The following is a 72,089-nucleotide window of genomic DNA, read 5'->3' on the forward strand; positions in this document are numbered from 1 at the left end:
TTAATTTTCCTATGCAATGAAGTAACAGTAGAATTTTATTGAGGAGTCTATTTTGGGATTAAGACGAATATTCCAATCTCCACCACATATAACAGTTCCTGTTCCTATTTTCCCTGAAATTAAGATATATCTCCCCTCCTTGTCTATTATCTCTGAAAGTTGTTCAAATGAAAGTGAAATCAAAATTGCTATCCCTCTCCTATGGCCAGATTTATAAGATGAGTAATAAACCTTCGAAAAACCCATTCTCTTTAATTTTTCATGTTCTAATTGGGTGAGGTGTGTTTCTTGCAATAACACAACCTGTGCATCCTCCTTTTTCATTTTTGATAGAATCTTACTTCTCTTAACTGGGTTTAAAACCCCATTCACATTAAATGAGATAACTTTAAGGAATTGCTTAGTCATAGTCTCCTACAGTGTATGTCACAAATTCAACCTCCTCCAGTACCCCTGTCTGCGTTTAGAAAACTGTACACATCAATCTCTTTCTCAGCAAATAGAAAAAAACAAACGAAACGAACAAGAACAAAAACTAAACAGTTTTTAACAGAATGTCATCACATTCGTTTGTAACAGTTGCTTCCGATGTCGAGGCTCGCTTCAAATGAGCCTTGTGGTGCCTTGATTTGGCTGCATATCAGCTACAGTCCAAAACAAAACAACAACAACAAAAACAAAAACAACCGTGGGATAGTTTGCCCATTAACAAGCCCCGACTTTTTGATCAGGTCAAAAATAAAATGTAGGACTCAAAGGGAATCGCACTGCATAGACTGAATGTCCGAAGACCGTGAGGTAGAATTACTCTATAATCAAGAGCTAAAGACTTATCTGCGTTTGTAAACCCTTTGACCATCAATCATCCATCATGGGATATCGCCATCTGAACTCCTGAAGATTTTCCTTGTATTTTGATCGGGGGGTTTTCTTCGGTTGTGTGGAGCCCTCAGCCGCACCGAGATCCCGATCACCTTTCGTCTTCCGACCACCTGCCAGGTTGACAGGAGCTGGATCTCCTCTTGGTCCGGAGCCACTTCACCACGGTAACTGGAAATCCACGCGCAGCCATGTCCCTCGTCGCCTCCGCTGCGTTCTGGTACAGGCGGGTGCCGTCATCGTAGAAAACACGGATTCTCGCAGGGTAGGGTGTCTGGAACTTGATTTGCTTTTCTTTCATTAATTTCTAGGCTTCAGCATATTCACCACGTTTCTCCAGCACTTCAGGGGGGAAGTCATGATCAACGTAGAAGCGGGTATTGTTACAGAAGACGTCTTTTTTCTGCCAGGCCCTACGGAGCACCTCCTCTTTTGTTCTGTAGCTCCTGAACTTAACTACGATAGACCGGGGCTTTACCTGGGCTTCGGGGCCAGCGCCCAGTGTGCTCGTTCGATTCTGAGCTCCATATCACGAGGGAAGCCGAGCGCGTCCTTAAACAAGTTGTCGAGAAAGCCAACCATGTCGCTGCCCTCTTTATCCTCAGGGATTCCGTAAATCCTTAAATTATCTCTCCGCGCACGGCCCTCTTGGTCAATTAGTTTAGCTTCCAGGTTAGCCTGTCGCTGCGTTAGCCGCTTGATTAGCATTGCTGTTGCTTGAAGCACCGTTTCGGCTTCATCAATTCTCCCCTCCGCCTCGTCGAGTCTGTTGTTTGTTCTGTTCAGTTCGTGTTTAATGTCGGAGAGCTGTTACGATACGATTTTTATTAGGAATTTAAAAGCACAACAACTCAAAGGAGTATCATGACACAAAATCCCAGAGGATAGCACTTAAAAGCATTACTAAAAACCTTTTATTTCCAAAGTGGTCCTCGATGGAAACAAACAAACACAATACATGGAAACAAACAATTCGATGGAAACAAACAAAATTACAGGATAAACCTACTAGTCCCCCTTGCAACCCCTCGCCCATGGTTCAAACTCCCTCCCTTAAACGTGACCCATCAACACTCCCCATAAAGTTGCCTTAACTTTTGTTTTAAAAATTGCCTTTGTTTGGCTTTGTTTAATATGCAGGGGCAGGTTGTTCCATAAGGAGATCCCAGTATAGAAAAATGAGCTTCTTGCTATTTTACCTTTAACACGAGGAACACTGCATGACATAATGCTTGCTCTTGTGTTACAATTATGTTGGCTTCCAACCATATCAATTTGACAGTTCATATATTCTGGGGCCCTTTTGTGAATGATATCAAACATATGGTTAAGTTTCAGTTGTTTAACTCGATCTTCAACAGGTAATAATCCAACTTCCTTCATTTCTACAGGTCCTATATGTGTCCTGGGAGGAGCATTGAGCATGTATCTGATAACATTATTCTGCGCTAGCTGCATTTTGTTTTTAAGCTTTTGGGAAAGTCCACTATACCATGCGGAGCAGGCATAGTCGAAGTGGCACTGGATTAATGAGGCAATTAAAAGTTTCTTAACCTTAATATAAAAAAAAAACGAGTGTAACGATATAAAAACTTAAGCTTTTTTGCAGTTTTAGATAAGATTGTAGCTGCAATTTCCTCCCCAGAGACAGATTGGTCGAGAGAGACTCCAAGGTATTTGACACTGGTTTTGGATTCAATAATATTTCCTTCACACTGTACCTTGATTGTATCGCTTTTCTTAAGCTTGTGTTTAGTGCCAAATAAAATGGACTCTGTCTTTCCCAGATGTAAAGACTGTTTGTTGTCAATCAACCAGTCTCTTACCAGAGACAGTTCTCTACTAAGAGTTTCCTGTATAACTCTGGTATCTTTACCGGATACTAATAAGGTAGAGTCATCTGCGTAAAGCATCATTTTAGATGTCACTGCTGCCGGCATATCATTGACATAAATTAAAAACAACAATGGTCCCAAAATGGAGCCCTGTGGTACACCACATGTGACCTCCATAACTGTGGACAGGGCCTCACCAACTTTACACACCTGTTTCCTGTTTGCCAAGTAGGATTTAAACCAATTCACAGCTATGTCTTTAAGGCCCACACATTTCAATTTCATTAAAAGAATACCATGATCAACGGTATCGAAAGCCTTCTGTAAGTCTAACATGACCATACCTGTATAATTCCCTTTCTCGCTTTCCATTTTTATGTAATCAAAAAGATTGATCAAACACATGTTTGTAGAGTGAGCTGTTCTGAAACCAGACTGGTACTTAAAAAGTATTTTGTGTTTGAGAAGATATTCTTCCAGTTGATTATATACCAATCTCTCAAAGACTTTGGATAGTATGTTTAAGATTGACACAGGCCTATAATTGCTAACCTGGGTTTTACTGTCTTTTTTATGCAGAGGAACGACTCTGGCTGTTGTCTGTTGTCTTTTCTGAATTCTCTGAGCTCTTTGAGAATGCTTAGCAGAGTAACTTCAGGCTCATTCTCGCCATGCTGTTCCAGGCCTGGAGAACTGCTTCGGCTGCATTGAGTCAGTTCGGCGTCTTCTTCGGTCAGATGCGTGGTTGTCCTACTTCTTGTAATAACTCCCTTTTCCATTTTTAAAGAACATGTGCCCTGGTGTTGTCAATACAATGTTTTCGGGGTTATTTTATAAAACTGTCGGGGAACTCGAAAATGCTGCCATCTTGTCCGCGGCTGTACAGGAAGCTCGGAGTCCTGTTTCTTTCAACTGAGAAACATATCCAAAATCAAATTATTCTTATCTTCTACTGACCTAGAGAAGTTCATTCATGCCTTCATCTTCTCCCGTCTTGACTACTACAACTCCCTCTACTCCTCCCTCAGTCAAAAGTCCCTCTCACGCCTCCAGCTCATACAGAATGCAGCTGCCAGAGTTTTAACAGATGCCAAACGTAGAGAACACATCACTCCAGTCCTTGCTTCCCTCCACTGGCTATACCTGTCATTTTTAGAATTGCTTTCAAGATTCTTCTTCTTCACTTGTAAAGCTCGTCTAGGCCTGGCGCCTACCTACATTTCAGATGTTAACCCCACGTGAGCCGGGGCGCAGCTTGAGATGGTCGGGCAGAGCTCTGCTGGCTGTTCATCAGTCTAGAACAGGGGTGCTCAATACGTCGATCGCGATCTACCAGTCGATCGCAAAAGTGTATTGGTAGATCGCATGACATTAAAAAAATAGACGTCTATAGACGTCTATTTTTTTTTTGATTGACATACAGGGCAGCCAGTCAGATGACAACTAAATTTTTCTGACCTTTAGGTCACCGCGCATGCGCAAAAAGGCACTAAGTGCAGCAAAACTAACAAGCTAGTCAGCGAGTTATCTCCAATTTTAAGCCCTCGCTTTTTTCTTTAAAACTAAAGAAAGCTTATGACCATCAAAAATGAGTGGGGTTGCTGGACCAAGTAAGAAGACAAAAACATATCACTTTCATATGGAATGGGAGGTGGACTTTTTTTTCACGATGTCATTTTCCAAGTGCGTTTGCCTCATCTGCCAGTCTACCATCGCAATACCATATATTTGAAAATAATTCTATGTTTTGCATTTTTGTAGTGGGTAGATCTTTGTGACTTGGTCATTTTATAAGTAGCTCGCATGCTGAAAAAGTGTGAGCACCCCTGGTCTAGAACGAAGGCTTAATGTGACCGGGCATTTGCCATTACAGCCCCTACACTGTGGAACAGCCTGCCAGAGGAAATTAGGCTAGCAAAGTCTGTGTCTTCTTTCAAATCACTTCTCAAGACACACTTCTACAGACTGACCTTTATGTAATTGTTTTATCCTGTTTTAAATCTTGTGTTTTTGCCCTGTGCTTTCTATTGTCTGTCTTTTTTGCTCCTGTCTGTCTTCTGTATTCCTGTCTGTCTTTCTTTGTTGAGTTGTTTCTTGTTTTCTGTAAAACACTTTGTAAACTCCGTTTGTAGAAAGGTGCTATACAAATAAAGTTGTTTATTATTATTACTATAATTGTTATTATTATATAGTGTACGCTAAAGTATTAGCATAGAGCCTACTATCACTCAACATAGTTTATGCTAAAGTGTTAGCATGGAGCACCAAAGGGACACAAGGATGGTTTTAGTGTGTGTTTTCATCACTTTACAGGTAAGTTGACCAATGGGACAGTCTCCCTTAAACTTGATGTATTCCTCTAAGGCAGATGGAATGGAACTGTACTTGGTTGTAGTTTTCTCCCTACCTGTGTGTGTTGTTGTGATTGCAGAGTCCAGAGCGCATTGTAGCGTACAGCCATCGCTTCAAACTCCACTTAATCACACACTGCAGCACAGAGTAAATATCTAATAACACACTCCGGGTTGCATGAATGCTGATACACACACTAATGTGTTTACCGTGTACACACAGACACGCATGCACACGCGTACTGCACGCTCATGAACAAATACACACACACTCACACACACATACCAACACCTGTCTTGAGGAAACAGAGGTGAAATTCCATCTTTTTCCATTTTGTATAATGGTCAGACAAGGCTGGGGCGCACACACACACACACACACACACACACACACACACACCTCTGTTTGTGATCTATCTCAATGCCACGCCTCAACAGATTTAATCAGAGGGGAGCCTTTGTTTTTCTTCCTATCTGTTGTTTTATTTTCCTATTCTCTCGCTCTCTCTGTCTCTCTCTCTCTTTCTCTCTCTTTTTTTTTCTCTGTAGGAGCCAAATAACTTCAGTCTGAATGTTCCCAGCTCTCACTATGGAACTAAACACAGACGTACAAGACCACACACACACACACACACACACACACACACACAATGTGACACACTCGTTTATGCGCACTTTTGAACATCACCGCCCCTGCACACACACACACACACGCACACACACGCCCATACTGAAAGTGAAGAGAGAAAGAGACAGAAATGGTAGGAGTGAATTACAGTCATTGAGTTACAGTTGAAGTGAGGCTGATACCATGTGTGTGTGTGTCAATATGTACATAGTGAAGGAGCGTGTGTGAGTGTGTGTGTGTGTGTGTGTGTGTGTGTGTGTGTGTGGCGGGGCAGGTGACAGGAGGAATGAGTTACAACTGCTGCACTTTCTCTCTCTGGACTGGCCTGCGAGATTTATTACACACTCCAACTGCACACTCAGGACACACACACACACACACACACACACACACACACACACGTTTGTATTACTATACTTGTGAAGACATTTGGGCCTCACATAAGGATAGAAGTATAACAACACACACATTATCATGATCCACTGTCATTCACACTTTACAGACAGACAGTTTGAATTATCAACAGTGATAGGCTTCTTTAATTGTCACAAGTCTTATAGAAGTATATCAAAGAGTACTAGTAACTCACTGGGTAACATGCTGTATTTATTGGCTCAGTTATCCGGTGCAACACCATAATGAGACAACATGAGTTCAGCTCCTGCCACATCCCACCTCCTGTTATGTTGTCGCAACTCTCCACTCTTTCTTCTTCACGTCTCTTCATGAAAGTTAATTGAGAAATATGTCCGATTTACCGGCTTAAGTCGCAAACCGTACAGGTGGGGCCCCGGAATATGGAGCGGGGGGATTGCCTGATTTAAAGAGAAATCCCAATTATACATCTAACTTTTTCATACCCCGAGACTGATTTGATACACGCGATTCAATACCCAAATTCCGAAACCTCACCTGAGGCGGCGCGTACAGCCGAGCGTCTGAGTCTAAAAGTCTAAATCCATCTGTCAGTGCGGAGAGCTGAGCCTGCCGCCGTCTGCCTGAGCGGAGCAGGCTGCGGCGCGGCGCGGCGCTCGGCAGATGTTCAGACTAAATGAAGACGTCCTATCTCATTTCCAAGACTCTTCTGCCCGTATCACTGTGTCCCGTTCACTCTGGGTTTCCCCCCACTGCCCCCCCCCCCCCCCCTCTCTCTCTCTCTTCTCTCTGGTTCAGTCCATTTCTTTTCCTTCCTCTCCCCAGTGTAAACTGTGCTGCGCTCCGCTGACTTTCATATGACAGTACCATTTTCAGCGGGGGCTAAAGAACAACACACGAAGCAGTGAAAATGTCAGGGGGCATCGGTCCGCCCTCGCGGTTACCTCTACCCCACACACACACACACACACACACACACACACACACAATCCCTCTGGTCCATATTCAGTGTATTTTCAGCAACAAGCAACCAATCAATCAATCATTCAATCAACTAACCGCTGTGCCATTTTGTATAGAGGTTTAATATGCAATTGGTGAGTAATTCTTTCAGTTCAAACATTATTTTTTAGTAAAGAGGAAGTAACCCTTGTGGCTTCTAAGTTTGGGACTGAATGAGTCCTGACGTGAATGAAATCACTTGAGCGCTGCCAGAGATCAGCATGGAGTCAATGATCACTTGAAATCAAACACAGCTTTGCTTTCATTGAATCAGAACCGCCCACTCTTGATAAGTGCTGTCGTGTTAAGTGCTGTAAGGCTGCTGTGTTTCTCCCACACAACAGAGCAAAATGCATCAGATGATCAAGAGACTTTGGTTCGTTCTGCAGAAATTGCAGCAAAAGACAAGATGACATCACCGCAATTTTAACATTGGTCACTTGGCAGTTTCAGAATTGATTTTTAAGATGTTACTGATCACTAACCCCATATGAGCCAGATCACAGGTTCCTATTGGCTGTTCCAAAGTCTAGATTAAAAGCAAGAGGTTCCTATTGGCTGTTCCAAAGTCTAAATTAAAAGCAAGAGGTTCCTATTGGCTGTTCCAAAGTCTAGATTAAAAGCATCTTTAGGTTCTTTACCATCAGGACTCCTAGACTTTGGATCGACCTGCCTGAGGATCTCTGGCTGCTAAAGTGTAGCATCTTTTAAATCACTTATTAAAACTTATTTTATAGACTTGCCTTTTATGCTGTTATTGTTTTGTCTCTTGCTTTCATTGCTTTTACTGCCGATTTTCAGTTTTTCTTTGTTGTTTCTCCTATGTAAAGCACCTTGTAACTGTTTTGAGACTCAGCAGGAATCAAACCCCAAACCCTAGCAGTGTTAGTGCCTTGCTCTATTTGCTCTATTACTGCACCACAGCATCCATATGGAAGCCTTGTCACTTTTTAAACAAAACTCTTCTAATAGCACGGACATTAATTTACATGACTTTAACTCGCCTTTCAACCTCCAAACTATGATTGATCACACAGAGCCATGATAATTTCACTAAACCAAGTCAAAGCATTTCACACCAACTAGCCTGCACAACTTTCTGTGTGTGTGTTTGTGCGTGCGTGTGTGTGTGTGTGTTTTAAAGGTGTTAAATGAACCTGGCGGGTGTGCTTGTGCGTAGGTAACACTCCATTACCTGTCCATTTTTTCTGCATGGCTGGCCTGAGCGTTTTACTCAAAGCATAATGCACTAATTACAGCTGTAAACACACACACACACGGACACACAAACACACACACACACTTGTACACATTCGCCTTGCTAATTTCCCTGCCGCAGCACTCGCCCCGCTCTCTGTCCGACTCCATCCATGTGATCGCTCTCTTCTTGACGGTCTGAGGAGATGTAATTTGTTTGTTCCCAGAATGACAAAAGGATGACCAGACTCGAATGGGAAAGGGGGAGAAGGAGGGGAGGGAGGGAGGGGATGCAATTTCATCTTCATCGCTGAATAGACGTAATTACATCTCTGGATGGACTGGAGTGGAGGGGGGGGGGAGGCACGAGGTGAGAGCGGGTGAAATAAAAGGTTGGAAAGATAATGACTCCGGCAGTAGAATAGAGAACAGGAGCTCTCTTGCATCTTTGTGTTTTTTCTCTCCTTGCTTTGGGTCACGCTCTGATTTGTCGAACAATAATGAGGACATAATGAGCAGTAATGTGGAAGTTGTTTTTTTTTTTTTTTTGTTCTGATATTGTTTGGCAGTGATAAGCACACGGATCAGCAGACTGGACACAGTGCCACTTGTTTGGCAGGCGGGCAGCTGCTCCCGGCTCAGCTCACTTTAACACTTGCGGGGTTCAGCTGCCACCGGGGCCGGAGATAGTAAACATGACTTCTTGTGGTACTGTGAGGTTCAGTGGATCAGAAGATAAGATGAAACGGTAGTGATGCCAGTGGAGAAGCAGCAAGTGCTAATAGGATACAGCACATAAAAATAGAATGTAAATAAGAATAGACTCTTACAGAAAAAACACATGAAATTCACATGTGGAAAATCCCATGTGAAACACATGACATTCACATGGGCAATATGTGGTTCTGGAACATTTTCAGGTGATCCACGCGTTATACGTCATACGTTACGTGTGCACATGTGATAACATGTAATCATGTTATCACATGTGCACACGTGGAAAAATATGTTATCAATTCATATGTTTTTTCTGTAAGGGGAGCAAACGGAGGGTATTAAACATAGTACAACCAACAATTACAACACTAGAATATGTTAAGTAGAATTATCAGAATGAAAAGTCTGAAATATGAATTTCAGCATGCATGCATTGTGTGCAAAATGACAGCAGTAGAGCATACTGAGATGAAGAAATGAATCAATGAAAATATACAAAAAATATGAAATACATGGGATAAATGAAAAGAAAAAACTTAAAAAGCACATTACGAATGGCATACGTCATGCCTCAAAATGAACGTGGTTTATTGATTTATTGATGTTAAAATGCTACATGTAGCAGCTTTAAGAAAAGGAAGAGAAGAGAAATGGTTGAAAAAGGTAAAAGGAAAGAAGAAGGGAATCTGGAGATTAATTCGCCGGATCCTGGAGAGGTTTTAAATGAGGGAAAGGGAGCGGGCAGCAGTGGTAGATAAATGGAGGGAGGACGAGAGAGAAAAAATGGGGAAAACAGATGTTAAAATGAGAATGATAGAGAGAGAGGAGGGCAACACACACACACACACACACACACACACACACACACACACACCGAAAGAGTATGTTTACACAGCCTGCTTCAATTACATGGAATTAATATAGAATCTGCCAAGGCAATTGCACCAATCCATTCCCACTACTCAGGGACACACAGGCCTTTCAGAATGGGCCTGAATTCAATCAACAAGGACACACACACACACACACACACACACACACACACACACACATATTGGAGTGCAACCTCAGAAAACACTACCGCTACTACTGCTACACTTGAACCGAGGCCATAGACAAACAGTAGTAGGTCTTTCTAGGTCATTGCACCAACAACAATAGAGGGACACACACACTTTTTCACACAACCGTGGGGGTTTCAGCACAAAACCTCAAGCAGCTCAATGGACTTGGTTCCATCTGATGTGATTTGGTCGTTTCGTCCCGTCCCACGGCGTTTGCATACTCTTTTCTTCTTCTCGTTTTTCCCCCAAAAAAACACAAACAACACCAAGTGTTGCCGAGTCGCACTGCGGGACCAGGTATGGGGAAGAAGTAATGACATTCAGCCATCTTTATGCGCCTTAGCCTCTCCAACCTGTACGTGGAAACGGATGAATATCGTACTGCGGTGAAGTTTCATACATAAAACAGAATAAGGAATAAGGAGCGGCGCCGCACCTGTGGCTCTGCAAAGCACGTCCACCATCCATATTCAGAGGCGCCGCGGAAAACGCAGCACGACTCGGCACACACTGCTAACACTGTGAAACCGTGCCAACTCGTGTGTGTGTGTGTGTGTGTACACGGTGCTTTTATAGATATATTTCATGGAGTTTTGATTGTCATTTTGTGGTTTGGGTGTGTGGGACGGCGATAAGGAGGAAGATCTCTCTCTCTCATAATAACAGCCTTTAAACGTATCTGCTGCGATTTGAAAACGAGCGAGCAGGCCAATCAATGTGCATGCAACGTGTGTGTGTGTGTGTGTGTGTGGGAGCGGCAGAGCGAGAGAGAGAGAGAGAGAGAGAGAGAGAGAGAGCTAAAGAGAATAACATGCACGGATGGTCACAAAACTGAACAAATGTATCTCTCGCTCTCCAGTCTCTCGCAGCTCAACTGGAAATCAAACGCACCTCAACCCACTCTGATCAAAACAAGCACTTGTCCTCTCTATGGATCAAACACAAGAAAAGACGTGCAATAATCAACGATATAATATCATGATAGGACATCTGATCGTGTAAAGAGGCTCGTATGACCATTTGTGCTGTTTCACTTTCCTCTCCTTAGATCCAGCACAGCAGGACAGAAGTGTTATTAAAGTGGAGGCTGCATAGAAATTAATGGGTTACATTTACAAGTAGGGTCGAACTGATATATGGGGCTGATATTGAACTTTAATTAAAAAATCTTATATCAGTCAGTCAGTGTCGTCCACCTCTGATATGATGGATATGATGCAGTTTGATTACATATTTATTGTAGAATTGATCAATACTACACTGGTTGTCTATGGGAAGACCTTAACCTGAATTGATTCTAATGAGACGTTTTGATTGGATTTCACACAAGTATGCATGAATGTTTTACTACTATTATCCTGGGTTTCATTTGAGTGCTTTAGTGTCCCAACGGCTGTTTCAGAGGCTTTTCCACTCTTTCAAGAACAAAATTATGTGGGGAAACACTGCATACTGAATATTTAAAGATAACGACTATCAGCTGCTTCAGTCCAGAAAATACCAATGTCATATTGATTGAACCTTTTTTTTAAATTGATGGTGCATACTGTACAACATGCAGGTCACACATGCCGGGGGAGACACACACATGTAGAAGCAATATGAAGAGGATGCAATTGCTGTCTGATGTGGAAAAATAATTTGAGTACTCTGGAGTTCTGTGCCTTTACTGAATGTGAAGCGGCGCAATCATAGTGTCATACTGATTTAATACAGTGTAGATATGAGTTTACAGCGCTGAAGAGGGGCCCTTGCCATTTTAATAATGAAAGAAATATGGCTGCCATGGCGATCTGTTATTCTGCAGTTTTGACTGTTTAGTTGCCTTTGTACATCAATCTGGTCACTTATGGAAAGGGAAGAAACACACACACACACACATTCATTGTAGATATTTGAATGCAACCATGATTCACGTGAAATGTTAGGTTTGGCCTCTTGTTTTCTCTCTCTCTCACACACACACACACACACACACACACACAAACACACCTTGACTACTAATCTAGTCTGGTGTCAGTGTGACCAAATTCCACTCGACACCCCTCCCTTCCATCCCTTCATCTCTCTCTCCGATCCATCTGATGATTCTGGCATTCTGCATGTCATGTAAAATTAAGTGGATTTGAAGATGGAGGGAGGGAGAGTGATAGGAAAAGCGTGTGCTGGCAATTTTAAGTGATGAACTGTGTGTGTGTGTGTGTGTGTGTGTGTGTGTGTATCCCGGTGGCGTGCCTGGTGGTTAGGGCTATGACACATGGTGGAAGTGACAAGTTTTTCCTCTGATCTGGGCTACAGACATGACAGAGCAAGAGTTTTACACTTGAAGGCACTGTGCAAACACACACACACACACACACACACACACACTCAGCCTGATGGTCTCTGTCTGTTTTATTTTGTCACACACACACCCCCTCTGGGCCAGCAGTTCTCCTCCTCCACCCCTGTCACCCATCTCTTGTTTTTTGTAGCCCACAGCTTTTTCATTTCAACAAGGAAGAAACTCAGAATGGGAAATTTAGTTTCTCTGATCACACATTATTACATTTAAACACACACACACACACACCTATGAACCTTCTAAACCCACTTCTATGCAAGAACACACACGCACAAATTAACACCTATGACCATCCTATGTCCAGTTGGGTGACATTAAGGTGGCTTCTCTGCTGTTTGCAGATGACGTCATCCTTCTGGCTTGTGTGAGGTGGTCAGGATGAGGATCAGCACCTCCAAGTCTGAGGCCATGGTTCTCTCCTGGAAAAAGGTGGCTTGCCCCATCCAGGTGAGGGGGGAGCAGCTGCCCCAAGTGGGTGTTGTATCGGACCGTGGTGGTGAAGAGAGAGCTGAGCCACAAAGCAAAGCTCTCCATTTACCGGTCGATCTTTGTCCCGACCCTCACCTATGGTCACAAGCTTTGGGTAGCGACTGAAAGAATGAGATCACGGACACAAGCGGCAGAGATGAGGTTCCTCCACCAAACTCTGCGTGACAGAGTGAGGAGTTCAGTGATCAGAGAGGACCTCGGTATCGAGCCGCTGCTCCTCCACATTGAGAGGAGCCAGCTGAGGTGGTTTGGGCATTATGGGCAGTATACTGGGCACGACCGACCGGGAGGAGACCTCGTAGACCCAGGACTCGCTGGAGGAACTACATCTCCCAGCAGGCCTGGGAACACATGTGGATGGCTGGAGGAAGTTGCTGGGAAAAAGGAAGTCTTGGCTGCTCTGCTGCCACCGCGACCCTGACCTGGATAAGCGACTAGAAAATGGATGGATAGATGGATGACCGTCCTAAATCTAGTTCCTAAACCCATTTCTGTGCAAGAACACACACACACACACACACACACACACACCTTATCAAATCCTCTCAAAGCTGGGGTCTTTCTCTCAGTGATAAATGTCAGCCTCCCTATTCCTGCACAGATATAGATGGTTATTTGGGCTTATTTCTCCAATCTGTTGTTCACCTCAGAGAGGAGATGGAATCCATTTCTGTCCGGTTGGCAGTGAGGGTGACTGTAGGACGAGGTAATTTGGCTGGCTGGCACACTCTAGTATCTCTCTGTCTGAGCTGCTGTGCTATCTCACCCCCTGTTTTCCAAGTTTACCTCAAACAAACAAGTGCAGAGGACACAAAAGCTTAGCTGCTCCTGAAGCACACAAACTGGTCTGCAACTGAAATGAAACAAAGTCAGGATGGAAGTTTATGTTAAGTTTGGTCTGGCTGGAAAATAAAAGACAGGTAATACAAAAACTGTTTATTTTTTCAGTCATGCAGTTTACATGTATATTTTTTTTTTTTCAGATTTCAACAGTGCTTCAAACATTGATCCTTTCATTTCTTCAGTAAATGTGTTTTGTCAGTTCCGGGACAAAGAGCAAGCTCTCCTATTTAGAAGGCATGTAGTGTCCACAGTGTGTTCAGGAGTGTAGTGTCCAACCACGCACCCTTCCATGGAAATGGGATGGATTCAATTGCCCCACAAGTAAACATCTATGCCATTCCAAGTAGAGGGTAATGCAAGAGGGAATGTCATGCCCAGTTCCACATTCAAGTAGACCAGCCTTTCTCTGGACGCATTTGGAAGCTTTCTGGACCCGAAATGCTTCAAAGTACCTATTTCTAGTGGGAGTGTTACACGTTTTAATGACCATGGTGGTGATAAATCTATCTGATTTGCCCCAATTATATGGGCTGAAAAGATTTTCCACATTATAGATCTACTTATAGAACATTGACCTTGATCTGAAAGGATATGGATTGCATTATTAATGCGTTAAGAAACTGAAATATTTTGGACCACAAAATGCAAGGTCAAATGTTGATCATACCGCTTAAACCCAACCTGTATTTGTAGATCAGTGAAAGAGTGTATTAGGTAAAGGCCTGGAGGAGATTTAGACCTGGGCAGACATTCAAATCCATATAGGCACTGTGGCATCCTGATTGGTCGAGCAAAACAGTCATTCAGTCATTCTAAAGGTTAAGTTATAGAGTACCTAAAATACATTAAAAAAATTAACAATAAAGTAGATGATCATGGTAGTTATTGGCTGAGTAAACATCTTTAAGCGATTTTGGAAAGCTGCACATTTGGCAGAGGAAGGACAAAAGTGCATTTGGAAAAAAGGGAATGTCTTCCTCAGATCCAAAGTGAAATGATGTCAGACTTTTGGAATAAAACTTCTAAAACCTTCATACTATCATCAATAATATTCAGTCGGTTCCTTTGTTCTACACACCGCACCTCTCCTGAAATGGAAAACCAGACTTCCTGTAAAATACCGCTCCAATCTTTAACCTGGTCCAACTCTCCATCCTTGATGGACTGATTCCAAACTGTAGCTCCCTAACTAATAAGGCACTGTTAGACCTGCGCACATATGGAATGGTGATTTTAAGGATTTCGAGCATAACAGCACGCCAAAAAAACATTTCAAGGAATGAGCAAAAGGAAAAAAAATCTAAATTAAGCTCAGGGTTGAATCAGGAATCAGACGACCCATCTCTCTCTTTCGTAGGCAGTGTGGAAGAATTGTGTATATATATATGCTGTGCGCCGCCAGACCTGTAGGTGTCTAAAGTATAAATACTGATCGGTGTCTAGCGTCCGGTGAGAGAGATTCATTTGATTGCCACGGCAATGGTCTTCTCCCGTGCACGTAAATAAAGCATAATCAACAGCAGTCCACTGAGTGGTTCTTGAAGGGTTCCACGACAGCAGGGAAGAAGAACTTATCAGTCGCTGTGGGGTGGAAAGGTTAGCACCAGCTCACTGCTGAGTTCTACCTCCAGTAATAACCTTCAACATCGGTGGGGACATTGCAAAACTGACCCCTTCTCGGCTTCAAGAGCTTCACTTCACTCAACATGTAATTGCGTTGTCAGGGAGGTGACAGGTCAAAGGTCAGTGGTGATGACAGGAGTGACGCCGTGGATGAGCAGCGTGGGGCCGAGGTCCTGAGTCAGCAGGTCTAGCTGGCGCAGGTAGGTGGTGTAGCGGCGGGTGTCGGCCGGGGGGCGGGGCAAATACAGGAAACGCACGGCGGGCGGAGGGCGGGCCTGTTCCAGGATCAGCTGATTGACGGCCGACAGGTATTCGTCCGACAGGCGCGTGGCGTTGCTGGGGAAGCTGTTCACGTAGTCGTCTTCATTCTCCTCTTCCTCCTCCGCCGCCCGCCTCTCCTCCTCTTTATCACCATCCAGGAATGGTGGCCGTTTCCTGCCCGACTCGCCTTGCCGCTGCCAGTGCAGCGCCACCTGTTCGTCCCAAGGCACGGTGTAGACGTTGGCTTTGATTCTCAGCTCTTTCAGCAGCTGGCCCAGCTTCTCCTCCGAGCCCCTCAGACTCCGCCCCGTCTCCACGCACAGGAAGAGGCGGAGCCGAGCTTTGCGCCAGGCCCGGACCATGTTGAGGATGCATGCTAGCTGCAGCAGGAACAGCGAGCAGGTGTCGACGTAGCTGCAGCTGTCCGGACGCAGGAGGTTGACCGGCCAGACGTCCACGTACACGGCCCCCTTACCGGCGGGCGGCGAGAGGGCCTGGGCCCGGTCGAAGTGGTTGAAGTAGCGGGCCAGTGCCACGTTCTTCAGCATCTTCATGGCGTCGGCGATGACCGCCACGTACTCCTGGGGCCCCAGCGCTTTCCCGTCTCCGAATTCACCGGAGTCCTTTCCGTCACTGGATCCCCGCAGAGAGGCAAAGTGGAAGAGGGGGGGTTGTTCCTCTGGGTCCTCGGAGGGGCTGGCGGGGTCTGTGGACCGACTGGTAGAGAGCAACGGGCCGATCAGCTTGTCCTCTGGAAGAGAGCCGTCATAGAAACCCAGGACTAGCGTGTTGGGACGCATCCCACCTGGAATGAAGGGTTAGAAAAAGACAAATTAGAGAAAGAAAGAGATCGGATGGATTGTTATGATCTAATGCAAATCATTTCTTTACCATTATCATTGATTTTCTCGAGTTGTTAAGCGGAGAGCTGCAGAAGTTCAGACCTTTTTATCTGATGAAGTGAAAGAAAGAGACAGAGGGATGCGAAGTCGATGAGTGCGAGAGTGAGAGCTGGGAGGGAAGCCAAAGAGAAATAAGAGAGAGGGCTATAGAAAAGAACAATGGTCAGAGTTGGACAGAAAGTGAGAGAATGAGTGGCAACACTCTGGAGAGCAAGAGGAGAGCAAGACAGCAAGATAAGAACAAGAGTAGCACTGAGAGTCATAGCTCTTCGAAGTTTTGAGGTGGAACTGTTGAACAGGAGAGCATGCACTTAATATAGTTTGTTAAAACCAAGATTATAACTGAGAATGAGAATATCATTTGAATCAAAAACTTAACTCTAAATTGCAGCTAAACTGAAACTATGTCTGCCTCCAAAATCAATTTAAATAAATAAATTCAACAATAGTGAAATCGAAAAGAAAATTCTCTAGTAATGCCCAGATCAACTACCAATACTAACTCAATATCTTGGCTACTACACCCATCCAAATACATTGGCTTCACAAGCCCATATCGGGCGAACCCTAGTGGTGATGATGGTGGTACCGACCCAGTCCGGAGATGAAGAGGAGATGCTGGACCCCATGACGCACCGAGTCGGCCAGGGTCAGGTTGACGAAGGCCTTGATGTTCAGATGGTCCACCAGGGACAACCAGGAGTCATACTGGGACTGGAGCGGGTCGGAGGGCAACGTGTCTGGGAGGGTGGAAAAAGAAAGCGGTGAGGGGGTGAGATGATTCAATGGGAATGCATTGAGATTCAGGGAGAGTGAGGGAAAGAGAAGGCGACTGAAATGTATAGAAGTGAGAGGAGAAAGCGGAGAGACACAAACACAAGACAGTACGACAGAAATGGAATCAGAGGCAGAGCATGAGAGAGATACAAAGCGAGAGCGAGGAATGCGGAGACGCGGGGGGGCGAGAGAGACAGATGCAAGTAAGAATGACAGCGGAGACAGAAAGTGAGACAAGGGGGAAGATACGGGGTAGCACACAAAGGGAGGCAGGCAATCAATCATCAAAGAAGTCATCAATATGTATGGAGAGAGCTATCCAGAGGCCACTGTCTGTCCATGTCTACAAGCTTCATAGAGAATTCATGCGGTAGCTTTGGCAATGTTGGGACCTCTTTGGACTTGTAACACTGTTGTTCTCAGGGATAAGTATTCTTTGTATTTGGCTTTTAGACAAACATCAGCCAAACAAGTAAGAGAACTGAATGGATGATCTGAAAAGAAAGGAGGAGCGCACAGGGGAAGTAGCTGGGAGTTCTCGACAACAAATTCCTCTTCAGTATAATTACGTGTGAATGAATGGCTCGTTCATATTTATCAAGAACAAATGCCACTTCAGCGCTGAAATGAGAGAAGGGCTCTTCAGTGTCTAATGAACAAATCAGCGTTAGAAACTCGGAGGATTTGGATTCCGAAGACTCTGAAGATTCAGGGCTGGTCCCGTTCCCCCGTCGAAACATAACGAAAACCCCCAACAAAATCCCCAACAGACAAAGAAAACAATACATGACCCCGGTCCTTTCAACTAAGTATAGCTGCAGCTTAGGAAACTATAAAGAAAAGAAGAAAAAGAAAAATAAGTGTGTGCCTCTGCAGGAAAGAAAAGAGACACCTCCAGAACGTCGGGGCTGGGATTACTTCCCTCAAAATATCAGCACCGGCAGATGAGCCAATGGTATCTTGAAAAGTGGCGTGCTAAAAGGTGCCGCTGAACGAACCACTGTTCACCGTGAAACTTTAATTTCTGTTGCCTACTGGAATGTATGATCTACCTAAAGTCAATGCTTGCATCGACAAGCCTTGATCTCTAACCACATCTTAATGCTGAGAAAGACTGGACATGCCCAAGCATGTAGAAATGTAAGAAATGATGTAATAACAAAAGACATACAAAAAGACTATTGGAACTGGTCCCATCTGAAAACACCGTAATCTTACCAAGTGTTCGGTGGTAACAGCACCAATCAAAAAACAAGCCGTTAGATTTGTTATTACCTCCTCTAAATATCAGACTGGAGTTGAATTATCCAAAAACCAGCACAACCCCCCTGATTTTTGTTCCTAATGAATTAATTAATAATTTACTGTCACCCTCTCACACTGAGCTAGTTTCAATGAGAAAAAATAGAGAAGGAGAGGGAACTGTTGTCACGGTTTTTGAAAGTAAGAGAGGATGCAATCAACAATTTTGGGAGTACAAAGGAAAAATATGACAAGAATTACTACTCCCTGGGAGTAATGAGTAACGAGCCCAACACTGTCCCATTCAGAGGCTTTAAAAGGGGTGGAATTTAGCGTTTTAGTCTAGTGTTCTAGAGGTTAAACTGGAACTAGCCCCATGTCAATGGCCTTACTGAGATCTCCCAGCTGGACGTGTCCCAACACGTAGAGGCCGCTCTTCTTGATGTCGTTGATGAAGGTGATGAGGCCCACGCTGCTGCGGGGGTTGGAAACCATCAGCAGGACCTGAGGCCTCCAGAACTTCACATGGTCCTTCCTCACATCCAGCATCAGCAGGTACTTACGCACCTATGGGGATGGAGAGGGGGATTAGGGAGGTTGACTTTAGTTGGGAGGTTTGTCTATCTTTTGCTCCATTCTCTTTCCTTTTTTCCCCCTGTGCTGCATCCTCATCATACTACATCCCTGGTCACTGTGACTGTGTCTGTGTGTATGTGTCTGTGTGTCTGTGTGTGTGTGTGTGTGTGTGTGTGTGGTTGTTCTTGTACTTCTATCCCGTGTGAGCGGGGTTAGGGTTACTTGAGTTTTAGACCTTCGAAGTGAGGTCATTTAGGCTGGTTGTCACTTCTTCAACAGGTTAGTTTAGGGTTAGGGCTTAGGGAATGAATGTAGTCAGTGGAGAGAGAGAGCAAGTGCACGAGAGAGTGCGCGCACGCGCGAGAGAGAGAGCGCGAGAGAGAGAGAGACAGAGAGAGAGAGAGAGAGAGAGAGAGAGAGAGAGAGAGAGAGAGAGAGAGAGAGATTGTATGCATGTGTTGTGTTGTAATTCCAGGCTCCTCTGATGCAGAAACAAATTACATCCCTAATCAAAATCCTATTAGGATATGAGATTGTGGCAGGGACCAAAGACTAGAGTGTGTGTGCCTGTGTGCGTGTGTGTGCGTGTGCATGCGTGTATACGTGTGTGTTTTATTGGCGTCAATGTATCCATGTGTGTGCCTGTTTCTGAGTGTGTATTTAAATGCCTGTGTGTATTAGTGTGCATTATAATGCATGTGTTTGCCATTCCATAATATAACCACCATTACGATTCTAACACTGCGCTGATGAGGTGGCATAAAGGTACCATTAAGGAAATGTAACCATGTGGAAAAAAACATTATATCAAACTCTATAGTCTACTAGGAGCGATTAGACAATTTATACCCTCATTGACATTAATGACCATCGACTCAGTGGACGACATGCCCATAATGTTAAAGTTGCACTGGGTAATATGTGGCAGCAAAAGGTAACTGTTTGAATTTTGAGAACTTCATTACCCAGATTTCATGTAACGTGACATCGGTAAACTAAACTAGTGTGGTGGGGTGGAGGTGGTGAAGAGGTTCGGCCATCGTTGATGAGTCCAGCTCTCTCTGTACGGAGCTCACTCTGCTGTAGGAGACACTTTGTTTTTCACTCTTAAAGGGATGAGGGTTATCTTTAGAAATGGATCAATTTTTTCCCACAGGTTTTACACTCTTGCATGTTCCTTGCTCACAGTATAAAAGTGCAAATGGTAAATCTGTTGTTTTAACAAAGCTGTATTTAGAAAAATGTTCTCTCTGACATGGGTCATGGTTGACCAGAACATAATCGGGAGTCAACCAATCACCTTACATTTGGCAGGGGGAGGGCCAATTAGAGCAGTGGCTCTTTCTAAATGGCTTGTAGCTCTTTAGGTGGGAGGGCACTAGAGAATTACTAAAAACATTTAAAAATCCCGCCCCTTTAAGTTTTGATTCGTCACCTCCTGTGTGCTGAGGAGATTTCCTGCCAGTGTCCATATACCCGACACCAGAAATTAATTTTGGAAAACAGGGTGAATTAGGAGGGATGGGACCCTCTTCTCTGTTGCAGCCCCACTTAGTGCTTTAGACTGAGAGGACAGGTGTATTCTAACATAACAGTCTTGCCTAGGGCAGCTTCAATTAGCAACACAAGTTTAGCTCAAGGTCCTGCAGTGACAGTGTGATGCAACCATTTCCAAAATCATTATAATCACCATAACTGTTGTCATGCTAACTTCACGTAATTACTGTAAAAAAAGAAAGACGGGGTCCCGGTGGCGAGGTCCGACTGCCTCCACTCATCTAATCGTCTGTCTCTCCTTATCTCTCCATTTCCCCCCTCGTTCTCCTCATCCATCAGCCTATCTTCATATCTCTGTCGCTTCGGTCTCATCCATCACTTCGCTTCTCAATCACTCATCCCCCCCCCCGATCCCTCACTTCCTTCTTCTCTTCTGTGCGTTCTATATTCTGTCTGTATCTTTCTCTCCCTACTTGGTCGTGATACCATCGACGTCTCCTCCCTCATTTTGTCTTTTCATTCGCTCCGTCTCTCCTAAACACCATCATCAGCCCCCCTGTTATCGCCCGTTGTGTTTTTTTTGCGTGCGTCTCCCATCCCTGCTTCAATGTCACCCAGTTGGCACCCGTCCACACTGGCCACTGCTGGAATGTGCAAGTGGATGATAAGTGGATGTACAAGATACAAACACACATGTACACACACACACATTCTCCTGTTTGGCCTGTGATAGCTGCTCCTGTCCAGGAAGAGAGAAGGAGGAGGAAGAGGAGATGAAGACGACTGGAAGAAAGGGGAGGTGGAGAGGAGGAGGAGGAGGAGAAGGAGGAGGAAGGGCAGAGATGGAGAGGACAGGAATAGAGGGAAGAGGAGGAGGAGGAGAGGAAGAGGAGGAGAGAAGGGGGCGGAAGCAGGGGATGAGGAAGAGGAGCAGGGGAAGGAGGAGGAGAGGAACAATAAGTTAAGTGGTTGTAATAACGTTCCACCTCCTGACAAGCTGCTGGCAAACCCAACCACCCCCCACTACCCCCACCCCCACCCCCACCACCCCATAACCCCTGCCCGCAGCCTTGGCAACGGTTCCCCTCGGCAACGGGCCCTCCTGGCAACATTGCCCCCTCTCCTTGAGAGCAACAGGCTCGCCAGATAGAGGACATGGAGAGCTGGATGATGTAAAGCTGTGTGTGTATGTGTGCGTGTGTGTGTGTGTGTGTGTGTGTTGTAAAATGCTTGGCTGAGGGAGAGGATGCAGAGGTCTATGTGTGTGTGTGTGTGTGTGTGTGTGTGTGTGTGTGTGTGTCTAGTAAACCTGATAGAAACGTGATAGATAGTTGCTTCAGGAATGACAAGGCAGAATTAAGTATTTGTGTGTGTGTGTGTGAGACAGAGAGAGAGAGAGAGAGAGAAAATGTGTGTGTTTGTCCGCTAAATGTAGAGTGCTTGGCTGAGGGAGAGAATGCAGAAGTCTGTGTGTGTGTGTGTGTGTGTGTGTGTGTGTTACTCTAGTAAACCTGATAAACGATTGCTTGGCTGAGGTAAAGGTTCTTGTAAAGCTGAGGGGATGAGATTTTAGTCGCTCTAGGAATGACAAGGCAGTATTAAGTGTGTGTGTGTGTGTGTGTGTGTGTGTGTGTGTGTGTGTGAGAGACCTGATGGAAGATGAGGGCCTGGCTGATGTAGCCCCAGCTGGACGTGGGGCTGAGGTAGTGGATCAGCAGGAGCAGCAGCAGCATGAAGGCGATGCTGGCTGAGGCGTAGATGGCGTTGATCAGGAACATCATGATGGCGCAGCCCACGATGCCCAGCACACACGTGTGCCAGGTGAAGTAGCGGAACGTGGGCCTGGGGGAGGACAGCGAGGGTAGAGGTTAGGGTTAGACCGATACCGTCTGTCTTCAGGTATCAGCCAGTCAGTGTCTCCCTCACTGCGGCTAGTGAATATGAACATGCTCCACTGTGGTTTTTACTGTTTTTCTGTACACAGGAAAAAGAGGCACATTTTCTCTCATAAAGACTCAACAGTATTACATAAAGATGACATCCAGAAATGAAAAATGAAAAGTGATACCCACGCAGACAGACAACATGCACATATGCGTGCACACAAAGACAGGATACACACATAACATAAACACATGACACATGCACACACACAAACAGCCGATTATAATTGGGTGGTGATAGCTAAATGGAATCGTTAAGGAAGGAAAACAAAGGATTTTTTGTGTATCTTTCCAATCAATTTTCACAGTGTGACAGAGTAATTTCAGCAATGCTTACATTTAAATAAAATAAAAAAAGAAGTCATATTTAACCATTTAACCAAAAATGACATCTGGATCTCAATCTTAACTGCCATAAACTACAACTCAAATTTACCACACACACACACACACACACACACACACACACACACACACACACACACACACACACACACACACACACACACACACACACACACCTCCAGGGCCATTTTCTAATAAGTGAATGCACAGCAGCATAAACAAGTGTGGCGTGAATGTTGGGGCTAGAGCAATTAAAACAAACACTACGCACAAATAATGAGCTAGCCCCGCAGGACGGTGTGCAACTCGGCGCCATGATTATGTGTGTGCACGTGCATAAACTCATAGGCTATACGAGCGTGTGCAGCCGCTCCATTCATTCATTGCACGTATGTACTTGTCAAGTGTGTGTGTGTGTGTGTGTGCCATGTATCTGTGTGAGCTGAAGGGGTCACGGGGGTCGGGAGTCGCACAGCGGATGCAGGTATTCGCCTTTTTTGTAGATCATGTAAGTGACCCCAGTCTCACTGCAGTGACTGGAGCCCCGCGGATAAACAGCCATTAAAATAGTCCCAGCTGTAATTACACAACGCAGCTCAAATGGCTGACTGGCTGAGCCACTAGGATCCGCTAACAGACTTAGCCTCTTTAACAGGGGTTGTTAAAGAGGGGTTGACAGGCAACCGCCGCCGAACGCCGCGCAACGGGAAAGCGCTAATGTGCTGAGAGGGTGGCAGGGGGCGAGGCGAACAGGAAACTAAATTAAAAGAGGAGAAGAGAGGCGCACAGACAGACAGACAGAGAGAGAGACAGAGAAAGAGAGGGAGAAACAGTCATTGGACAGTCATTAGTCTTTTCCTTTGGTCGTGATCACTTTTTCCTCATTGTGATGGGTAGAGCAGAGGAAAAAATGGCCTGGTCTAGAGTTCTAGGGAGTTTTTGAAGGCCAACACCAATATTTTTGGATCAAAGCTGCCAATAGCCAATATTTTGCAGTGTCCCATCTCCACTAACTGAGACATCATAGATTCACCCCATTTGCCCAAATTTTTAGTAGTACTATTTGGATGTTGGGTTTGGTCACTGGCAGGAAATCTCTGCACACAGTAAGTGAAAAATCAAAGAATAAGAACAAAACGCTGCATGTGCTCCTGAACTGGACTCACCGACGTAACATCGTTTGCCTCCCCCTCTCTGTGGTAGCCTTCCTATTATAACGCGATCACAGACCGGCCGGGTTGGTAAACACGCTGTGTGCAGTTTACTGATGTCACATCACATGATTTCTGGGTACTGAAGTCCTCCAAATTCAAACAGTTACCTCTCGCTGCCATTTGGAGATGCCAACATACAAAAACTGCAGGCTGCAGCTTTAAATGTAACAATTTTTATACCTAAAAATTCCAGATAAATTAGAAGCATTCAGTGTTTCCCCAGTCTATCTGTCAGTCTAACCCTAGCCTGGTCCCATTATTATACTTCCCTACTGTCTGGTAACTACTTCTTTTTTCTTTCTGCTTTACTTGATCACTTAGCGTTGACGGTGCCCACACACAACTCTCAACTCTCTCATCTCATCCCTTTCTCCATCCCATTGGAGAGTGGGTGTAATTACGATAAAAGCTCACCCACCCATCTCTTTTGTCTCTCCAGTCCCTCTATCATCGGTGGCAAAGATCCCTCCATACAATCACCTCTCTCTCTCTCTCTCTCTCTCGCCCCTTCTCCCATCCCTCTTGTTCCCCAGTGACTGATGTCACTTAGCTGACACAGCAAAAACAAAAAGAGAGCAATGAAGATGGAGAGAGTAGACCCGGCCTTTAGCCAAAAGACACGTCATGAGTTGAGGAGAGCGGGGACAAAAACTTCCATCTTCTCTCTCTAACACACACACACACACACACACACACACACACACACACACACACAGGGGAGCTGCCAGCTGATGTTGTCACGTTCTATAAGTGAGAGGTCAGTGAGTGTATGAGACATTACGTCAGACTGCGTCCCAACACTTACATTATACCACTGGAGATTGGGCTGGCCTTAAGAGACCAGCGACCACTTGATATAGATCAATCACAGTTCATCTAGCTATCGGATCATGATATAGAATCATCCTTAGTACAGCTTCACACAGGATCAACCTCAACACAACAAGATATAGGCTCAACCTCAGTACAACATGATATAGGATCGACCGCAGTTTATCGGATCATCCTGACTACATCATGATATAGGAATCATGTCAGTATAACTTCACATAGGATCTCAAAACAACATGATATAGGTTCATCCTTGGTACAACTTATTATAGGATCAACCTTTACACAAGATATAGAATCAACCTCAGTACAACATGATACAGGATAAACATCAGTACACCTTGATATAGGAGCAACTCCTGTATAACATGATACAGGATCAACATCAATACATCTTGATATAGGTCCAACATCAGTACAACATGATATAGGATTAGGATGAACCTTAATATAACGTGACCTGGGATGTACCTCAATAAAAGTTATACAATACAAGTTATGCAAATACAATCTGCCTCAATAAACTTGACATAGAATCTAGATCAGTAAAACACAATATAGGTTCAACCTCAGTACAAATCAATACAGGATCTACCTCAGCACAACGTCATATAGGGTCTACTTTGAAATATTTGATATAGGATCAACCGCATCACAAACCAAATGACCCAAATTCTGAATTCATGTGCTAATACCGTTTTAATAGATAAGGTTTTTTTTCCCAATCCTATTCCATCTCATCCATCCATTTGCATACAAAGGGCTGGAGCTGAAGTAGCAGACGTCTAACTTCATGATCCATCTGGACTTTATATGCTCACATTTCATTTGACAACACAGTGCAGTCAAGCCACTCTGTCCCTCCTCATGTTTGGACAAAGGGCAGACCCAGCAAAAGATTGGACAGGCCTCTTGTTTTTGGAGGAAATGGTTCAGCTGGCGAATTCATAGATTTCTAAAATGACAATCGTGGCAGCTTCAGAGAATGCCGCCGTGGTGTCTGTAATTTGAGCATCAGACGGCGCTGAGCTGGTGAAACTAAAAAGAGCAAATGTCTACGATGCTGTGGAGCTGCCAGGATTGTTGTTTTTCAATTCCCCACTCCCCCTGAAGGTCATCTCCCTTTATATAACCCAGTTTAATGCAGTAGACAAACATCCTTTGGCATCGATGTGGGGGCCTCAGTTGTACCCCGAATCCTGGCCAGTGACCCTGTGATGGTGTGTGTGTGTGTGTGTGTGTGTGTGTCTCTAAGCTACTAGACCAAGAGGCCGGTGCCTGTGTACCATCGGCAGTAGAACACACAGCACCCCCTGAGGAACACTCCGGACAACTGGAGCCACCGCTGATAAAGCTGTAGCCAACAGCAGCCTCCTCATACAAAACACACAAAGATACAAAACACACACACAGTATATAAGCTGCTCAACACACACACACACACACACAAAGAAAAACACACACAGGCATGCACACGCACAGATACACAAATACAAGAGACAGATGCGCCCACACATCAATGAATCAAAAATCACACAGCATGAACTGGATCCAGGACACACAAAACCCAGTCTCCAAATCACATACCTTCACTCTCTCGCTCTCTATTGCATAAACACACACACACACACACTTAACAAGCAGACATCTTTTCCGCTACATCATAATTTCACTCCCTCCCCTCCCCCTACCCCCCAGCTCCACTCCAAAAGAAACACGGTGGTGTGTGCCAAATTTAGGGGAAAGGGAAATATTTCTGCTAAATTAGTTATGCTAATTACAGAGCAGTTCTCAGGGGGAGAGACGGCGCTAAATGGCTTTTAATTCTTTTCGCCTGGAAAGAGACGTGGGAGAGAGCCAGAGAGAGAGGGGGATGAAAGAAATACAGAACACAACCAAAAAAAAAAAAACATAAACCAATAAAACACACAAACAACTGGTGTTCAAATTTGCCCGGTGACAGAGCGACAACAAACTAACGGAATTAAGAGCTCTGGGGAAGAAGAAGGGGCCCGAAGCAACCCGCCGGCCGGCCGACAATCCGCCTTATCAGCTCCGGGGCCCCCGGTCCCTCGGCCAACGGGGAGAAGGGAGATCGACGTAGGAAAGTTCTCTGGCCAACTTTGTGTCCTGTACCCTTTGCCAGCGGTCAAACACCGATAACGAGGCGCGAGCAGAGTGAAAGCACACCAGCACTGTACATGGGAGACGCTCACAGTACTGCAAAAAATACTAAGTCATTTATAGTCTCATATGCAGTCTCCAAACCTTGTTTTTCTTAAAAAACTGAAACATTCAGCCAATGGGGTGAGATCATTCCACTTCCAATACACTTCACTTATTTCACAAGTTTTCTACACATATTAGGGATGGGACAATATATCGGAATTCAATATATTGTGATACAAAAATTTGACGATACGTATGGTGGGGCAGAAAAATGAATCGTGATATTAGCTTCATGTTATTCTGCTGTAGTAATCACAAATGAGACGCTTGACCATCACATTTCACAAGCTCTCCAATCAAATTATATTATTTGCACTTTGTAATGACATTTTTAAATTGTTGTTTACATTCTAGCGAGCCAATGCCATCGCTAGAAAGATCTGTGGCTCGGAAATAAACAGAATTCTGCACAGTCAGACTTTGTTGTCATTGAACTTTTATTTATTACATTGTATCGTGGTTGTATTAAATTTTGAACCCCATATTGCGTATCGAATCGTATCACAAGATAATCCCCAACACATATGTATCGATATCTTGAAACGAGGCAGAATAAAACAGGTCTTAGAAGACTGGTATTAGAAAAATGACAATTGATTTGAGAAATATTCTTGCAACAAGTTCATTTGCATTAGGAAAAACCCCACTGCCTGAGAATAGGATGCACAGGTGTTTTTGTTTTTAAGTTTGGGCCAATCGTCTAGGCTGCTCCTCTCCTTTCCATTATTCCTGCTGGTGTCTGCTGTGATTGTTTTCCTCCCTTCAGAAGAAACCCCATTTGCTGCCATTCATTCTTGTCCAGTATGAAAAACAACTTCCACAGAGCGAGATAATCCATCACAGTAAACAGCCTTAATTTGGTTTGGGCAAAGTTTCTGTTTTATTATTTCATTGTGTCAGAGTTGAGTGTTTTCATATCAGTGCATTTTCATATCAGTTTGTCACCTTACAAACTTACAAACTGTCACATCCACGTCATTATTTAGGGCGTCTTTGTTAGCCGGGGACAGCAGTTCATTTCAAGCAAGGTTTGACGCTGTAAAATTTGTATTTTAAAAACGATGAAAAACAAGTAAAAGTTAAAAAATCGTATTACATACAGCATGCATTGCAAAATGATTTGGGGGAAATATAAACTAGACATAGACAGCAGTAAATGGGCTATAACTATGTCACAATTTAAAAGTACTATAGCCAATCAAAGATGAGCAATCAAGGCACATGGGAAAAGTCTGTGTTATGACAGCGGAGGACCAAAACAAGGAAAAATACCCCCCAAAAATACAATACAATACTGCAAAAGCACAATACGTCAAAGGTGACAGATAAGATAATAAGGAAAAAAAAATGAGTGTGCAAGAGGGCAAAAGAGAGCAAGACAGAGAAGGAAAGAAAGAGAAAAAAGAAAAAGAGAAAAGTAGTCCTTTAACACGATTTCTGCACTTAATCCCCAAACCGCTCCAGTAGAGTAGGACAACACTGCAGCTGTACTGAGCAGCTTCTAGGTACGACTATCAACACAAATTCACTGATGTCAGGAGCTTAACAGGTGAGTAAATCCCTATTTACACAGGGAATTAAGAATTACCTCCCAACATCTCTGTTGTCCATACAGGTTTGTTGCTTGTTTATTGTTTGTTTGCATCCTGATTTGAGCTACATTCAACTGTTGTGTCCTTGATGTAGGAAGCTGCGAATGATCTCACATGCCTGGTGACGCATATTCAACCGTCACTGCAGAGGAATTCATAACAACAAACGCAACGCTGGAAGCAATCTGTCATAACAATAAAGTGATAAATGGTGTTTAAACAGTTTCTCCCTCCCGTAACAAATCAAAATGCAATGACAAATCTAGCAAGGTAAAAATAATCAACGGGGCGTCGTGTGAAACTGCTGTGCAACCTGCAATATGTTTTTTTTCTCTGCGCAACAGCCAGAAAGTAGCAGTTATCTTGTTCAGAATGTGCTGCAGAGCCGGTCTAAGAGTTTCATCAAGGGAGCTATGTCTTTGCAAAAAAAAAAAAGTGTGAAATTTACCTTTAGGAATGAAAAACAGTGCAGATTTGGATGGAATTAGAATCTGTGACAACATCACTGCTTGACACACATCAATAAAATGGAGAATAATTCATACTACATGCCATTTTATGGGTGCTTTTATCCAAAGAGCGTTGCAGAATCATGTATACATTTTTAGTACGGGCAGTTCCAGTGGGAATTGAACCCCTAACTGTGGCAGTGGTAATGCCTTGCTCTACCCACACTCAAATTACTAGAAGTCCTCAGGTGGTGCTACTGTTGTGTGAATATGAACATTTATAAATCAGAATCATTGCAAGTGGCCGAGGAAAACAAACAGCACACTCCAACACGCACACAGACAAACATCGTAAATAAAGATCTCTAAGCATCTCTATGCGCTGTTACTTCAGCATCGAGTCCAGCCTGCACCCCCACAAAAATAAACACACACACACACACACACACACAGTTTTATTGACGGTCCCTCTCCGATATGGGGCTATAACCAGTGGCCAGTTTTATGTCTTTTAATTAGCACAGTGTCGCCACGGCAGCAACCAGCTGGCAAACACACAAACACACACGCACACACACAAACTTTACATCATCCGGCCAGTCGTAGAGACAGAAATGAGAGAGAGAGAAAGAATACACTGAGTGAGGAAGAGGGAAAAACAGAAAGGCAGATCCCAAGAGTCTCACTTTCAACTACACTATAGGCCTTCATGATGGAAGAGTTGATGACTCACTGTGTGTGTGTGTGTGTGTGTGTGTGTGTCTGTGTGTGTGTCTGTGTACTTGTAACTATGTGTGTCTGAATGGGACGTTTTCCAAAACCCAAATTCCAGACTGTGCCTCTCTGTGTGTAAATGTTAGTCTACATGTCCAACTGTGCCATGTCCCTCGTGTGTGTGTGTGTGTGCGTTACCTGAAATTAGGCGCGGAGGCCCACTCCAGGGCGAGGCAGGCCAAGTCCACAGCAGCGTAGACCAACAGGAAGAATATAGTCACAATACTGGCGATGGTGTTGAGCTTCCCCGAAAACAACACCAGCTAGAAAGAGAAAGGAGAGGGGGAAAAACAGACAGACAAAGAGAAGGAGAGACAGAGAGAGAGAGAGAGAGAGAGAGAGAGAGAGAGAGAGAGAGAGAGAGAGAGAGAGAGAGAGAGAGAGAGAGAGAGAGAGGCTTAAGATCCAGGGCAACACATCATCTCAAAGTTGGAGACAACGGGGCATTTTTTCCTTAAACGTATTATCCTTTATCCAGGAAAAGCTGACCAAGAGGCGCGTGACCTTTACCAGCATCATCCTGCCTCACACTCATCCAGCCGCACACCTCAGCTGCGTTTCCATGTATGGGCTAACCCGGCTATTAGCCATACTCCAGCTCAGGTCTTATTGAGGTTAAGCCGTTTACATGAACCTTTGGTACCCGGAGACTGAGTCTCCCTGCTGCCCTGAATAAACCAATTAACAGAATACTGTTGCATTCATGTGCACATCGGATGTGCTTATCTCTGAGTTGTGAAGTCGAACAACCGATTTGCACATTCATGTGCATTTGGGTCGGGAATACAAACAAAACATGACCTCAGTTGCAATTTTAAAAAAATTAGCTATACCACATAGATCCTATTTGGGTTTTGGGTTTATTTGGCCTGGCAGTCATGTATTCCAAGTTTACTTTATTTTGCAGAGACAATTTAATAAAGATGCTCTACTAAGAAAGTTCAGTAGACAGTGCGCAGGAGCTTTTTCTCTCTTTATTTGCGGAGACAATATCCAAAATATCTTCATACAAGCATCTGGAGTCATTTTGAAAAACTGGCTTGGCAGCTGTTAAGCCTGCAAAATATGTTGTTTTTTTGTTTAGCAACATGGCTGCAAAATAGCAATATAGCTGCAACAGAACATATGGAGAAAAGTGTCAAATGCGTTGGTGTTACAAATATGAGAAAAATAAGAAGGTTATAGTTTCATGTGATACTGTACCTTCGATAGAATGCAGCCTACACTCTGTGAATGATCTTGTAACGAATGAGGTGATGAGCTACATTTTTTGAGCCGCAATTAAGATCGGACCAAATAGTGTACAAATTAGGATGTAAACCTAATGCCCTTAGCTGTCAATCCCACACAGCTGAAACAGCAGGCAGTTTCTATATGGAGTCTGGTCTACAGGCTTAATGCAAGTGCTGCATTATGTCTAATTGGTGAAGCTGACTTCATATGCCAAAAATGTTACTGATGTGGCAGGAACAAGCTACAGCAGAATGTTCGAGAATATGGAAGTAGAGCAGATGAGACATGTCTGCAAAAAGTCCTATAATTTATATTTGTCTCTGGTGCATGGGTTCAAAAATCATAGACAATGAGAAACCAACAAGAACTCGCACACTGATAAATAAAAAAAAAAAAAAGGAAGAAAGTTAAAAGAGGCCAACTTGTGCAAAAAATAATTTTCTTACATGAGATCAAAAAGTGACAAAAAGTGCGAAAACTAAACAAGAGCTGCCCAATGTCCCAGCATAATCACTATAATAATGATTCACTAATGCATTAATTAGCAAATATTTCTATGTCAACATCCCTGTCTTCACATAACACATGGTCAGTATTAATATGAACTCTGTATCTTAAAGCATTAAGGAATTATAGCAGTTTCAAGAAAATCAGTTTTTCCTCATTAATATGCAAATGTATGCAGCAAGGTGCTCCAACATCGAATCAGATCATCTACTCTGTAGGGGGAACCTGTGGTATAAGTATGAAGTTTCTATTGTTCTGGAGTTATTGTGTTCACAAGAATGAGTCTACACACAGACAGACAAATAGACAGACAGGTGGAAACGTTTCTTCCCTCTTTATCAGTGCTCTCATTGGTCAACAAGCACACAGACAATATCTATGTCTTTATATTTACCAATGGTAAAACCGCAGCCTTTTACTGTTGGCCACTGAGAAATTCCACTGGAGTTGGAGCATATTTGCCTTCCTTCGCTCGAGGGCATATCATTGGTATTTATGGGAGGAGGAGGGGGTGTGTGTGTGTGTGGGGGGGGGATAGCAACTCTGTGATCACCAACTTTGTGACCATGAGGCAGAGGTAAACTGAAGGGGAGCGAGAGGAGAGGAAGTAATGATGGAGAATTGAGATTAATGACGCCACATTATTGACAGGCAGTCAGAGAGAGAGAGAAAATGACAGAGACGAACCAAGGGAGCAATGAGAGAAGGAAAGAGAGAAAAAGAGGGAGGAATGGAACGAGGGCATGAGAGAGAGAGAGAGAGAGAGAGAGAGAGAGAGAGAGAGAGAGAGAGAGAGAGAGAGAGAGAGAGAGAGAGAGAGAGAGAGAGAGAGAGAGAGAGAGAGAGAGAGAGAGAGAGAGAGAGAGTGTGTGGGCGAGAGAGCATCTCTGACCTCTGGCAGTCAAAGTCAGTGGGTGTCTCTCCAGCGCTCCCCTGGGAGCCGGCTCTACAAGAGCATTAATTAGCCATTAACTCAGACACAGGCCAGCATGGACAACTGCTGTCACACTGAGCAGAGTGTGTGTGTGTGTGTGTGTGTGTGTGTGTGTGTGTGTGCACGCACTAACCCTCCCCTGGGTATGTTTTTGTGTGGGGATGTGAGCGGGAGAGCGGCTGTGTGTGCTGGGAAGCGGTGTGCATAAATTGCCATAAATTTGACTGAAATAAGTGGGCTCACAAAGACACTTTTATTGAATAAAAAGAATCGAGTGGAAGCGGCTGAGTAATGCTTTGGCCTACAAAGCCGAGGCGAGTACCAGAAATGCCTCGAGGTTTAAGGTAACAGTCAGAGAGTGCTTGCTTAAGTGCGTGTGTGAGTGTGTGAGTGTGAGTGTGAGTGTGTGTGTGTGTGTGTATACAGATGCAAGACGAGTGTAGTAATCGGTCAGATAGTGGGTTTAATTGAGAGGTCATGTAGAAAATTTGCCCACAGGAGTTACAGCACATGATTGGCGCGTGTTTGTCAGTGTGTACCGGTCAATAAAATCGACCGGCAGATGTACGGTAGGAGTGTCGTTAATGCGTTAATGTCGTTAATCTTTCCCCGTCGCATCAATTTGTCCCGGGCCGCGGCTCACTTTCGCCCCACCTATCCAGCGCCGTCTCCTCCATCCCACTTTTCTTTTCAGCCTTTCCCTTCTTTTGTCTCTCCCTATTCTTTCAGCACGCCCGTTTTCCCTCTAGCCTCGGCTCGTGCCCTCCTCCTCCTCCTTCCTTTTCGATCCTCCGCCGTGCGAGATTGTCGGAGCGCGGGGCGAGATTACAATCAGACTTTTTGTCATCAGTGAATCATTCAAATGGCGGAGAGGGAGGAAGAGGCACGGAGAGAGAGAGCGCGAGAGAGAGAGAGAGAGAGGGGACGAGAGAGTCAATGATCTCTGATGGCGGCGGCGGCGCAGCTAACGATTTCCCTCTAATTACTCCTACTCCCGGAGAGTAGCGATGGATGAAGGGAAGAGGATGAGAAAAGGGAAAGAGAGAGAGAGAGAGAGAGAGAGAGAGAAAGCGCAGCGGAGAACGACAAGCCGTTTAGCCTTTAACGCTCACCTCTGATAATGATGGGATAGTCAGACGTACTCGCTCTTAAGCACCTCCTCCTCTTCCTCTATGTCTTTCTCTCTATCCTTGCCCAACCTCCTGTCTGCCAATATTCCCTCCTCGGTCTAAATTGACTTCTTTCCTCCACTTAGAAGACACAATAGAACAGAAACAAAAAACACACTAAAGGCAGATTTATGCTTTCACTGATCGAAGTGGGAAATGACAGTTTGTTCTTCTACTGGTTTTTTGGACTATGGATCGGTCTCCGTCCGTTTGCTCAATCGTTTTTCTTCGTTCGTCACACACCACTGATCCGATTCGGACGAAACTTGGGGAAACGATGCACCTCGCTGCCGAGTTCCCAACCTTTTCAAAATTACATTGATTGGCTAATGGGGGAAGGCACTAAGTTTACGGTCAAAACATGGTGACATTTGGTACTGATTGGCCCAGAGGGGGGGCCTGCATCATTTGTGGAGAACAACTTGTTTACTGTTGACTTGGGGTGAATTCACAAGCGATTCACTACAGGAGTTCCCAACTTTTTCATGTCAAAGACCCCCCAAATAGATAAAAATTTGATTTTGTTTGGGGGGCTTTTATGTCTTTATTCTGATAGCTGACAGTAGAGATTAGGAGGAAAGATTAGGATAAAGAGAGGGGGATGACATGAGACAAAGGTTCCACACCGTATTCGAACCCTACCATTTTGTCCTAAGTTCATAAAATGCCTGTGAAACTAAAAAGTGTGGGGTAATTAGGAGTAGCCTTGCATTTCACCCTGTTCCCATTTCTTAACTGAGTTGTCAAATATTGAAGCATGAGTGCGGCTACTGTCCCCTCCATGGGCCATAGGGGGATTCTTTCCACTGTGTTCTGAGCGAGAAAGATGGAGCAGTTTTTGATCAGAAAACAACCACAGACATAGCCTGAAGCAGTAGAAAGTGCAATCCCACACAAACCACTGCATCAACAAAAAATAACACAAACTATATGGTAAAAAACTCAATGATCGAGGGGTGGAAGATGGACCGGTTGGGGACAGAAAGGGCTGCTGCCAGTCTCCAGCAGTGGGAAACAAGTGTTGGATGTGTGGTATGTTATGATTTAAAATCTTACTGATAGGCCTAGAAATTGAGTGTTTATTTGCCAATATGCAATGTAAATATATCATTTTATACTTGACCCTATTTAAGCAACCATTGGTCTACAAGTTGTGCGACTTGCGGAATCACGTTTGTTCAATTCACTGGGAAATGGGCAAAAGTTCAAGAAAGGTTTGCATAGAAGTGAATGGGAGGTGCAAAGTGGGCAATCGCTGAAGGCAGCGGCCCTCGCGTTCGTCAGGAGGAAGGAAAACAAAAAATGATATCAAACTACCCAAACTTGAACTAGTTTCCTCCCCAAATGATTCGGTTCTCTTTGAAGCAAGAATTCTCCTGAGTTCGACTACACAGCACTTTCTGATCTTCCCGCCTGAGGAACGTTTCCATGACAAGACTTCACAATCCACACAACGGGAGCTGAGGCTGATTTTCTAATCAAAAGGGATGACCACTATGTCCCACCACCGTGCGTAGGCTGATTTCTACAGTACATGCCCAGGGTTTTAGCTCCTGTCACTGGAAACACACTGCAAGTCCTTTAATATCATATTGAGTCTTTGGAAAATTTTCTTAAAACTTAAAATCAGCCGATGGGGTGAGATGATTTCACTTCCTTTGCAAATCAACTTCATTGAAGAATTTTCAGCGTCATTTTCTTGATACTAGTGGAGTGATCTGGCTTAGTCTGCCTTGCTTCAGGATATTGGCGCTTATTTCTAGAACAGGCCGGAAAAAAAAGTGAAACTGCAATTGGAATTATCTCACCCCACTGGCAAAATGTTTTACCTCTTTGAAGAAAAAGTAAGATTTTAAGACTGAATATGTGACTAAATGATTTGGTAAGATGGACATTTTTTGCAGTATCAGAGTGTTAAATCATGTTGAGTTTTAGAGAGCGGAAGTTTTTCTTCTTCCCTGCATATCTGCATATTGTCCTTCGTTGCTCCCTACTGCTCAGCTGGAATTTACCGCTGATCTATGGATTTCACCAAGATCACAAAAACATAGTCTGAGGCCAGCCAAGGCTTGTAGTCTCTATCTGTATTCCTGACCCTCGAACTCCAAATTCTTAGACCCATCGATCTTACAATGCTGAATCGGTGAATGCGTGTACAACTATTTCCATGCTGTCCTTTCAGCTCAACGGTGGCAGCTGTTGAATGTTGGCACACTTCAGGGAACGGGGGCCAGGAATTTGGACAAAATTATTGTTATTTTTTTTTACTATCTCAGCCTTTTCTTTGTGGCTTTATGCCCTAACGGGCCGGTTTGCAGGTTCCTATTTGCCTTTTGATGGTGTTTTGAGCTACGCTTTTGAGCCAACAAACCCAAAGCAATGACCAGTGTCTTAGTCTACACAAAGTATCACAGGTCTTAATTCACAATCATTCCTCCCTTCGTCTGTCTCCCCTCACCTGTACAAGGAACCAGGAGATGAGAACCGAGACCCAGGGGTTACCGCTGTGGGACGTCCTCTTAGCCGGAGACAACACCTTACCTAGAGGGATGTAGAGAAAGAGAGAGAGCGAGAGAGAGAGCAAGCGAGAGAGAGAGCGAGAATGAATATTGGCCTATTATTAAAAATCAGCCAGTCAATGTGGTCCACCTCTGATATGATGAATATGATGCAGTTTGATTGATCACATACACTGGTTGTCTATAGGAAGCCCTTAATCTGCATTGATTCAAATGGGGCATTTTGATCGGATTCCACACAAGTTTTCCACCCTTTTCCACCCTGCCAAGAACAATATTTTGGTGAAAACACTGAATCCTTCCAATTTTCTTTCATTTTTTGGAATGAAAATAGCTTACATTTTAAGAACTTGAATACTGAACCATAAATATTATCTATCGGCAGCTTCAATCCAAAAGTATCAGTACAACCTTCACAAAGACAAAGAAAAGAGAGACCCGACGACAGAGATTTGAAAGTGATGTTGAACTGGAACATTTCTAGCCTATTTACAATTACTGGTAAACATACTATTTTCTCCATTTCGTTTCCTCCGACTAGATTTCGGTGTTCCACTTGTTCAAACTAAAAGGTTTAACGAACGCGATTCGAAAGCGATTCACTTAAACACAATTAAGTAGCATGACTAGTTTTTTTATATACTGTCAGAATCTTCTTTGTTCGCATTCGTTTATGTGCTAGAAGTGTGATTTTCAGACCTGTCTCGCCATACAGTGGCAGTACACAACCCAAGGCACTACCAAAGTTCAATATCACTTTAAAACGACATGACAAGACAATCAGAAGAGGAGCGAATCAGAGACAGAGAGGAGAGGACGGAAGCCAAGGGAGGGTAGAAGGGAGGAGAGAGGTGGAGGGGAATTCAAGTTTAAGACTAAATTTCACAGCTGATAAATGAATGGAAAGACGCTCGAGTCAAATCAGTGCGGCTGAGAGGAGAAGACTGAGCGAGGAGAGGATGGGACAAGGCAGGACAGAGGTGAAGGAGTGAGGGATTAGCAAGTGTAGAAAGAGGTAAGAAATGGAAGATGAGTGGGATGTCGGGACGAACTCTGTGTGTGTGTGTGTGTGTGTGTGTGTGTGTGTTTGAGAAATTGGCGCATCCATCACTCAGTTTGCATAGGACACTCTGGCAAGGTTAAGCAGCGAGCAGCATGCATGAATGACAACAAGAACAACACACACACACACACACACACACACACACACTAGTCATACTAACCATTTCATATTCCTTACCAGAACATTACAAATTTATGGGTCCACAGTCGCTGACTTCTAATTGAATAGATTAATCGAATTTACGTTAACCCTTTGGCTGCTGGTTAACAGACAGAGCTGCACTACTGTCACCGTGAGTCATCTGCCTCTGCTCCGTCTGACCACTCTGCAGAGGAACCCGCACTAATACAGCCATTCATCTCCCCTGACACACACACATACACACACACACACACGGCTACGCACACAGACACAGGCCAAATCAATTTGCAATAGACTTAACAAAGGAGCAGAGGAAGGGATAAGGAAGTTGCTCACAGTCATTAATAATGACAAAGCACCAGGCAGCATGGATTCACACAGAGAGGCAGGGCGGGATAGAGAAGACACACCAGTTGGGTATGAGCTCATGCTGCATTCATGTCATATAGGAGCGGCTGTTGGGACGACTTGACTTGGTTAAAAGACACAACTTGGAAGTGCTGGTGATCAGCTTTTTCACACTAAACCACTTACTGAGTGATACATTTGAGTTCAAACCACACTTCAAACAATCCAGCAAGTAGTTGTGTCTTGCCATGGCATTTTAAGACTTGAGCTCAATGACCTGCATGGTGAAAATCATTAATTTTATTGGTTTTATTTGAAATGAATATGTCATTTCTTACACATTTCCTTGTTGGTGACGTTCAGAATTCAGGGAAGTCAGAGAAATCAAGCTGTTTCACCGAACCCTAAGTCCCCAAGTAGTGTTCACCACCTGAAAGCTGAGATGAACAGTATTTTCTACTAGGAAGCCTGTATCTGTTTTTCCCCTGTCTATTCCCCTGATGTGAATGCAGCATCATTCCACTGATAGACACTCAGCAAATGCTTATATGCCTGGTTCAACAACAACAACAACAACAAACTGCTGAGTAATGACAGCAAATTATAAAGACCTCGTCATTTAGGACAGTCGTTTAGCAAGGCTAGCAGTGCCGCTGGTTTGTAAGCAGTATTTTGCAGCCAATATTCAGCGGTTACAGCCAAGAACGCCTGTGTCATCATTTCTACACCCTGCAAACAATGTCCATCTCGACAAGTCATTTAGTCTCATATTCAGTGTTGAAATCTTATTCTTCTGAAAACTGCCAATGAGTGTGAGATAACTCCACTTGTTTCCACTGCATTTTCACTTCAGGGATTTATTTCTATATACAAAGTGTCAATATCTTGAAATAAAGCAGAATAAGACAGATCACTTGATTCAAACTTCGGCTTTTCCTTGACTTGGTGCCCTGTGTATCTGGGTGCTTCAACAATATGCTGACATTGGTAGATAGTGTTATCATTTATACTGTACATGCCTATGCTATATAACCGTTTCCCCGAGCAGCGGGCTTTGCTGCTTAAAAAGGGGTACGAAACACTAAATTAGACTTTTTTTTTTCATCTGGAAATTGATGTTGGAGGCAGCTTTATAATAAAAGGCATCCATCCTAGTCAGAACCTCAACACTGCATTGCATATGCGCCGGTTGCTACATTTTCTGTGGAAATCACGGCTTACTGCTCCTTCTCGCGGTTGAACCGACAGTGATGGATTCTGTGAGTCTGGTGTGCTTTGAAGACTTGAGACGTCATCAACGCCGCTGCTCCCGATCCCAAAGTCTTTTGGGGGGAGAACGGTGTGCTATGACAAAACATAACAGCTGCGTTACCCACCAAACAGGTCGTCCCGGGCCAGGGCGTAGAGGATGCGCGAGGCTCCGATCAGGTTGCTCATGGCGGCGGACAGGGTGGAGGAGTAAACCCCGATGGTGACGAAGGGGTTCCAGACGTTGATGTCCCTTAGGAAGCTGTAATCCTTCTGAAGTAGGGTGCTGTAAGGGGTTTGGAGAGAGAACAGAATACAGTAGAGTACTTAGTATCGACCATAAGTGGAAGTTTGCCTTTGGCCTTGCTGTGGGGGGGCATTTTTGCTTTTATTTTGTAGCTTACAGTAGCGAAAGACAGAAAGGATGGGGGGAAAGATGGGGGGAGGCAAGAGAACAGCAAGTTCCAGTAGATATTTAAAACAATCTGCAATTTCTGGAGTGGATTTCAACTTCCAAGAACTGCCAGAACTATTGGTTGGCGACAATTATTCCCTTTTGAAGTAAGCGAGTAAGAGAGGTAGAGAGAAAACCAGACAATGGCAGAGAAAGAGAAGAAGGAACGACTAGCACTACAAATAACATTTCACAAATCCAGCAAAGATTTCACATGCAACGATAAGAAAAGGGAGATACCCATCATCATCATACCCTATATCACAAGATCTAATTTGTTCTGAGGGCAAAACGCACCAACATCCAATGGAAAAAGTGCAAGATCGAAGGGGAAGTGATTATTCTCCTAATGATGAGATCCAGAAATAGGGGATTTACTCTAGTGGTGTGTGTATGTGTGTGTGTGTGTGTGTGCAAACATAGGAGACGCTGTGCTAGACATCAAGGAGATAGAAAAAGAGAGATCAGAAAGTGCAAAAACCACAGCAGGGTGTGTATGATTATGGCCTGCCCCCTACCTCTTTTCAATACAGCACAGCTAGAGAGAGGAGAATTAGTGCCAAGTACTCTCTCTCTCTCTCTTTCTCTCCATCCATCTCGATCTCCATCTATCCATTCCCCTCCATCATCATCACCTCCATCTCCCTCATCATGATGTTTTTAAAATCCACTCAAGGTTTCTTAGGTTTTTTCGTCTCCGTCCTCCCCTCCCTCTCTTCGTCTGTGCTCGTCCCAGTGTCCGTTCTCTCTCTCTCTGTCTCTCTCTCTCTGTCACTCTCCGTCTCTCTCTTTCTTTCTCTCTGTCGTAATTAAGAGTCTCATCACGTTTTCTTTCAGGTCCAGTGGTTTTAATACTTATCATCATGGCCCTATTAAGTATTGTTCGCTCCGTCCAAAGATCTGAGCACACTATTATTGCACATAGAGCCCGAGAGGCAGGCGACACACACACAGACACACACACACACACACACACACACACACACACACACACACACACACACACGCACACGCGCGCGCGCACAAGCTTTCGCATAATCACAAATCAACTAAACAAAGGTTCTGCAGAGAAGTTAACATCACCCTCGAAATTAGGAAATGCCAACTACTTTGTTTATTTGGTGTGTGTGTGTGTGTGTGTGTGCGTGTTCATTATGGGTAGGGCGCTGCAGTTAAAAGTTTATGAACCATTGCTTTAATCAGAGCCTCTGACATATTCATAATACCGAATAACGTTCAGTGGTCTTATACACAAGCACACACACTCGTAGGTGTGTGTTTGTCTCCGTGTGTTTGTCACACAAAAGGAGAACAGCGCGAGAAGTGCTAAGCATGATGAGTACTTTAAGTGTGTGTGTGTGTATATGAGTGCGTGTGTGTGTGTGTGTGTGAGAGAGAGGTGAGTGATGATGTGGGTCAGACTTATGGGCCGCTTATTAATTTCTCTGACGTGCAGCAGGTGCAAAATAAATCTCAAAAAGCTTGACATTTCCAAACTGGCTCTCAAAAACAATGCCGTTGTAAACTGGGTGACAGCGATGAAGAATGGGGTCTGTGTGTATGTGTGTGTGTGTGCGTGACAGAGAGAGAGAGAGAGAGAGAGAGAGAGAGAGAGAGAGAGAGAGAGAGAGAGAGAGAGAGAGAGAGAGAGAGAGAGAGAGAGAGAGAGAGAGTGTGTTGGAGAGTCTATGTGTTGGACCATAATAGAATGAACAATAATACTTCACTGTGTCTCATCTACTTTAAGTTTGTGGTTTTTACACCATGCCTGTTCATGCATTTCCAAGGGAGCACTGTCTCTGTGTATGTGCATGCACGTGTGTGTGTGTGTGTGTGTGTGCGTGTGTGCTTGTGCGTGTGTGGCCTCGATAGCAATTATTGATCAGATCATCCCGCCGAAATGAGCTCTGCCATCCAAATAAAGAGGAGAACAAAAGCGAGAGGGAGCGAGTGACAGATTAAAAGGAGCTTTCAGAGAAGAGGAGGGAGGCAAAGCTAAACGACTAAAAGGAGCCCGCAGAGATTGTTGGGCCGATTGTTCTCGTTCCTCCCGGCCTCCTCCATCCTTCAGCTCATTTGTTTACCATTTTCATTCATGCCCTCATTTGTGTATTCATGTGTATTCATCTTTTAATCCATCATTGCGCGTGTTTGCGCTTCTGATAATTCACCACCGCTTTGGGTAGAACATTATGGATTAATTATCTGCTATTTTTCAAATGAGATGAAAAATGAAGTGCTGACAAGGAGGGTGTGTGTTTTGGTGTGTGTGTGTGTGTGTGTGTGTATACTCTAACCCCAGCACATTTCCCTCACTAACGGTGCTTATTCTAGCATGCTCCTGGTCATCTGAACACCTAAAGGGCGAGGTCACCGCTCATCACGACTACCATAATGATTCTGGGTGATCTTCTGGGCCGTCTGGTTTAATGATGCCGGAGAAAAAAGGCTTCAGAATCTCCCATAAATGCTCAATAGGGATCATATCTAGTTACCGAGATGGCTTTGGCTTATGGCTAACATCATTGTTATGCTCGTCGCGCCATTATGTGACCATTTGTGCCTTGGCAATATGGACATGATGGCCCTGCGAGTCAATGCTCCCACCGCAGATGAAATGCAGGATGTAGGATGCAAATGTTGATCTCTCTCCCTCATCCGTTTTCCCATTAACTTCCCATTCACTGCGTTATTTCTTTTGTTTGCCGTTCTCCCCGTGTTTGCAGCTAGGGTTCGACCGACATGGGTTTTTGAAGGCAGATATGGTGCTAATATTTCTGGATGGAAGCTGCCGATAGATGTTATTTGTGATTGAATATTCAGTATCTTTAAATTGAAACAATTTTCATGCCAAAACATTCCCGAAAAAACAAACGTATTCAGTGTTTCTCCCAGATTGTTATACTTGTCGTGGTGGAAACAACATTTAGACCATGGGACACTAAGACTCTCCACTGAAACCCCCCATAAATATTTAATAAAACATGCTCATGCATACTTGTGTCAAATCCAATCAACATCATGCATTAGAATCAACTCAGGCTAAGAGCTTCCCAAAGACAACCAGTGTAGTATTGATCAGACTGCTCAGAAGTGCTATGTTAACAACATGAACCCAATTCAGATCTTGACTTATTATCTCGCTGGTTTCTTATGTGCAAAAATGCAAATGCAAAGTCAACTAAGGTTTTGCAAAATCTTAAAAGCTTTTCATTTTCTGAAATGAGCAAAATCTGAAATGTAAAATCTGATGTGATTCAGGCTATTCGGCATTTTTCCATTCCATTTATTTTGGTGAATTTTATTAAGTTTTTATCCAAGTAATATCCCAAGGGCATGTTTCCAATTCAATCTTCGAGCACCATCGTCCTCACTAAAGCCGAATTAAAGGCGCACGATATTTACAGTGCAATGCCTCAGCAGAAAGACATGAAAAGGTGAAAAGTCCACGGCCCAATTCTCCGCCGCACCGATGGGATGGCCAAAATCCAGAAATCTGAACAGGAACAGCCCGACCATGTGGATCTGAATCCGCAGGAGAGCCGTGTAATTTGCTCGGCCCTTTGAATCGACTTCATAGCAGGAAAACGCACCTCGCACTGAACTACTGAAACCCTTCGCTGTGATGGGATTTAATGTTAGTCTTTAGCCTTAGTTTGCCTTGACCTTGTCGGTACTTTCGGCGGAGTGTAGCCGCGGTACGCGAGGGCCGAGAAAAGAGATAGAGACACATCAAGAGAGATAGAGGGAGGGGGGGATAGAGAGAGAGAGGCGCACAGAGCGAAAGGTGGAAAACAGACAGGAAGAGGGAAGGAGGAAGGGGCGGAGAGACCGAGGGAGAGAGGGAGAGTTAAGTGCTCTCAGGGGAGTAGACTGTGGTTAAGGATTATTAAATGGGATCAATAGCTAACAAGGCCTCTACGCGCTCGCCCTCCTCCTCCTCCTCTCCGTCTCTCCCTCCCCTCCTATTCTATCCTCCCCGCCTTGCTCTCCAGCCTTTCCTGCTCTCCCAACGCCGCACACATGCTGTATATCCAACCCCCTCTCACCTTTTGGCACGTCTCAGCTTTTCCTCGCCTCTCTCTTCCTATTCACATTTGTGATTTAAGTGATCATCAAACCTCTCACCTCATTTTATGATTGCTGTTGCCTCTGTATTACCACTTCAAATTCTCAGCTTCTCTCTCCAATCCTTTCCATCAAATTCAGAATCGGTTTGGCCGATATGGGTTTTTGAAGGGCGATACCACAAAAAAACGATATTTAAGTTGGGCGTTTTCTTGCCAAATTTTTTTTGTCAGGGTGGAAAAGCCTCTGAAACAACATTTAGACCATGGGACATTAAAACTCTCCATTAAAACCCTGGATTATCATAAAAAAAACTGCATGCTTGTGTGAAAGCAAATCACAATGTCTCAGAATCAGTTCAGGTTAAACGCTTCCGACAGACAACCAATGTAGTATCGATCAGTTCTACAATAAATATGTAATCAGTCAAACTGCATCATATCCATCATATCAGAGGTGGACGACACCGACTGACTGATATCCAGTCCAATATGATATCCAATATCGCCTGATATAGAAGCAAACCAATATATATATCTGTCACCCAAATCCTTCCCTCTTCATCCTGCTTTCTCTCTCCAACCCCCGCAGCATTTAATTCAGATAGGACATGTTTTCGAAGAACATGGTGACTTGGCCTGTGTTGCCACCATTATTGCCCCCCCCCCAAAAAAAACAAACAAACATGGACAACAGCGAGGAAGGAGAGAGGGGGGCGAAAGTAACTGGGATCTCTGCAGTGGGGAGATAGGGAGTAACAAAAGGAGAGGGGGTGGATGGGTGGATGGATGGATGGATGATAGACGGAGAGAAGAGAGAGAGAGAGAGAAAAGAAAAAGGGGAAGCCAAGGACGCTGCTGTGGGGTGATAGTGCCGGGAGAGAGGGACGAGAGAGGAGAGGAGTTGAGAGGAGAGAGAGGAAAGGAAGGAGGGAGAGGAAGAGGGAAGGAAGGAGGGATGCTGGACTTGTTGCCTCACAATGGCTGGAGCCTGGACAAGGAGGGAGAGGGAGAATGAGGAGAGAGACAGAGAGAGAGAGAGGGGGAAGGAAAGGAGGTGAAGAGGGGGGGAGGGACTGACGGAGGACAGTGGAACGACAGAGAGAGGGAGAAGTGTGTGAATGAGGAAGGAAAAGGAAATATAGAGAAACAGATGGAGGGAACAGAAGAAAGAGGAAAGAAAGACACTTCAGGGTGTGTGTGGATCGCACACACACACACACACACACACACACAAAGCTGCGTGTCAGAGATAGTGCAACAAAAGAAGGCCCAGCAGATTTAAATTAATATAATTATCAAGTCAGTAATTAATACAAAAGCTTCTATAGCACGGGGCGGATTAGCCCACAGGTCACTGAGGCACAATACACTGGAGCAGAGGCAGCAGCGCACACACACACACACACACACACACACAGAAGTCAATCAATCAAAGACAGACACCCCTGGAATTGCTCATCCAGTAAGACCAGTGTTTCCCACACATAGACTTTACTTGGGCGGGCCGCCCAGGTATATTAACGGCCGCCAAATTTGGCGACCCATTTTAGCATTTTTTATTTTTATTTTTTTATCCGTCTGAGAGAACGACGCCATCCGTGATCGATTAACTAGTGGACAATCTCCCCTCACTCTGCTCTACCCCTCCAGGATTTCCCACACATAGAAAACTTTGTGGCGGGCGCCACAATATCAGCACTGACCGCCACAAATTTTATTTTTTTTCACTATTTAATCGTAGAACTGCGTGTAGCGCTTTGATTCCCTCAGCCCCTAATTGCTCCACGCGATCTCTCTCTCTCGCTTGCTCTCTCTGTTGCTCCCCCTCTCTCTCTCTGTTGCTCGGTCTCTGTCTCTCTCTCTCTCTCACTCGCTCTCTCACCGGACCCGTCTGTTCGCCTCCCACTGCACACGCGTGAGGGAGATTTTTTTCCATGCCAAGAAGACGGCCGACTGAATTCCCGAAAAGAAGAACTAACAGTTAACGTTACTCGGAATACAGCTGAGTTTCCGAGATTAGCACGCTGTATAGCCTAGCTGCTAGTCAGTATCCACTGAGTGGACTGATAATGTTAATATTAACTTTTTAAATCTGATTCTGAATGTTTGCTCCCTCAATCCAGATTAATATTGAAAAATATTTTCAAAGAAGGAAAAGGACTGGTCCTGAGGAGGAGCAGGACAGTCTGGACCAGAGGAGCTGAGCAGTAAAACAGAGTAGATAATAATGTCAAAGGCTGTAATGTAACGATGTAAAGATACAGGAGAGACTGACAGCACAGAGAGATGTAGCAGGGCAGAACAGCTGATTTCTCTGTAAAAGGAGTCTCATTTCTATTCTTCACCTTGTAGACAAAAGCAACAAATAGAACAGCACTGTTTATATTTTTAAGTTATGTTATCTTTGACACAAAGTACTTTAGATATATACAGGTTAGTTATTTAAACTATTTAAAATGGAGTACATTAGATAATTTTTCAGCCATCCAGGTAATGGGATCCTTTATTGATATTAGCCTATATATTGACAATATAAGAGAATACAAGAATAAAAAGGCACTCAGACCCCCCCCCCCCCCCGTTGCCAACCCACCTACCACCACAAATACATTTGAATTCTGTGGGAAACACTGAAGACGTCATGCAAAATCCCACATGAATACACACACACACGCTAAATCAATTAGTTAATATTCCGACATGACACCAGACCTAAAATAATGACAAATTGTGAGAGAAAGTTCCAAATCAACGCAGCCGACACACGTGTGCGCACACACACACACACACACACACACACACACACACACACTATAAGATGGTGGGGTAGCGACAGGGCAATCCGTCATGGCTGGCTAGCCGGTCACATGGGGTTAATAGACTCTTCCTATCTCACACACCCTCAGCCTTCATTGCTGTCATCACCACCCCTCATCATCCTCTCTTACCATACTGGCATATCATCGCTGGTCATCTGAAAAGACAAAATCTGGAGCGGCTCGATCAACAATGACCTGAAAACCCGGATTTGTGGACTTGTATGGTTTTTACATCAGCTGCATTTCATTGCAGTGCTGATAGTTATGAAACAGAAGATGTGTTCATATGCCTGTAAAAAAACACCCTCAGAACTGTCAAGATTCCTACCGTGGCCCTATGTAAAGTTCCATAACTTTTCCATGACTTTCCATAGCTTTTCAGAGTGCTTCCTTGACCTGAAAATGTTCTTCCTTCCTGCTATATTTCTGCTATATTCCTGTAAAGTGACCCATTTGTAAAATTCCCTGATATTCCCTGACCTCCCCAGAAAATGTATCAAATTCCCTGACTTTCCCTGTCTGGAATACACATCTCTAAAATGCCATGATGTTCCAGGAGTTCCATGACCAGTAGAAACTCTGCATTCAGTGCATCAGAGAAGAGTCCTGGCTCTCTTGGGGAAAGAGAGTTATGGTGAGTTATGTAGTTCATGTTCAAACCTCGTCTGAACTGACTGAAGTCCGAGCAATAACGGAGGTGAATTCTGTTTTTTGTGTGGATTCTCTCATCCGTCAATATAATGAACACACACTCTTACCCGTCCTATCTCACCCTGCTCACACACATAGGCAAGGTTCTCAATGCTGTAAGATCTGCACACACACACACAACTCGACACAGGTAGGTAGTTATAAAGAGGTGCTACCGCCGTGCAATACAATCATTCTCAACGGCCATTCGAACACCTCCCTGACATTCACTTTTAAATGCAATCTTAACTACTTTGCCTTTTAAAGCTGTGATGCAGAACTACAATTTGCCGAGGGTGGCAATTTAGAGGAGCCGTATGCAAAGGTTAGTTTGTCATTCTAAATCTTCCCTCGCCGGTCTCAGCGGCCTCAGACAGGGAAGCAGGGAGCGGCAGGCAAGAGAGCGTGGCTGCCACCTTTTGGAGAACTCGCACAACTACAACAGATGCTGAATTTTTCCTGTGCTTTTATTATGAAATGATGCCATTTGGGGGGCACTTTTATTTTGATTTTCAGCATGGGAAGCCCCAGTGGGAATTGAACCCCTAACTCTGACAGTGTTAGTGTCATGCCAACTCATATACAGGGCCACGACCTCCACACTATACAGTATCTTCCATCACAATCACACAAACTCACAAACACAGACCGACCTACCTCCCGCCTCCCGCAGCGACATCCCATAATAATAGAAGACGCTGCCATTGCTGCCGTTTACCCCGGGGTCTATTTTCTGGGCGACGGGGCTTTCCCTGACGTCTGGCGTGGCGGAGCCGTGACATGACGGATGACTTTAATCAGAGCAGTCATATTTTAATCCATGATAATACGGTTAGCTCGCCTGCCTGCATATTTTAATGACAAAAAACTGCCACCCGGCTGCCACGTGTTGGAAAAATATCAAATAGCAGCCCCAAAAAGTGAAGAAAGTCAGTGTTATTCAGAGGCGGCATGAACAACTGGCTGCGGGAGATAAACGCGGGATGAGTAATGTTTGTTTTTTGCTTGAAGAGTGGAGTTGCTAAGGATTCTCATTTTGTTTTTATAGCCATACAGATCACCTGTGTTTTAATAAGAAAGTCACCACATACTGACTTTTTATAGATAGTTTACAGTATATTTCCACATAAAATGCTTACTTTCAATAGCTTCATTTCTAGACCCAGTTGCAGTTGCAAAATGGATGTTACCTGAATTCTTATGCCAAGACAAACACTGGCATTTTCTACTTTTCTAATTTTCTTATCGGGATCAATAAGATTTAATGATGCCCTTTGGATATTTTTGATGATATTTTTCTAGGCGTGAGGGGAATTTATACTGCTGCGGACTTCATGTAGCAAAAAGTGGTGAATGTGACTTTTTTTGCAAGCAGATGATGGAATGCAATGCAGCGCACTGCTTAAAAACTGGTAACTGGTAAAAGCTCATATTTTCTGCATTCAAAAATAAAATGGTTTTTGTTCAGCGATCATCTGCTGATACTGGTTGGTGGCCGGTCACTGGTTGCATTCTTCTGAGTTAGGTGTCAAATACTGTCTGGTGACTCTGGTGTTTTTCAACTCAACAGCGGACAATCGGAGCATTGTGATAATCTAGGGAAGTGAAAGCAGAAAATTCCAGCCGTTAAAATCCAGGGGGGAATAAATGGTCACATGGTGGTGAGATACATACGGGAAAAGCCTTCAGAAATTTCTAAAGCAACACAGTTCTCTAGTAAATGATGTAATCTCTCTCATCAAAACAACAGACTTAAAATGAGGAAATCTTTTCTTCCTTATTTCCTCTCATCGACCGGTTATTATAATCTTAGCAATTACACTAAAAATGGAGTCACAAAAGAACAGCAACAAAGTGCACAATGAGGAAACTCCCACTCACCAACCGACCAGACTGACAGAAAGCAAAGAAAATTTCCCTAGTGCTTCCGATCAATCTCCTCACCCCCACACACTCCTCTAGCCGCTTAGCTACAGTATGTACAGCCATATTATCAGTTCAGTTCTGGTCAACCCCCATAAACCAACCTACCCTTGGCAAACAAAAGATAAGACGAGAGACTGATATCCAAGCAACTGCACCAACACAAGATTACACACCCTGTCTAAAAGCAGCCACAAGATGTGTGTGTGTGTGTGTGTGTGTGTGTATGTCCTGTATTTCATAATCCAAAAGTAGTGTGGTCGACTCTGAGGAACTTGGTTTTACACTTCTGACTCGACCTCTTTCTCTTTCTTTTCCCTTTCCCCTCCTGTAATGAGAATCAATTCCCCCCCGATCTTCCTTCCCTCCCTCTAAGTGAGCTTTCATGAAATCATAAAATCTTTCATAAAGTCATAAAATCACCCACTTGACCACATTTCCACACCATTCACTACACATGCACACGTACACATCTGTTATCAGCCAATGTACATGGTACGCACTGCTGATATCGGTAGCAAAGTACTGAACAAAACTACAGATATCAGCTGATAAACGGAGGAAGATCTTCAATGGCCCGCAACACAGGCATGCAGTCCCTTGCCTGCAACACCCCCACACACACACACACACACAGGTCATGTGAGGGCCCCTTTCACGGCCTCTTTGATGGGTCATGGGAGCAGGGGCGCAGTGCTGACTTGGTCCCATTTCAAAACACTGACACTGCCTCCAGCTTTCATTAATGGCCAAAGACCTGCATCTCCAACATATCAGTCAGCTTTACAGGGGAAAGTACTTGGATATCTGTAACAGCTGGAAAAACATAAAGAGAAATATATGTACAGATACGTGCGATTGTAAGTGGGTGCCAGAAGAAAAAATACAGTATTGCAGAGGCAGAGAGAGTGTGTTAAGAAACGCTGTGTGTGTGTGTGTGTGTGTGTGTGTGTGTGTGTGTGTGTGTGCTGTAGGCGGAGGCGGCAGAAGCAGGGAGGACAGTACGATAGGGTAAATGATGGCTGTATTGATCTCCAATGCTCCTTTATAGCCCTCTCATGTCAGTTTAGCACCTTGGCAACACTTGCTTTACAGCTACATCAATACCAAACTCTGGCACTGAGTTAAAGACAGATACAGAGACAGGGAGAGAGAGAGAGAAAGAGAGAGACACAGATAGACAGACAGACAGACAAAAAGGAAAGGAAAAGAGAAAGTAACACCAAATGTAATACAGTAACTGTGTGGTATCTGCCTTGAAATACCAAGGTAAAGTGTGTGTGTGTGTGTGTGTGTGTGTTACGGACCGGTCACAGGAGCAGGCCACCAGCAGGCTGAGCAAGTTGTAGATGATGAAGGTGAAGATGACGGCAGTGATGGTGCCACGGGGGATGGAGTAGCTGGGGTTCTTCAGGTCCCCTGGGTGTACACACACACACACACACACACACACACACACACACACACACACACACACACAGGTTATTCTTTCTTTCTCACTCACACACAGATAGGCAGGTTAAGCATATATACACTTGCAGATAAGTAGGTTATTCACACACGTACACGCACACACACACACACACACACACACACACACACACACACACACACACACACACACACACACACACACACACACACACATCCAGCCACCCCCACCTACCTGACATGTTTGATCCGGCCATGATGCCGGTGCAGCCGTTAAACATAACTGCGAAAACAGTGGCAAAGGTCATCATGGTTCCCGTTGTGTAATCCACAGTGTAGTCGGCTATGAGAAGAGATGACAGTAGATGAGACAGTTGGTTGGTGCTGTTAAGGGATGTTTCATTCTTCCTCACAGAAGTGGTCATTAAGAGGAAAATTCAAGTTTTACAGCACTTGAGAAAATCATTATTTACAAATCATGTCTGTTGTTTATGGAGCAGTATCTACTTAATGAAAGGAAGTAAAAGAACTACTGTTATGAAAATGTAACCTTATGAGTCTTCACACCTTAGCAGGGAGTTTTCACACAACGCCCACATTCCTTTTCTGTCATTCAGAAAGATCTGCTCCGTCTTCTCCATCTGTGACTACACATGTCAACATCTGAGGAAAAATCTCCTTAGGGGGATTTTGGATGTAAACTATTGGAAACACACCTTATCTACCAAAGGTAGGACTTTTTGGTCACAATCCACAACTCTGTTTAACATGGATCACGGCTGATATTTGCACTTTCACAATGTGCAAATGTGCTGTTGGAAAGTACAGAATCTGCCCTTTTTCCTATTTTTTCCATCAGTGACGCGTATGTTTTACTATGGGGAGCCCCAGTGGGAACAGAACCCCTGAAAGTAAGTTTCATGCTTTACCGATTAAGCTATGAGGATTTAGGCGACAAAAACTATCATGAGCTGCTTGTCAGAAGGTTTACAAGGCAGTTTGATAAAGACATTATTAAGTTATAATAGCTATAGTAATAATAACAGCTGTATTTGTATAGCACTTTTCTTTCACAAACGATAAAACAATAGAAAATAAAAGGGATGAAACAAACATGTCCACAAACAACCAAAAAAAGAAGACTTGCACTGCTGACTCCACTGAAAAGAGCTGTATATCTAAGAATATACTCCCGTGCCAAGCCATTTATTGCTTTAAAAATAAGCACTAAACTCTTGATCAATTCTTAATTCAACTGGGAGCCAATGTAAGATACTTTTTGCCATGTTACACATGGGAGTGCACCGGCTGTATGCGTGTGTGTGGACTTGAAATATAGTCAAATAGTGGGGTTATTCCAGGCTGGTGTGTTAAACAGTGTGCACACGTGCCTGAGTGTGTGCCCGAGTTACAGCGATTAGCTTAGTAATCATGTGGTTGAGTATAAATCCCTGTAAGGAGAGTGGAGTGCTTGGTTACTCTACCATGGGCCGTAAGAACCGGGGGATATTTACAACATCCACTGTAATTACGGCTCAATCAATACTCCCCTTCTCTTTTACACCGCCAAAAATGCAGGGAAACATTGGGCACTTTCAGGAAAATAGGAAACCAGTTGTGTGTAAGTGGATTTGTTGAGTTAAAACACTGAAATACTGTACACGTGACAGGTATAAGTCACTGAGCTAATGCTTGCAACAGGCCACTATTTTTGTGAAAAATGAAATTCCGAAAACCCTCATTTACACCTTTGGCCAATAAAAAGTGAGAAATCTGTCATTAATAACTATTTAATAACTGTTTACACTCATCTGAGGGTGGCTGCACTCTACAAAATCTGTAGAATCAACTGAGTACCAAAGTTGCCGTCCCAGCCTAAATCTAGTCTAAATCTAGTCTAAATCTAGTCCAGCCACCTCCACCTTACCCGGCAGGTTCCCCAGCAGCGTGTCCAGCTTGAAGCCGGTGAAGTTGGCGGTGCTGGGCGGCCCGGGGCCCGTGCCGTTGGCCACCGGGCCGGGCGCGGCGGGCCCGGGCAGGGGGATGGTGCGAGGGCGTACGGCGAAGAAGCTGATGAAGATGGTGCCCAGGACGAACATGACCACCAGGAAGATGAGGAAGGTGGCCTTGGCGTAGATGTGGGCGCCCACCAGGCACACCAGCAGGCACAGCAAGGCGACGCCGGTGCCGTAGAGCAGAGACCACCAGTAGCCCGACGGCAGCATCTGGTAGGAGGAGCTCACCGCCGCCCCGTCTGGGTGCAGGCAGAGCGGCATGAGGGGAAGATTTGTTAATGCTTAAGATAAGATATAGAATAGAAGGTGTTGCTCTCCCCTCCAATAGTTCAGGGTTCCTTCTGTGGCCCTGATGTAAAATTCCATGACTTTTCCAAGACTTTACATTATAGTCGGAGCGCTTCTATGACCTAAAAAATGTTCTTCCTTCCTGTTTTTTTAATATTGGTTTTCTAAAGGGGTGAAGCAGTCTGGTTTCCACTACAGTTGGGCTGATAATCAACATCTAATGTAATAAATGTGTTGGAAAATACATTCTGGTACTGTATATTCCTGTAAAATTCCCTGATATTCCCTGACTCCCCCGGAAAACTGATCAAATTCCCTCACTTTCCCTGTCTGGAATACGCCTTGCCAAATTCCATGATATTCCAGGAATTCCATGACCAATGGGAACCAGCTGGTCCAGGTATAAGAATTGGCGCCCTTCCAGTCACAAGCCCAATTCTCCAACCTCCAAGCTACCACTGCCCCCAAAATATTCCCAAATACAAAAGCATACTGGAAAAGGGCTTTACAAGCTATTAAACCAAAATGAGTTGAACGAAACCCTTACCTTCTGGCACGCCGAAGGTGGCCACGATGGCCTCAACCAGGCCCAGCACATAGAGGGCGCTGCCACACACGTTCGCCAGGAAGAACATGATGCCGATACTGCCACCGAACTCTGGACCCAACGCTCGGCTGATCATGTCTGGGTGAAGTTAAGGTTCACAGCAGCTGGATCGATGCATCTGTGTGTGTGTTGGCATGACTTTGGATGTGATGCATTTTAGGTGTAAGAAAATGTAGATAGATAGATAGATACTTTTATTAATCCCAGAGGAAATTTAGGAGTGGGTAGAAATGGCCTATCTAGACTGAAAAGTGACACTGATTGTGATTAATTACTGGACTGTTGGTGAGCAGGCACAGCAGCCTCTATCTGAAAACACTGACAGTGTCTTATAGTGCAGATAATGAACAACAGGCCCCATTCACTCTCACACAGAGCGCTGCACACAAGCTACACCAGATGCAATGCTAGAATGAAGAAATAGAAGATACTAACGTAAACAAAGACACTATGTGTGTGTGTGTGTGTGTGTGTGTGTGTCTACAAGTCTGTGTGCTCTCTTGATAATATCTACCTTGACCACTGGAGATGTTGTCGATGTTACACTTGCATGACTGTCATGTGCAGATGTCATGGGACGGTGTGTGTGTGTGGATAGATGTGTCTGTGTGTGTATGTGTCTGTGCGTGTAGCAGTGTGTGTAGCAGTAAAGGAAGAAATCCACCCTCGGATCTTCTTCCACTGTTAGATATCATCAATCTGTGATGTTCAATACATTCCTCGAGTTATTTTATGATGAACTGTTGTAACTTATATTTTTGTTGTGTCCACTTTCCCTCAACCTGCCTCGTCTACTCGGGTTAGTGATTTCCTACGTTTCCCAGAATGCCTTTCGACAACCCAGAAGGATAGGTGTGAACTTGTTGCCTTCAATCAAAGGTGGGTACACTGTATAGGCACCTGTTAACTTACCCAACTTGATCGGGAACATTGGGGAATGTTTATGATCTTAAACACCAAAATCTGACTGTTGATGTTTTGGATATACAAACATGTTTTGCTATCAAACTCCATTGTAGCTGCACTGAAAATATCTTGATGTGACGTCACATTGTCTATGTCAGTTATCCACAGGAATAAGAAAAATACACCACTAAACAACACAATTGCCAATATAGTGATCAATATAGAAATGAGCGAAGATTTAAACCAAGCATTCAGCGATCTATAAAATGTGTTTTTGCAATGCAAAACCTGCCATAAAGTGATTTTACTTTGTTTTGTATTTGATGTCGGCCCAAGCCTACACTTAAATTTATGTCATCCAATAATAAATATGTTTATTTTCACCCTCATCTACATGCTGTGGCTGTCAAGGCTGAAGATTTTACAACAGTTTCACATCCACAATGAAACCTGTTTTCTACTTTCTGTGTAGACTGGCATCTTTCACAATCGTGGCGCAGTGTGAGTCTACAGACTGTGTGTGTGTGTGTGTGTGTGTGTGTATGTGTGTGTGTGTGTGTGTGTGTGTGTAGGATACAATAGGCTCCCCCGGCATCCAGAGCGCCGTTGGTAGAGATGGCGCAGACGGAGAGCACGGTCATACTGATGATGAAGTAGGCCACCAGGAACATGGCTATAGCCTGGTATAGCCCACACTGGCCCACCACAAAACCTGCACACACACACAGAAACACACAGAAATTGAGAATTAGAGAGGTAGAGGTGAGTTGGAATGGGAACTTTGGCTTTGATAATAACATCGATGCGGTTAAAGAAGGAACTTGACCTTTCCTGGAAACACTACAGTACTGGGAATGCAATGTGGAATCCATATTAGAGCCAGATCAATACACACTGATGGACACTCGCATCATCAGCAGTTTGCCTCGACACACACACTGGCTGCTTGTAGATGATGATGAATGCATTACCGAAAAACTGTTCATCACTCATCAGTCATTTCAGTTTCCCCAAAGATGAAGTCTTCTGCTAAAATGTGCAAAATCGTCATCACACCATTCCATTCCTCTCTCAAACTTAAACTGGAGTCACAAATCAAAGGATTTTTCCCCCTCAAAAAATCTCCTTTACTGGTCAGACCCTAAACCATACAATGGGCAAACACACATATTTCCAGCCCAAACCATATTACTTCATCTGCTAACAGTGTGTAATTCAAATAACTTGTTGACACATCTTTGTAAGCAAAGTCACGCACATCTGATGAGAGATACTGGTTTCACTTTATACCATGTTAACCACCCATTTCCATATTATCGCCACTTTCTAGTACTGTGACTGCTGTGATTACCAGCATAGTGCAGCTGTGTTCATGAGCTCCTTTTATCTACAATACTACTACATGTGTCACATGCTTACACTCAGCATAACAGCAAGACCAGAGCCGCAATCTCATGAGCGAGAGTGTAATACCAAGCAGAAGGCAGGAAGACATATACTGTAGTATTCAATATAGAAATGAGTGAAGATTTAAACAGGGAACTCAATGTTCAATAAAATGTGTTTTTGCAATGCAAAACCTGCCATAACATGGTTTTACTTTGTTTTAGCACTAAACTAAATTTGATCATAACACCATTTGGTATATCGGGATATTTTTAATTCTACCATCAGACTTTGATGTCAGCCCAAGCCTACAATTGAATTTATGTCATCCAATAATAAATATGCTTATTTTCCATCTCATCTACATGGTGTGGCTGTCAAGGCGGAAGAACAGTTTCACATCCACAATGAAACCTGTTTTCTAGTTCCTGTGTAAACTGGCATCTTTCACAGTTGTGGCACAGTGTGTGTGCAGCAGTGTGTGTGTGTGTGTGTGTGTGTGTGTGTGTGTGTGTGTGTGTGTGTGTGTCCACACCACAGCAGCTGACATCTCACGAGACCAGGGGGGCAAACGAAAGGGAGTCAGAAAACAACTTGGAGGTCGAACAGAGAGGGAGAAACACTCCGCGTTACAAACTTCACAACCACACACACACACACACATACACACACACAATCTGACAAGAGTAACCAAGAAGAGAAGGTGAATTTCTCTATTTCTAAGCGCTCAGTTATCAATGGCCTCCTATTTGTGCTATCAGAGCAGAAATTCTAAACCCTGAGTTGCGTGTCATATGAACGTGATTACTGGCTGGAGGTTTTCGCAGGAAAAAGGAAGCTTTTATTCTCTTGACGTGGACCCCGAATTGCTTACTCTGCTACTTTGACCTCAAACTTGCTGTATTACTCTAAGCCACAACAAGAAATCTGTCCTCTCAATACAGTTGGCCTAGTGGCCCCAATGCTTCTGGAAAGTACTGGGTTTTCCCTTCCGACTGATCATTTCACTTAAAGAAATATGTCATCATCTGTTTTGTACATCTTCAATACAAAAAGCCAGTGTATCTTAAATTCCTTGTAAATAGCCCACAACAGGTAAGGCTTTAGGGTTCTACCTTATGTTGTGCCGACAATCAATATCTTTCTATTTGAGAAAATGTTCGAATCAATCAATCAATCAATCAATCAATCAATCAATCAATCATTCGAATCAATTCAGGTTAAGGGCTTCCCAGACAACCAGTGGAGTATTGATCAATTATATAATAAATACATAATCAATGAAACTGCATCATATCAGAGGTGGATGACATTGGGCTAATATCTGATTTTCAATAAAAAAGTTCAATATCAGCCTGATATATCAGTCTAACTGTACAACTTCCTGGTCCCTCTCTATGAGCCAGTTACACCATGTGTACAACACAGACAGACAAAACAATGTATTTCAATAAAATGTCAACTTTTAGAATGGATTCATACTGCTGTCTACCGCCCTCCATTGAGTATTTTGGCAGAAGAGGATCAAGGGAATAACAGGAGAGACAGTCATATATGTTGAAATTCTACTGAAATAAGTGATGCTTGGTGGATGACTTACATGCCGAATTTACCAGTGTCTCCTAATAATTAGTATATCAACTTAAGTCATGTTGTACAAGGTATGTAGCCTACTTTTACTGATACGAAAGCATTAAATTGCCAGAATTTTAAATGGAGTTCGGCGTACGTGTGTTGTTAAAAGTTTACAACTGGCATCATTAGCACACTCACCAAGTCTGAGAAAGACCACGACGCTGAACATAGACAGCAAGGTGGGAATCACCACACCGAAGAAGGTGGAGAGTTTCTGTGGCTGCCGGTGGGGGGTCGACTTCCGCCTGGGACTGGCCGGCCGCTGCTCCACGGTGTGGCCGGCCGGCGGTGACCGCATCTCGGATTCATTGACGCTGGTGGAGAGGCGGTAGTGGAGGAGAGGAGTCCGCTCTGTCATGGTGAAACCTTCCTCTAACTAACTTCACAACTTCATAAGGTGCTTTGGAGAGCTGTCGCCTCAGCTTTGGTTTGGAAATCTGACTCCAAATCAGTGTCACACACTGTTTTGGCAGATAGCCTATCTCCAACACGTAAAAAAACAAACGTTTTTTCTCGAAAAGTGGAGAGGTTTATCAGTGACAGGTCCGGATAGCTAATCGATAAAAACAAGCCTACCTCGATAGCAAAGCAGGAGAAATACGATATGCTTTCGTTATCAGCAAAAAATAAATAAATAAAATAAGCGAGGTCAAGCCGCCTAAATATTCATTTGTAACAGTCCTACCAAGAAGTAGGAGTACAAATTAATCTAAAATCCACAGGAGCTCCCCATCTCTCTGCCATTGTGGCTCTGGATAATTTGTAACAAACTACGGAGTAGGTTTATCATGTGATTAATCAGTGTCAAGTTAGCCACTATAACAAATGCAACGTCCGGTCATAACTTTCAAAATAAGACTCTTATTGACGAACAAGTGTTCCAGTGCCAAAGTGAAAATAAAGAATACATTGAAGGAGGAATCTGTAGTAGATGAAAAAACAATTGATTTTTTTTCAAAATGTCCTTTTCACAGGCTATGTAAGACGCACCATAGGGCTAACAAAAATACACAGGGAAAGACTCAATCACAAAGTATACCAGATAAATTTAAGGGATGTCTACTATCCTGTAAAAGTCATTTTTAACCCATTTCATTGATACAATTAATAAGTTACATATAATAAGCTGTCAAAGATACACAAAGAAAGACTCGATTACAAATCACATAACAGACAACTTTGAAGGATGTGTGCTTCCATTAAAAAGTCAATTTTAAACCATAGATAGCAGTGGCACAATTGTTGCTTATGGCTATAGAATGGATGCTCCTTTACCTAGCATCAAGTCAAACCAGTAGTTAATGAGGAATTTGTATTAAATGAAAATACCATTGTTGATTTTTCCTGTACATCCTTTTCACAACATGCCTATTCATAGCCTATACATGATGCCATATATACAGAGCTGCCAATAATACACAAAGAAAGACTCAGTCCTCAAATATCTACCAGACAATTTGAAATGTATTGTAAAAGTCCGAGCTCCATTACCTGGTTTCAAGTCTGTCAGAAGCCACCAGTGAAATGCCCGTGCTTATAGAGATGTCAAAAATTCCCCCCTAAACAAAACAGAAAAAGGAAATACACCATTTTATGCTTTTAATTTTGAAGGCAAATGCCCAAACTTCCGGCCTTATTCTGCTTTCCTGTGTCTCGCTTGACGCGGTTTTGTGCCGCTTGGATTTTCCAGCCTGTTGCATCCGATCATATGATCAGGTTGGTTGGGCCAATCAGAGCCCTGCATTCCTCCAGCCACCAACCTGTTAGTTTCGTCAAGTTAGACACAGATAATCAGTATCATAGCGGAATTTAGGTGATTTTACCTTCAAAATAATAGCGTAAAGTTAACCTTTGAATAGTTAAATAAGAATAATTAAGTATTTGGGTGTACAGGACAATAAAATCGTATCAAACAACGATATGTGAAAAAAATGGTTGCTTGTAACAAATAAAGACGGGTTTGTCCGTCCTGTTTCATTTTTTCATTTTTTTATTTAATATGGAGTGAAATTAACTGTAAAATAGAAACACAAAGATTATGTATTTGGTGTGTGGTATTTCCCTGCTTATTCTGATTGACTTGACCATATTATGAGTTAAAATAGTCATCTACAAGATAGTAGACATGCTTCCCAGTTTAGTGTTTAAGTCTTTGTGATTTTTTTTGTAGCCCTAAATATATGACAAGCATAAAGCACTTTACTGGTTTATTGTGGCGGACCTGACACCAGATGATGAAGCTATAGCCTTTACCCACAATTGTGTCACTGAACTGTATTGAAATAGACTTTTTCTTGAGATTGTATACATCCTTCCGTTTTGTTTTGACTGCTCTGTATACTATGGCATCTTACGTAGGCCTTGCATACGACTATGAACATATGCTGTGAAAAGGACACAACAATTGAGTTTTCATTTCCTATAGATTCTTCCACAAATACATCCTTTAGTTTCACTTCAGTATTTCGTATGACTCAAAAAACGCTGCAACACCTGTTCGTCAACAAGGGCTTTTATTTTGAAAGTCATGACCAGAAATCCTATTTTCTATTCTGGCTAGCTTAACATTGGTGCTAAAGCTTGGGTCCAAGTAACATTGTAGCATAACAGTGTAACATAACATTTCTGAGAGAATCCTCTCTGTGCTTTTTCACAGTAAATTATTGGAAGTCCAATAATGTTTTGGCACTTACGGTGCTATGATGCTACGAGCCAAACCGCCCCCCCATCCCATTCCATCCCCAAACTCGTCTAAAGTCCTCTTCAGTAAATAAATAATACATTAACATGCACCAAGAAGACTGCAGTGGCTTATAGTCTACTCTGTACATTGCAGTGATTTAGTAGTAATTACATATTATAGGAAAAATAGCATGTTACTGATAATACTTTCTTGAGGCAATCATTCAGACACAGACAAACTCTCTGTTTAACACACACACACACACACACACACACACACACACACATACGCACATACGCACACACACACACACACACGCCTACCTCTCGGCTTATGCACTGCCTGTAAATTAGTACTGTAACGAGACCAGTTTCCACACGGATCTTCCTTAAGATCTCAAAGAAAAAAGAAGAAAACCCCCCCCCACTATGCATCTAATTCACCTAATTTGCATGAAAATGTCTTTCATTTCTTCCTCTCCTCTTCTTCTCTAGCAAGACAGGCAGTTAAGATCTCCATCCAAGTCATTCCCTTAGGCCAGGCTTAAATACATCCAGTCTGTTTAATAGTCATTTGCCAGCCTCTCACAGCTGAAGGGACAGATGTAACTGTGATGTTTTCAAGTGCCCATCTGCTTTTCTCCACCAGGCCAAATCACTGCAAAACCGCACTTCTCCTCTGCCACCCACAGAGGGAGCTGTAGTCCTGGTTTTCATGTGATGTTCAATGCATTCCAGGAGTTGTTTTGTGATGAAGAGTTGATATTTACTACGTTTCCCAGAATGCCTCTCGATAACCCCCAGAGAATGTGACTGTTGGTTTTACATGTAGGTGGAGAGAGCAATACATATAGCACAGCAAAAGCCGGTCTCAAAACATAACATGTCTTGTGGCCGCATTGCATTCTGGTCTATTGAGGCTGCTGACGGAGGAGAAACAAGGTCCTTTTAATTCTGAATTCCCCCCCCCCCCCCCCCCCCCCGGTGGGCCCTGGTAGGTTCGTCTGTTTTCCCAGTTTCCTAGAGTTTTGTTCCCTGGCTGGTCATCTGCGGTGACCTGGACCCGGACCCGGACCCGGACAGCTGCTGTGCTGCAGGTCGGTCGCGAGGCGGTCCAGTTTCCCCCGCAGCAGGTCCCGGTAGCGCTGCAGCACTTCCCTCAGGCTCTGGCTGGGTTGGCTGGGACAGTCTGTTGGTGCTGGAGACGCAGATGCTGCTGCTGCTCCTGCTGCTGCTGCATCCTCCTGTAAAAGACAAAAACAAGAAGTTTATTATTATGTACTGTATGTATGGCAGCTGATAAGTCATCTGAAATACTTGAGCATCACAACAGTGTTTAGTTTAAAAGGTACACATCATGATGAAGACGAAAAAAGAATAGTTACATAATAAATGATCAAAACATTGTGAGATAAAAAGACATTTCAGCACATAGCCAGGTAAAAAAAACTGCACCAAAATATATATGTAACATATATAATATAGGCCTATATAAGTATATGTTTGATATGCAGTAGGGTTCGACTGTTTTTCAAGGCTTTTGGATTGAAGCTGCTGATAGACGATATTTTGTGTTGACATGCAGTATCTTTAAATTTGTCCATTTTCATTAGAGCTGCAACGATTAATTGATTAATCGATTAGTTGTCAACTATTAAATTAATCGCCAACTATTTTGATAATCGATTAATCAAGTAATTTTTTAAGAAAAATAAGTCAAAATTCTCTCATTCCAGCTTCTTAAATGTGAATATTTTCTGGTTTCTTTACTCCTCTATGACAGTAAACTGAACATCTTTGGGTTATGGACAAAACAAGACATGTGAGGACGTCATCTTGGGCTTTGGGAAACACTGATCGCCATTTTTCACCATTTTCTGACATTTTATAGACCAAACCACTAATCGATTAATCGAGAAAATAATCGACAGATTAATCGACAATGAAAATAATCGTTAGTTGCAGCCCTAATTTTCATACCCCCCCCAAAAAAATAAAATAATGCATTCAGTGTTTCACCCTGAATTTTATTCTTGTCAGGGTGGAAAAGCCTCTGAAACCGCTTTTAGATCATCATGGGACACTAAAACTCTCCAATGAAACCCTGCATGATATTAATAATGATAAAATGATGTCCAATTTTTATTAAAGAGGCAATAACTAGGATTTTTTTATAACATATCTGCAGTGGTTGATCAATAACGATGAATCACCACAACACATTTCACTCTCAAGTCTTAAAACCATATGAATCAAAGAGTGGAGAGAGGATTAGCTGCTCTTGAAAACCAGTGTTGAAATAGTTCTTCACAGTCACTGTTCATGCTGAGAGCAGGAAATGGTAACATGAGAACTCTGAGTGTAATTCAGTGGAAATGATCTGCAACCAAATGACAGTTTGAGAGGAACTTGCAGGGTTTATCATAGTTTTGGATTTTTTATTAGTTTTTCTTTTTTTTATCCATAGTTTTCCATTTTTATCTGGATTTCAGTTTAAATTGTAGTTAGTTTTCAGTCTAGGTTTGGTTGTTTTATTTTACTTTTTTTATTATTTATTTATTTATTTTTGCAAATGTTTAGTTTCAGTTCTCGTTTTAGTTTTTTTGGTAGGGGTGGGATTTTTTTTTTTTTTTTTAAGTATGACTGAAGTCCTGAACAGCTATTTTATAAATACCTGTTCAGAATTATATTTCTTAAAAATACACCGTCACCTCCACACGCGTCTGCTGGAGCTGGACACACACACACACACACACACACACACACGAACACACACACACACACACACACAGACACAGAGAAACTGAAAATAAACATGTTGCTGTGCTATGTTTGCCTCAGGAGTATTTCAGTGGATATGACGATGTGTGTGTGTGTGTGTGTGTGAGGGAGAGAGAGGCAGCAGACAATTTGCAAAAGGTATTGTGTAACACAAATGATGAATTATAAATTCTTTTAAAAAAAAACAATATTTACATAACTTTTAATTAGCAGTGAGTAAAAATAGCTAAAAAATCTTTGCCCACAATTCAGTCTCTTTTTGAGTCTGCACATAAACAAAAGGGCAAAAACTAAAAACATTTCATGTCTATTTTTTATTTTAATTGAGTTCTTCTTTAGTTTTAGTTGAGTTTTAGTTCAGTTTTATAGTCTCACACACCTAGTTTTTATCTTAGTTGTAGTTTACGATAATAAACTTGGTAACTTAAGTACGTTTTACTGGAGAAATGGGTGTGGCTGTGAGTCAGGTTTAGGTTCCATCTTGAACATATGGTGGTGTGCAGCCGCATCTAATGTGTGTGTGCGCGTGTGCGTGTGTGCGTGCGTGTGTGCGTGTGTGTGCGTGTGTGTGTGCGTGTGTGTAAACCAACGATCCGCCTCACCTGTATGTGAAGCTGTCTGACGATGAGCTGGTCGTTCCTGAGGCGATGCTCCAACCTGTTCAGCAGGAAGGCCTGACAGGGCGGAGCGGCCCGGCTCCTCGCACCCCCCACCCCGTCCCGGAGCACCCGCAGGGCCTCCGCCACCTCCGCGCGCTTCTGCTGGAGCTGGACCCACACACACACACAAACAGAAACACAGAAAATAAACATGTTGCTGCGCTATGTTTGGAATATTTCAGTGTTCCTTGAGCCTAATAACTCATGCCTCACTCATCCGCACCATTATAACCAAACCAAGATATTATCCTCCAGTGTGTCCAGTACTGTGACGTCTTCTTCCTCGGATTTTCTGTTGATGGATGGATGGATTGAAAATTCAGAATTCAAAATCTCCGTCGCCTCTCACCATCCTCGCTGCATCACGAGCGCTGCCTACAGAGACTTTCCCTGCACAGACTGGAGTAAGCTGGAACTGTAGTGGTCTGCGTGGGCCGCCCGTCTTCATGAGTCAGCTGTAAAATCCAGGATTGAGTGTGTCGCGGTACGTGCCGGGGCACAAATCGAGCTCGCCTGTCTAGGCCTGGTGTGTGTGTGTGTGTGTGTCACTGTCATGCCTTTTGGGTTGAACTAAAGAAAATCACCGTGGATGAGGCTTTCCATCCAGCTATGATGCAGCATGTACAAAATATCAGCTTTCTGACGGTGAAATCATTTGCTTCTTAAAATAAGTTTTGCTCAAAGTTGAATTTCCATATCTAACAAGTAGCTTACTGTTAGGCAGTGGTGGAAAGAGTACTAGAATGTCCTACTCAAGTAGAAGTACTGTTACTTTGCTGATATTTTACTGAAGTAGAAGTAAAAGTACTGGTGTAAAAAATAGTAGTAGTAAGTAGCTCATTTAAAATGTCCTCAGAGGAAAAAGTTTGTTACTTTTTAGAAAAGAGAACGGTGCTAGCTGTGATCTTTCCCACGTGATTCTAAAAGGACGAGAGGACAGAGTTCAGACATGTACGCAAACAAAGTAAAGGCAGATTACTCTTCTCAGTGTGAACGGCTCCACAATTTATCTATTTGGTCGAGTTTCTGTTGCTGATGGAGAAACACAAAATCTGTACACTGTAATGGATGGGATTTAAAATGTAGCTAAGTACAATACTTCAGTAAAAACACACTTAAGTAAATGTAAAATTACTGAAAATAGTCAAAAAAGTGCAAGTACACAAAAAAGCTACTCAATTACAATAATGTGGGAGGGACAACCTGTGATTGATTGTTGATTGATTGAATTTTTTTTTACAGTAAAGCCACAGATGAGATGAATGACTACCATATTTATGAATGAGAGCGAGAGAGAATGTGTGTGTGTGTATGTGTGTGTGTGTGTGTGTGTGTGTGTGTGTGTGTGTGAGGTGTCACTTACAGTTTTTCCGTCCCATTCTGTTTTATGTATCCTGACACATGGTAACTGGAGCGCAGCGGGCAATGTGTCTGAACCATTGCAACGATCCTGAGTCCATGAGCAAACACACACACACACATACACACACAAATCAAAAATCCACAAATACATGCAAGCATGTGAACGAATACATGTATTCATCCTCTCTTATATATTTCTGAATGTTGAACTGCTATTTTGTTTGTATTCATCCTATCTTATTTAATTTCTTGCACCACAATTCACTCCATAACCTTGTCATGTTTATTTCAGACTGTTACTATTTGAAACATACCCACTGTCTTTAAGTACAGTTTGGTTTGTTTCCTCTATTGCACACAAATAAAATGAAGACTATTATTATTATTATTATTATTATTATTATTATTATTATGCACACAGGTCATATGCTATGTGTTATATAGCTGTGAGTCGCATCTGTCACTCCCTCACCATGGCCTCCTCCAGGTCCGTTAGGCTGCTCCTGTCTCTCCTGACTCGATCGCTGCACACAAAGTCGATGGGTCTGGTCTGGACTCCGGGCACGAGGGAGCAAAGCAGTCCGATCAGCAGCAGCAGGAGTCCTAGACGGGCGCACAGCGGAGACGAGTGATGCACCGGCGTCAGCTTCCTCTCTGCAGAGACCACCTGAACCTGCTCTGCCATGTTGCCCAGACGAGGCTCCTCTCCGCGGATCGCTGCCCTCGACACACACAACCTCACATGGCATCTATGTATTGTTTTCTTTTTATCCTCCTCCTGTTCCCTGGGACTGTTGCCATGTTTCTAATCTGTTGTAGCCTACTTCTTTCCACATCCCCTTTTTTTCTTGCCAAAGTTCCACCCACATTGTTTTTCAAGTTATGCCTTGACAGGTTGTATTAATTCCCATGGGAAATTAAAAGACTACGAACAGCATAAGACTGTGGCTGTGCTGGTCAGCTCCCAGTGACCAACAGTAGAAGACTGGGTAATGGCCTTATTCCAGTATATTAACCTGTATATTAACCTATGGAAAATATTGAAGTACACAATATTGCTGTGAAGGTACTACTTGAGAAATTCTCCCTTATTAAATGGCCTTATTCCAGTGTATTGATGAAAATCCCTAATACATAATGTACTTGGGCTACAGCAGTGTAACACATCATTCAAATTAAATTAAAACCTTTTACATAGGTTAATTAATACACAGTTAATGCACTGGAATAAGGCCATTATAAAGTAAAGTGCTACCAAAGACAATAAAATAAAAATAAATACTACTTATTCCTATTGAAGGCTTAGCTGATGAAGACTGTGATATAGTGTATATAGGCTACAATTAGACTACTGTTGACAAAATGCACTTATTGTAAGTGGCTTTGGACAAAAGCGTCTGCTAAATGATGTAATGTAATGTAGCAGCTGCAGTAAATGTGTGCAGCTATATGAATGTGAAGCAGAGTTTTGCTGGAAAAAACAATTTCAGTTACTCACCATGCTCTCGTAGTATCATTCGCTCTAATAGCCTACTGACACATCATACCACATAAGAAGCCCTGTAATTAGGTTTATGAAATCAACATCACGTGCGTTCCACGTACATCACACATTACCGCCACTGTCGGCTCCCACCGCAGTGACACCAAGATTTCCTACTCTACACGCAGGAGTTGCATGACAGGACATGAACCTGAATTTCGGGGCATATTGTTGTTTTCAATACAAGAGTATGTTTTTCCATTATTACATTATTACAGTATATATACTTATATACTTCAGAGGAAATGGCGTTGTGTGCACAAACACAGCACACTTGTCTATGTGACAACATGCCCTGTCATGTGTAACAATAGTGATGTGACGTTCGCGAACGATCCGATGCTTTTCAACGGCTCTTTGGTACAAACAAAGGGAACATATCCAGGTCAATTCACACACCTGTGAGTATTATTATGTTATTGTTTACAAGTAAGTAAGCCTTGTCTGAGCCGATGTGGCTCATAGGCCAGGAGCTCATCTCCTGTTTTTGTCAAAGCAGCTCAGGTGTACACACCCCAGGACAGTTCACTAGTCCATTGCAGGGTTTATACTAGTAGTATCTGTATATTTTTCTCTATTTTATTTTTCTCTATTTTTATAATATTGAAATATTGTGCAGAAGTTGGCTGTAGTATGGACCTTTTGCACAAAGTATTATTATTTTGATAAGTTGTTTTACTATTCTTAAACATTTTCTATTGTTTATCTATCTGATTTGCACTAAAATCTGTTTTGCACAAAAGTTCATTATACTTGTTTTTTTTTTTATTGTGCCAATAAAAAGTTTTCTAATATTAAGTGTTGCATGAATTGCATTCAAGGCAAGGCAACTTTATTTACATAACACATTTCATGCAGAGGGTAAATTCAAAGTAGTAAATTCACTGACAAAGCAGAGGGATATGGCGTCACCTTGTGTAATGTTTACAATGCAGATCATTGACATTAGGTCTGGCAATACGAGTAATTTAGTGCTGCTAAACCTAGTTTACACATACGAAATGAAATTATATTGGTGGGATGTCTAAATTTGAATTTGATCCAAATCTTACCCTATCATTATCCTATTGATCGATGAGCCGGCTCTCGGAAAGGAACGGAGCCATAAGATCCGGCTCCCATCAAAGAGCCGTAATTCCCATCACTATGTGACAACATGCCGTGACATGGGGTAAGTTGTCACAAGTTGTCAAGTGGTATTTCATCCGTAATAACTTTTTCTTCCAGTAAATGATTCATGTAAAAATGCAAGCAGGGCATGTGATAACATCCCCTATAGCATGAAGTTTACAAAGAGAAGTCAGAGTTAGCAGCCAGGCTACAGTTGTGGTGTCTAGTTTGGGCCGTGGCTGATGTGGCCTTTGATGCCAGAGAGAATGATTATCTTGTATGTTAAGAAATGCCTTAATCTAGCTAGAAAAATGTATATCGTATCTCAGCAGTGACACCAAGATTTCCCACTCTCTACACAGGAGTTGCATGACAGGACATGAACCGGGACACCAGACCCGACTTACTGCTATAAGCCATAACCCGCTGTTGCTCCTGTGCGCATGGCGTCGCTCCGCTGCGGCCTTTCCTCTTCCCACGATCTACAGGTAGATCAGTTTGGATCCAGCAGTAGTGCCACGCTCCGTGCGTACAGCTCAGGCCGATCCATGTTGCTGTTGCGAACCACTGGGGGTCCCGCTCCGGTGCAAACACCCCTGCTTCAGCGGCCTCCTCTTAACAGTAGTTTACCGTTTAATAAACTGTGTCATGGGTCTGATGTGAGAAATTAGCGCTCCTTCACACCCTCGACGTGAAGCGCAAGCTCTTTGAGCAAGCATAAAAAAATGGCGGTATGAACTTCATATTTGATTTGGCCCAAAGTTAATATTTGACTCTGGATCCGCTGTGCGCAAATAAGAGAAGAGAGGCACCGCGCGCTTGTCCCGCATACAGAGTAGGGTCTGCTACTAACCCCGTTACAAAATTATAATCAATGATTGGCCGACACAGACACCCAACAATGTTCACCACTTTCACTTTTTTCGACATGCTGTGCTACAAGATGTTTTTAAATAATTCATATATCATCTGTTACATAGACTTTCTCTCTAGGTTGTAGTTTTTTGTTGTATTATTATAATTCTAGTTATTCTAATAATCAAGTCAAACAAAAATAAAATAGTAGTAATATAACAAAAATACAATAATAATAACAATAATGTTAGTGTTATAATGATGTTATTACTATTATTATTATAATTATTAATATTATTGTTCTTGTTATTGTTTTGTTATTATGTTATTATTATATAGCCTACATGGAGTCACTAACTGAGCCTATAGTTTCTGATATTCCTGGTATTGTAGACCTACAGTATATGAGACATAATATCAGGTTTGTTAGCAAGAAAGCAGAAATAGAACAATTTCAAAAGGAAAATGTTCTTCCTGACCAGCAACAATTAAGAAAAAAATGCGATATGAAATTTCTGCCAGTAAGGCAATTTAAGCATAATGAAACAAGCGGGGGAATACTTCTGCAAGTTTTTCTGCTATTTCATCACATACTGAGGCCCTTCATTTCTTGAGTGTATAGTGCCACTTTGATGGAATACAGTAGGCTGTTGTGTTGATCTGCAACAAGAAAATCACATATATTCTAAATGTATCCTGAGATGCTTGACATGTTTATATAATATCAAGTATTTTATTTTTGTTTGATTTTTTATAATATATTCAAATAAACCTTTTTCTTTTTGTTTAGTATATATAGTTTTTAGGCCTTGCTTTTTCTTAAAAAAAATTGTTTGTATATATGTATAAGTTTAAGTTATAAGTTTGCATGCTTTTATGTTGGCTGATTGTTGACTACTTCACCCCATCTCTCTCTGTACATGCCTGTTATGTGAGTGAATGCTGAACATTTTCCATTCATAGCATGGCTTAGTTTCCTTGACAGGTATTCTGTTTCCATTAAAAGATCATCATATCCAGTTGTTGGAGAATAGGTTACACAACTGACATGAAAGTGGGAAACCCCTATCAGTATCCTGATAAAAGCAAACACTCCAAGTAGTCTATTTGAAACCATTAAAATCTTTAAATTAAATTAAATGGACATGAGTATCAAAAGAGAAAGTACATGTTCACAGTGGACTGTGGTTGGGGAAGGATTTACTTCCTGGCGTCAAGGCATTTATGGGTGATAATCTGATGCTGGCACTACCACTATGACTACAGCAGCATCCTGTGCAAAAAGGCTGCTTGCCAAGTTGAATAATAACATAAAACAGATGAATGATAAAAGTTAAACCATGCAAAATCAAGAGACATCTCTATTCATAGTATTCCCATGATGTCACGTGCATTTCCTACCAATATGGTGCCTTACAATACACACAGCTCATTGGCTGTGGCTGTCGTTTGATTATAATCATCTGTTATTTTCCTACGATGGCCGTGTGATGATGTAACAGAATATTATGAATTGTTTAAGGGAAACTGTCAGACACAAAAATCTACACTGCACATTACAGTAAATTAAGATTAGGAGGATGGTAGGGGAGAGCGGGGTAAGTTGTCACGTGGGTAAGTTGTCTCAGAGGCTTTATTTCTGAAGCTAAAAATTTTAGAGCTAAAAGTCCAATTACAAAAATGTTTACTTTCTGAATAAGAGGTTACCTATATGTTGAATACAACAGTCTAAGTCAAAACACTCAATCAAGCAATTTGTATACCTGAAAGTAAATAATGAAAATCTTTGTGTTTTTCTTTTTTTTTTTTCAGGAATCAAAATAATTATACATTGTGACACATAAAAGCAAGGGTCAGCTATAACCTGATAATACATTTGAATGGTCTAGTGAAGCTCTGTGCTCAGGGAAGGGACCTTTGTCAGGAATGCCTGGTTGGGACATGTTGTCACATTTATTTCGGGGCATGTTGTCACACTGATTTTGGGGCATGTTGTCATAACTACCCAAATCCTTTTTATGATTAGAAATATCTTTACATTCATTATTTTCTGAATAAATATGATTTTGAAACTTGCAGCGACAAACCACACAGAGGGTAGGCTGCATAGGCAGATTACTATTATTACTGTTTTCTTTAAGTGACTAAGAACCATTTTACATAATAAAACATCACATTAAATTGTATATATTACATGTACATTACATTAATATATCATACTGTTAGAAATTGTATCAGAACTTATCTTTGTCTGATCATCCCAGGATAGGTGAGGGAGGGGTTATTTTACCTGGTGGTGGGTGTCGATTTCTGACATGAAGTATGTTGTTTTCAATACAAGAGTATGTTTTTCCATTATTACATTATTACAGTATATATAGGTATATACTTAAGAGGAAATGGAGTTGTGTGCACAAACACAGCACACTTGTCTATGTGACAACATGCCCTGTCATGTGTGACAACATGCCGTGACATGGGGTAAGTTGTCACAAGTTGTCAAGTGGTATTTCATCCGTAATAACTTTTTCTTCCAGTAAATGATTCATGCAAAAATGCAAGCAGGGCATGTGATAACATCCCCTATAGCATGAAGTTTACAAAGAGAAGTCAGAGTTAGCAGCCAGGCTACAGTTGTGGTGTCTAGTTTGGGCCGTGGCTGATGTGGCCTTTGATGCCAGAGAGAATGATTATCTTGTATGTTAAGAAATGACTAGTCCAACACTGTAACATTGCATAGGAAGGGGGTTCTTGTGTTACTTCTATTTATCCTAACACAGGAATTCAAATGGACAAAAGTAAGGCTGAAACCGACTCTAACAGGGTCTAAAGACACAATCATACAAAGTGTAGTCTCTTCTCTAGCAACTAGGATCCATGAAGAAGCAGTTCAGCAATAGCACTTGGACACAGGCACAAGAAAACCTACATGAACTAAAGCAACACCTTCAGAGAAAAGGAAGCTAGTAGCAGCAAGGTGCACAAAAGTGGTTTCTCAAGCTAAGCAGGGACAATCTGTAATTTGGAGGCATCTAGGATCAGATTCATTACTGGAGAAACTTATGATGTGCTGCCATCACCACAAGTTCTTGCCCAAGGATGATACACTCGGCGGCATAACCACACGTTGAAGTTCCAGCAATTGACAGTAAACAAACAGAAGTGAATGCTTCCACTGTTACGAGAGAGAGAGAGAGAGAGAACGCTTTGCTTCAGATTGCCTAAGGTGAACACGTCAATTAGCAGGCTGTTTCTAGCCTGCTACATATTGTTGAAATCGATGATGAGGTTGGAAGCAATTGGGTATGTTCTTGTGAGCTCGGTGTAAGACAGCATAGGTGTAATTTCACAGTAATGTAGGTGTAGAGAAGGGGAGAGAGTTTCGATCAGTGTTGACAGCAGGCATGGAGAGGCATGGTCCTGGGACACCAAAACGTATTGTCCTGCCTCCTGGAAGTGTTGTGGGCTTAATTCATCGAAACATCACTGACAACCCCAATGTCATTTCAACTCGACACCTACGCTTCCCATTGTACCAGATCCTGTGTATTGGTAAACATTGTATTGCAATGCAAGGAACCAGTTCATCTGATGCGCGTACTCTTTAGGGTGAGCTAAAGGAGTCAATGCTTTTCCTCTTTAACTTAACAAAAAATGCATCGCTTGTACAAAATAGTCATGTTTTATAGGTAAAACCTTGTTCAAAGTAAATAGTAAGGTATTAGATAAATG

General features: G+C 43.1%; 1 protein-coding gene across 1 annotated transcript; it reads right to left on the reverse strand.

The window, feature by feature from the left end:
- Nucleotides 1–13,818: 13,818 nt before the first annotated feature.
- Nucleotides 13,819–58,105, reverse strand: LOC139927488 (solute carrier family 12 member 9). The gene is made up of 13 exons (XM_071919645.2): nt 57,504–58,105; nt 54,922–55,056; nt 53,379–53,516; nt 52,456–52,782; nt 50,764–50,871; nt 50,405–50,516; nt 39,270–39,427; nt 36,281–36,363; nt 30,118–30,242; nt 22,252–22,444; nt 18,922–19,096; nt 17,104–17,250; nt 13,819–16,413 (listed from the first exon to the last, which is right to left on the reverse strand). Exons 1-13 carry the CDS (start codon nt 57,721–57,723, stop codon nt 15,461–15,463), a joined length of 2,874 nt encoding a protein of 957 aa, XP_071775746.2. The 5' UTR covers nt 57,724–58,105; the 3' UTR covers nt 13,819–15,460.
- Between the last annotated feature and the right edge of the window lie 13,984 nt (nt 58,106–72,089).

The sequence above is a fragment of the Centroberyx gerrardi genome, chromosome 6, assembly GCF_048128805.1.
Source record: "Centroberyx gerrardi isolate f3 chromosome 6, fCenGer3.hap1.cur.20231027, whole genome shotgun sequence".
Classification (NCBI taxonomy): domain Eukaryota; kingdom Metazoa; phylum Chordata; class Actinopteri; order Beryciformes; family Berycidae; genus Centroberyx; species Centroberyx gerrardi.

Bases quoted from the DNA above. Each gene is read 5' to 3' on its own strand.
- LOC139927488 (XM_071919645.2), bottom strand. From the start codon at position 57,723: ATGACAGAGCGGACTCCTCTCCTCCACTACCGCCTCTCCACCAGCGTC. The intron at 53,517-54,921 runs GTATCCTACACA...AACTTCACCCAG, and splicing joins GGATGCCGGGGGAGCCTATT to ACATGATCAGCCGAGCGTTG. The intron at 30,243-36,280 runs GTGAGGGGAGAC...TTCTCTTTCTAG, and splicing joins TCTCCTGGTTCCTTGTACAG to CTGGTGTTGTTTTCGGGGAA.